The 54,447-nt window shown below is 44.8% G+C and overlaps 2 protein-coding genes across 2 annotated transcripts in view; one reads left to right on the top strand and one right to left on the bottom strand.

Annotated features, from left to right (window-relative positions):
- The first annotated feature begins 12,032 nt into the window (after window positions 1-12,032).
- Window positions 12,033-35,854, top strand: RS1 (retinoschisin 1). The gene is made up of 6 exons (XM_012651698.1): window positions 12,033-12,125; window positions 22,753-22,778; window positions 23,348-23,453; window positions 31,037-31,178; window positions 33,270-33,465; window positions 35,417-35,854. The coding sequence occupies exons 1-6, from the start codon at window positions 12,074-12,076 to the stop codon at window positions 35,567-35,569; spliced, it is 675 nt and encodes a 224-aa protein (XP_012507152.1). The 5' UTR covers window positions 12,033-12,073; the 3' UTR covers window positions 35,570-35,854.
- A 12,406-nt stretch (window positions 35,855-48,260) lies between these two features.
- The window catches only part of CDKL5 (cyclin-dependent kinase-like 5), a 64,862-nt gene continuing 58,675 nt past the window's right edge, over window positions 48,261-54,447 (bottom strand). The window contains exons 15-16 of the mRNA XM_012651675.1: window positions 51,108-51,227; window positions 48,261-48,647 (exon numbers count right to left, since the gene is read on the bottom strand). Coding sequence (XP_012507129.1) covers window positions 48,261-48,647; window positions 51,108-51,227 — 507 coding nt within the window. The remainder of the gene's footprint in view (window positions 48,648-51,107; window positions 51,228-54,447) is intronic.

The following is a 54,447-nucleotide window of genomic DNA, read 5'->3' as shown; positions in this document are numbered from 1 at the left end:
AGTAGAGACAGGGGTTTCGCTCTTGCTCAGGCTGGTCTCGAACTCCTGACCTTGAGTGATCCACCTGCCTCGGCCTCCTAGATTTCTAGGGTTACAGGCGTGAGCCACCACGCCTGGCCTAAACCCCAGTTTTGTTCTAAGTGGCAATGTGCTTAACCAACAAAACCTGATTTGCCAGGCTTCCTTGCAGTTAAGGGTGCTCATGTGACACAGTTCTGGTCATTGAGCTATAGGTAGAAATCTACTGGCTAAGGGTCCCAGAAAAGCTATTTTCCTGGTAAAAAGGAAAAGACTCAACTGGCACAAGCCTTTTCCTCTTTGCCCTTCCCCTGTTCTGCCTGGAACCAAGACACAATGCCTGGAGGAGGAGCAGCCCTCTTGTGAGCATTAGGAAGAAAGCCTCACACTGAGAAAGACGATGCAGGAAGATGCAAGGATGAGCCTGAGACATGGATGTGAAGCTGCTTATTTCCTGCCTTCGTATCATGTGTGATAAAAACCAACCTCTCTGTGTTAAGCCGCTATTTCACTCACCTTATTACATGCAAACACATTCTCTAACCAATACAACTGTAAAGCAGTTTGAATGGTGCCTGGCTCATAGTATTCAAAAAATGTTAGCTATTATTATTATTAGGCCAGCATTCTGTTCCCTAACCAGGTGGCTAGCAAATAGTTCCCTAACCTCGCTGTAACAGGACCACAGTTTTCCTTTTTGAAATCAACCCTCTCCCTATTCTCAACCGTGTGGTTTGCCCACAAACCCGTGTGGTTTGTGGACTGACACCACCCCTACTCTAAGTGTGAGCCCTGACTGGCTTAAGCCAATTAGCATAGCCCAAGCAACAGTGATTCCCAAGCGACCGTGATTGTTCAGGAATGGGCACATAACTCAGGCCTACAACAGCACATCCTCTTCTCCTGGCAAAAAAAAAAGAGTGTTTGGGGTGGACACATAGCTAAAGACAGGGAGTAGGAGTGAATCTTCAGCTCCTGAAGAGCACTCATGAGAAGAGCCAGCCCAAGGGGTGAAACTGGTACATGAACAGGGGCGAACCAAGAGCGGGGTGGGGAACAGAGCTGACGCCCTCCATCATAAATCTCTGGATCAAATCTTACCTTTGAAATTTTCAAACAAGACTCATTTGAAACTGGTCTCGCTAACTCAATTTCGGTTTGATCTTCCGTCACATGCAACCACAGATTCCTTCTGATGCTATTAGATGAAAAAAAAAAAAACAAATAATTTTAATGTAAGGACTATATATTTTGCTCACTCAATTTGGGTTTGATCTTCTGTCACATACAACCACAAGATTCCTTCTGATACTATTAGATGAAAAAAAACCAAATAATTTTAATGTAAGGACTACACACCTAGAGGGGAACTTTCAAAACCCTGGTCTAGTGCATATATTTAGTAAAATCTATAGGCACGCACAATATAAATTCATATCCAAATCAGCTTTCTGAAAGGAAAAACAAGACCCTCAATCACTTTGCAGTTGTGTTTTGTTTTTGTTTTTTGTAAACATGTCCAGGAGAATTCCATTAAGAATAGATGTACATCCGGGATCTAAAAGGAATGTTGGGCCCAGAGGCAGACACTGGAAATGTATGACTAATATTGAAATAATATTCACCGACAGTTGTCATGGCAGCCTGCTCATTCTGCACAAAATAGAACCACTGCATTTTAACAGGATTTAGCAAAGGGAAACTGCTAGCCTGCAGATAGCCTCTAACTGAGTTAAACAACCTACTAATTGGTTTTGGTTTTATTATTGTACGTAGGCTTCAGACTGTACCCTAATTGTATCAAAAAGATCCCAAATACTTAAAATCACTAATAAAAATACACAATATGATTTTGGTTTAACACTTGCATCACTCTTGAAATCTTTCCATCAGGCCATGCAGAACAGCTTAGAGGCGAGTCTTACTGTGTGCAGAGTTGAATTCATGTGGAACCCTAAATAAGACAGTAGGTGCTGTGGAAGTAGAGGGAGTAACCCACTTCATTTCCGTCACCAATTAGCATTGGCCGTTGTCAGCTGCTGCCTTTTAAGTGGGGCTCTATAGGAGTGGGGAGTAGCCAAATTGTTCTGTGTTCAGTTACCTACTTCTGGGGGGAGTGCCTAGAAACTAGGGGCATCTCAAGACAGATAAGTAAGAGAGGAGTGGACAAAGTATTTTGAGCTGATCTATTTCTCGAGTGGCCATCTCTATAAAATCTAGTCTCACTGAATGTGACTGTGGGTGAGTTTGAAGATGATAGCTGGTCTGGAAAGGAGGCCTGCTTTACTATTAGACACACTTTTGCATGTCACCCTGCCACTCCTCTCCCATCTGACTTCTCCTCTTTCCAGTTTCTTCTTTAAGAGAGAGGAGACAGGCCAAAATTAAAATCCATTAACATCCTACATTAGGAAAACCACATCAAGCCATTATCTTCCATTAACATCCTGGAACGAATGAGTCCTTTGGATTAACTGATGTTCTTCAAATTTCTTGAGCTGGGGTCATGTCATATACTTTTTTAAAAACTCCCACACTGCCCAACACTGTGCTCCTAGACATACTGCAAACATGTGATAACAAACAACTTCAATCAAGGGAATGGAATACCCTTGGATTACCTGGTGGGCAGGTTAAAGACATTGTCAAAATGGCACAGGAGACAGTTACAGGTGAGAAATGTGGAAATGTTGAATCAGTAGGGTTTGTATTTTCCCTCATGAACTGAAACTCCCACTAAAAAGCAGCATTGAAAACTAGAGGTTTCATTTTTCACCTATAACAAGGAATCCGGAAGTAGGAAATCTAGGGCTGGGATCTAGGCACCTTCCTTCTTTTGGCCAAGCCACATAGCTTTCTTCTACATAATTGTCAACTCGTGGTCCCAAAATGATGTGATGCTCAACCTCCAGCATCATATGCATGTTCTGGGCTGAGAGTGGAGAACTGAGGGCAAAACGGGTATAGCAGCCAGGTCTATCTCCTTTTAAAGAAATAGTTTTGGAAGACCGCCTATTTACATACATCTGATTGGCCAGAATTGTGTCTTGCAGTCTCTCCTAGCTGTAAGGGAGCCTGGGAAATCAAGCTGTTTTTAGCTCGATGCATCGCCAGTTCAAAATCAGGCAGTGTAGTGCAGAGACTTCCACAGCCTATGGAGCCAGATGGCCTGGGTTTAAAACCCTGTTCCTTATTTACTAGCTGTGTGACTTAGTCAAGTTACCTAATTGTTCTGTGCCTCGGTTTTCTCACCTGTAAATGAAGCATAACAGTATCTTTCTCGCAGGGTTCTTATGAGGATTAAATGAATTAATATGAGTAAAGAGCTTGGAATAGTCCCTAATACATAGCAAGCACTATACAAGCGTTTGTTCTTACTTTTAGTACTGAGGAAAAGAAGCAGAAGGGATATTGGATAAGCAACTAGCAGTACCTGCCACAAAGGTATTGCCCACTCTATAATCTACCTACCCTGGTTACTGTGCCACAAGTGAGCAAGTGCCCTGCTGTATTTGTGAACTCCTGGCACCCCAGGAGACAAGGAAACCACAACCCTATCCTGCCAGAAGTGGCCATTCCCATGACCATCAGCCCTGTCTCCCTTTTCTGGGAACTGAGAACAACCAAAACTTTCAAGTATCCGAACCAGGGCACCACTATCAGCCACTGTGCCGATGCTCACCCATTTTAGACACAGATCATTAGGACTCTTTCTATTGTAAGTGTCAGTAAAGCCATTCCAGCTGGCTTAAGCAAAGCTAAGAATGGATTCCTCAAATAACTGAAGAGTCAATGGGTATACTGAAGGCATGACTTCGGCAAGGACTTCAATGATAGCACTCAGCTGCTGTTTCTCAGCTGCAGTTCTTTGGTGTTGGCTCCATTCTCAAGCCTCAAGCAGGTAGCGGATGTCTTTCACATTTTATGGTCACTCACTAACTTCTGAACCTCCTCCCTATGTCTTGGCAATTCCTTACATTTGACTCCTGCCTCCCCAAAGTAGAAACAAAAAGTTTGCTTTTCCAGCCTCTGTCATAGCAAGAGCACAAGCATGTAAACTAAGCTCTGCCAGCGACTTCAATTCAGAAGATGGCAACGTGAAGAAGTGGAAGGGTAACAAAAGCCATCTTCTGCCAAGCTTGGTGGCAGAGGTGTCCAGTTTTCAGGGACAGCAGTGGTAGAGATTCTGGGCTCCACCACTGGTTCAAGTGGCTAAAATCTGTACTCAGAGGAGGCAGCTGTGAACGTCTGTGCTGGTGCAGTCCCTTGGTGAGATTTGGACATTGTTCATGGCTTTGGAGTCACCAATGCCTACTTAGAGCCACCTAATATCCTTTAATAAACTCATTTTATTCTTAAACTAGTGGGAGTGTTGAAGCAGCTTAGATGATGCTATGCTTTGGTAACAAACAATCCCAAATCTTAGTACAATAATAAAGGTTTATTTTCATTCCCATTCCATGGCCAGTGCAGGTGGGCTGCAGTTCTGTTAACACATTGCCTTCCTTCTGAGACTCAGGTCAACTTATGTCTAGGACATTGCTGTTCTCATAGCAAAGGGGGAAAACAGAAGTAGTGAACCACACTGGCTATTACACTTTTGCTTAGAGGTGGTACACATCTGGCCAAAGCAAGTCACTCGGGCAAGCCTATCAGCAGGGCAATGATGTAAAAATCCTATATGGGGAAGAAAAGTGAAGTAAATATTTTGAACAAGAGGGTTCTGTCGTATGCAACTAAGAGCGCTGTCTGATAGAATGCAATAGTAAGATGGCTGCAGAACTTCCAGCCTCTGGATCATCTCACGTTCAAGTCCAGGGTGAACAAGGAAATGTTTCTTCTCGGGAATTCAAGCAAAAGCCCAGGACTGAGTCACCCCCAACACTGACAAATTTATACAAGACATATTTACTGAGCGTTTAAGCTATGTGCTAGGAACTATTAGGCTCTGTGAAATAGAGCAGCAAATGAAACCAAATCCAGGCCTTCATGGAACCTTCATTCTAGTAGAGGATGGTGGGGACAATCAACAAAATAGATAAGTAAATATCCAGAAATGCAGATGGTGCTAAGTGCTGCAGACAAAAATTAAGTAGGAAATGGTGAATGGAAAAGGATAATAGCAATCTGAAATAGGGCAGTTAGGAAAGGCCTCCCTAAGAAGATATTTGGGTAAATATCTGAACAAGGTGAGAGAATAAGCAATGGGGTGGTCTAGGGAAAGAGTATTTAAGAATGAGAGAACAGCAGGTGCAAAGGCCCTGAGGCAGGAGGGGCCTACTGTGTTTGAAGAGCAGCAAGCAGGCAAGTGTGGCTGGAGTGGAGTAAAAGAAAAGGCAAAGGAATAGGATATATAATCAGAGAGGTCATGGGTGGGAAGGTCAGATCATGTAGGGCCTTGCAAGCCACTGTAAGGCTTTGGCTTTTCTTCTAATGGGGAGCCATTGAAGGGTTTCAAGCAGAGCAATGACAAGATCTAATTCAGGTTTTAAAGGGCCACTCTGGCTATTGTGTGGAGAATAGTCTGCAGGGAGAAAAGGGTAGAAGCTGGGAGGCCACAGTCTAAGGCTAGTGGCAATGATCCAAGCAAAATGTGATGGTGGCTTCGATTAGAGTAGTAGCAGGGAAGATGGCAGAAAGCTAGCAGATTCTAGATAGATCTTGAAGGTGGAGCCAATAGGATTTGCTACTAAGATTACACTGGGGGTGCAAGAAAAAGAGAAGAATCAAGTATGATTCTAAGTTTTAGGCCTAAATAACTGGAAAGATGAAGCTGCCATTATGTGAGATAAGGAAGATTGAGAGAAGAGCAGATTTAGGGGGTAGAAATCGGGAGTTTAGATGCAGGTGTACTAGGTTTGGATGCCTAATAAACATCTAAATGGAGATGTTGAATATGTAGGTTTGGAGTTGGGGAGAAAATTCTAGACTAGAGATATACATGTGGAATAATCTAGGTTATCAATGGTATTTAAAGCCATTATTAGATTGAATGAGGTCACCAGGGTGGTAAGAATGGATAGAGAAGTCCAAGGACCGAGACCTGAGGTATGGCCATGTTTAAAGGTCAAAGGGTTGAGGATTGAGCAAAGGTGACTGAAAAGGAGTAAGCAGTGAGACTGGAAACAAACATCACGAGAGGGCGGCACCCTAAAGGCCAAGAGAACAAAGTGCTTCAAAAAGGAGGGAGTGATAGACTGTTTCAAATGCTGCTGACAGATCAAATAAGATGAAGAGGAAGAACTATTCTGTGCAGCAGTGTGGAAGTCGCTGCTGACCTGGATCAGAGGAATTTGGGTGGAGCAGTGGGAGCAAGGGCCAATGGGGGGAAAAAAGTCTAAGAACTTCACTATAAAGGAGAGCAGAGAAATGGAAGGAGCTAGAGGTGGAAGTGGAACTAAGAGATTATGTTTTAATAATGAGAGAAATTATAGCATGTGCTGATCGAAATGATCCAATAGGGAGGGGGTAAATAATGATGTAGGAGAAAGGCGGGAATTGTTGGCGTTCCTTGAGTAGGCAAGAGCAGGCAGGATCTTGTGCACCAGTTCAGGGGTTGGGTTTAGACAGGAATGCAGACAATTCATTTAGAGCAGGGTTTCTCAACCCTGGCACTGTGGACATTTAAGGCTGGGGGCTTAACTCTCTGTCGGGGGGCTGTCCTGTATACTGTAGGATGTGTGGCAGCATCCCTGGCCTTTACCCACTAGATGCCTGTAGTACGCCTCTCCCAGTCATAACAAACATGTGTCTCCGGACATTGCCAAATAGCCCCCAAGATTTTGCCCATCGGGGGACATTTTAGGTTGTCTGGACTGGGTGAGTTGGGGGGATGCTACTGGCATCTAGCAAGTAGAGGCTAGAGATGCTGCAAAACATCCTACAATACACAGGACAGCGTACCACAACAGAATTAGCCAGTCCCAACCCATAGGGCTATGGTGGGGAAGCCCCGATCTGGAGGAAGAAGAGTATGAGAGCACAGATGCTGGCAGGGGGGTAGATGTGGTAAGGACCGTGGAAGTTCCCTTCTGACTGTGTCCATTTTTTTCATTGAAATAGGAAGCAAGGTCATGAGGTCAGGGGCCCGAGGAGGATGACAAGAGGTTTAGGGAGAAAAGATATAGTGCTGTCCTGCAGGAGAAGTGGACACGATTCTGGGCTGCGTTAAGGGCTCACATGAGCCAAGTAGTCATCAACTGAATGTGAAACCAGTCAACTTGGATGTGTGTTTTTCTTGGGCCATATTCGGGGGCAGAGTAGGGACAGAGTCAGATGTAACAGCTTGTGGTTTTGTCAACAAGCACAAGAAAGCAAGGAAGAGGCAAACAAGTGAGTGATGAAAATGACCACAGAATTTGAGCTGGGTAAGATGACAGAGGGCTGAAGGGACTATGAAAGGTAGGTGGCAAAAAGCAACAGGTGTCCATCACAACAGGGTAGTTTCAAGACATTTTGAACAGGATGAGCTGCAAAAGGAGAAAGATAAGGTGAGCTCTGCCCTACTAAGGTAATGACTCACTTTTCCCAGTAAATACTTGATGCTCACTGAAGGACAGAGTACAATAGCTTCTAAATGAAATTGGGTAAACTAAGCTTCCTAACTAAGCTTAGTGTTCGGGGCTGTGGTTTCTCTGGTTGAGTTACCCTCCATCAATGAAGCCAAACACTGAGGAAGCAACACTAATCATCTGAGACACCAGAAAACTCAAAAAGTTTGCAGTGACTTCCAGTCTTTATTTATTAATTGATGTATTTTTCTTATAGTTGTCCAGATGCTTGTGGGTATACCTGGGAGTGACAGGCCTCGCCAATCCGACTAAACAGACAGCAGTGTCAGGCAAAAGTGAAACCATCTGAGACATTACCCCTGAGACTCTGATGGTTTCAAGATGAAAGGTATCAACGGTTGTTTCCAGTAGGCTCTCAGTTCCTACTTTTGAGGATTTTTTTTGAAAAACTACGAAAGAAAAAAACTAAAAGGTGTCCATTTCCTCACTGGCACGCATACTAACTATGACAAGAGACCAATGGCGGGAACGACATGTAACCTTTATGGACTTGGCCTCCCACAGTCACTTACGCATCAGAAGACTTATTGTGGCTCAGCCCTGCCGCTCACTAGCTGAACGGTCACAGGCAAGGCACTCAGACTCTTCGGCTTCAACTTCTGCTGAAAATGAAGGTCGTAATACTTACCCTGGCTCCCTCACAGGGATACTGCCCAGGAATGTATGAGAAAGTGCTTTATAAACCATACTGTACTTTACTAATAGAAATTGTGCCGACGCCTGGAGAGGGGCAGGGAGAGTGGAACTCAAGTCTCCCTCCTGGTCAGAATGGAGAGAAGGAATAAGAGTGTTTTACCAAAGGCAGAAACCCGTGTTGCATACATCAGAGGGCACCAGCTTCTTTTTCTACACAAGAGTGTAAGTGCAGGGACTTGGTCAAGGCTTGCACTTGGCAAACCCACCCTTACAGCCAAGGGCAGACGGAAAAAGCTGGAGGGAAAGCAAAGCAGTCCCTAGAGACACAAACTAAAACACAACCAGTGGGTGCAATCTTAGGGCCAATTCTTGGCAACCTTGTTTTGGACTGCTAGGCATTTGGAAACAGGCGGGATATACTTATTATTGGGCTTCCCGAGAGTCATTACAGCTCACGTGGAGCTGGGAACATGGAGCTTTTATGAGTTCATCTCTAGCCGGTGGCTGGCCACTCCTGGTCATCTTCTGGCTCAGAATCTAGGTGTCAAGTGCTCAAGGAGGCCTCTCGAAATGTATCAACAAAAAGACAGGCTGGAAGGGGGCCCAGGATGAATATTATAGGGAGCTAACCAAGGACAGAGGAAACCGGAATCCGAAAACCCAAGCACTGACTGCAGGCCTGCCTTTATTTCTGTGGGAAAAATTATAAGGCAGATAACTGCCTCCATTTTCCTACCTGGAAAATAAGCATAACATTTTAGACCCAGATGCGGGAGCGGGGGTGTTTCGTCCAACCCCTGTATTTCACAAAGAAGGAGACTGAGACTCGGGAGGCCAGTGCCCAGCTAGTGAGCAGGATGAACATCCAGACCACGCCCCCCGCAGCGGTGCTCCTTCCACCCACCTGTGCCCTGGGCGAAGATGCTGCCACCTGTAGACCAAGTGCACTGGGTGCTGAAAGCAAACGCTTTTAAGTGGGTTTTCAAGCTTGACTATGCTGAGCGATGGAGAGTGGTGACAAAGATGGGTCCAGAAGCCCTGGAGAAGGCAAATGGCACTCACAGTGAAAAGCAAGAAGTGAGACTACGTGAGGGTGGGAGAGGGTCCCAGCCCCTTACCCGGACCACAGCCCTCGAGGCGCAGCGGCAGGTTCGGGGGGCAGTGACCCGAGCAGTCGCGCTGGGTTTAGTGCTCTGCTGTCACCGTATGAAATTCTTAATAACTTATGAACAAGGGGCCTGGCATTTTCATTTTGCACCGAGCCTCTCAAATGATGCGGCCGACGCCACTTCCTTCCCGGCAGCCATGAAGGGGCGCCCCTTGCCCTAGACAAATGGGACCAAACGCAGGCCCTGCGATTCCCACCCCCTCCACGGCTTGGCTCCGGGAGGGGAAGAAAGCTGCGGGAAGGACAGGGGCAGTAAGAGGTCTCACCCTCGGGCAAGAGGCCGGCTAACCAGCGGCCTTTTCCAACCCTGGCAAAATGGATGCCTCCGGAAAAATGCCCCCAGTCCCCCAACCCCGCGCTGCTGAATCTTTGGCTCCAACGCTGCCGGAAGCGACCATGTTCTGACTTCAGACCGGGCAAAGCCGTCGGGTGGCCGAGGGTCAGTTTGCCGGTGAGGAAAATAGGAAAGCTCGGGTCCCTCACCAGCTGATGGAAGCTTCCACAAGGAGCAGTGCCCTACCACTTCCTCCCGCCATGCTGCCTTGCCCACGCCTCAGCTGAGGGAAAGTTTGGGGACAGGTTTGGGGGGAAGGCACTCTCGGCCCCGAGGGTGACCCAGGCACTTACCTTGTTCTTGTTACAGCTGCCCTGAGTCTGATGGGAAGACCGGGCGGGCAGCCGGGGCCACGATCTCCTGGCCTCTGTGGCTGGGGAGGGCCACGGCGGAGGGGTGGGGTTTCGGCGGAGACGTCCGGACTGACGCATCACAATGAAAAATGTAACCATGGCAACGCCCCACGTGGTGGCTCCGTGGCGTAGTGGTTATTGCATCTGCTTTACACGCAGAAGGTGCTGGGTTCAAGCCTTACTGGAAGCACGGTGAGGTGATGATATTTAATATCTCTTAAAATAATGTTTTTGGAGTGTTTTTTATCGCAGAAGCGAAATGACAGATGCCCTCTCCTATCCTACAAGGTCAAGGCCGCCATCGTCCGACCTGAGAAATAGCGGAGGGGGGTTCTCGACAGAGTCCTGGTCTCAAGGACTCCCCAGGCCCGCTGGACCCTGCCCCACCTCTCCTCCCGCTACTCCAGGGCGGCCTCGAAAAATCGGGCGCCCTGCAAGCCGGGACAGGCCGGCCCCCCAAGCCTCCGAATACAATGTGGCAATATAGCAGCGCTTGGAATGCAGTTGAATTATTAAAGGTTTATTATCATTATGAGTATGATTAAAAGTTTAATTTTTCATTAAACTCTAAAATATAGAGCAGGAAATAAAAACCAAAAAACAATCCTTTTTCAGGCAGCAGTGGAGTTTGTGGAATAGACATTCATCTGTTCTAAGTGAAGAATTCATACACATACAGAATAAATGTCAAGCTTGTAGACACCCAATAAATGCTGGTTGAATGACCAAACGTGTCTCCAGTTCCTTTTTGTTTCTCTTTACTATTTCATCACACTTTCGTTTGGGAGGGTTTCTTGTTTTCTTTAATGTTGGCCTTTGGGGTCCTGGGGGCTGAGGGTGTGGGCAGGGGATGGGGGGTGGCAAAGAACTGAAAGGAGAAGGGGAAACTTGGTATTTTACTCTGCATTGTTCAACACAGTTTTGCATCTTTTGCAGTGTATAAATTTGCATCTTTTTCTAACTCAAGAGTATAACACATGGCTTTTACGATCACTTCATCAACTTTATTGTTTTTAACCACCTTAACCATTTTTAAGTGTACAGTTCGCTAGTGTGAAGTAGATTCACATTGTTGTGAAACAGATCTCCAGAACTTCTTCATCTTGCAAAACTGAAATTCTATACCTATTCAACAACCCCCCTTTTCCTCCCATCAACTTTATTCTTACTTCGTATGTGAAATTAATAGCTAATTTTGTCAAGCACCGTTCTAAATATTTTATATATATCACCCTATTTAAGCCTCAAAATAACTCTATGAAGTAGGCATTATCATCATAATGCAGATGATAAAATTGAGGCACAGAGAGGTTGATCACTTGCCTGGAGGTCACAATGTAACAAGTGTTAGCTGGGATTTATACCCAGTCTAGCTTGGGAATCTATGCTCCTAGCTCTACTGGGCTGCACTGCCTCTCCTGATTTACTTAACCAGCCCCCTAATCTTGCCCATTTATATTGTTTCCAGTTTGGGGCTATTATAAGCAACACAACAACACAGATCTTTGTGTGTGATTGCCCCGCACCCCCCACCCCCAACATTTAGTATTTTCCTGAATGACTAGATATGAACATGAGGCCAAGTTGCTTTCTAAGAAGGGAATACATGGCATTTTCATACAACTGGAGAATGTTAGTGCTCATCTGGCAGGAAATTGCTCAATGTCACCCCCTAGAAGATGATGGCAGAGAAAGGATTAAGACCTGAATCTTCTGATTCTAGTTCCTATTTCCCTCCATTGCTTCCCTGGTTACATTTAAATGAAACCAATATCTTTCTTGCTAAACCAACCTCAGTTGATGCTAGTATCTTCTGTGAGGCTTCCTTGTTGCGGCAGGTAGCTGTGTGGGTTAACTTGATGGGGCTCAGCTGAAGACATAAGAACTAAATGGAATAAGATGCTTAATGCGGCCAGTGCTCAAGTTAATCCCCTGTTCCCGGGCGAGCTCTCCACTTCAGTAAGGTAGGGCCGTGGCCAAGGACGAGGGGAAAATGCCACACAAGATAGAAGGCTTCTTGTTACTACTTCTCTTTGGCTATGAAGGTATGTGCTATTCAACCACTAGCATTCATTACATACTTAATATAATTTAATGAATGATATAGTTGATAAATAGGAATTTAACCTGAATAATAATATTAGTAGCAACACATGTTAATTAATTAACCTGTGTTATTAATGAACAACAGTTTTGCTTTCTGCGGATGTAGTCCTCTTTGTCTTGCCACTGGCTTTCCAGTTTTGTGAGGAGCCTTCTAAAGTTCAAAGGATGCTTAAAATCCGACAGAAAGAAAGAAGGCTCTCAGAAATTGTATAAAATAGCTATAAATTGCAATAATTAATGAGAAAATACGGCATATTCTTGAAAATTTTTAGGAGTCAAAGTTAGAGCGATCATAGAATTTAGTCTTCCAAACCCAGATACTGTTGGGGGTGGAGGAGGATGCTATTAATAATTCTGCTGGGACAACAGGTGTAAATCAGGACTCTCCAGGGCAAATCGGGACGTGAGGTCACCCTAGTTTAAATATGGATTAATGTAACACGCCGAGTACCACTGAAATCTAATAAAAAACATAATCCAACTGAGAGTCAGGAAGCCCCCAAGACGCAATACACTCAATCATTTAAAAAAGTCTAAATACGGCCCTACAGAAATGATATGATTAAATAAGGAAAAATTAACGACAAATCTCTAAAATGTCATCCAATTCAACTTTTCAATTTTCTCTCAATCTTTGAAATAACATTCTTTCATGGCTCTCTCAATTCTTAAGTCATCAATTCATAATTTCTTCTCTGGTTCATTCAGACATTGGAAATTGGTTGAATGTCTTCTTTGTGGTCGTTGTGCACTTGGGTTACAGGCAATAAATGAGGAGGGCGGGTAGACAGGACTGGTAGACAACGAAACTCACAGGTAGAGTTAGAATCTTTGGTTTCAATCATTCTCCTTTCTACCCTCTCGCTACATTTTATTGGTAAAGTATTTGGAAAGACTTGCGAAAATATAATCCCAAGGTCATTTTGCAAACCCCAAGATAAATTTCTAAGTAGGGATCATTTAGACCAATTGTTCATTGTTATTTTTTTCCCCTTGTAATAGTCAGCAACTTGCCCCAGTAACTCTTAATACTTTAAGATGCTTTTGGTGTTTTGTTTTTCTTTTATACTCCTCACTCTTTCCTAGGCGAGAAAATCTAAGCAGAGTCTTCCGAGGCTTAGATCCAAATACCCCTGGATCTCAGATATCCACTGTGTTCCACCTCAGATTTCTTTGTGATTGGCATGGAGATTCATTTATTCATTCCTTTGTCCGTTCATTCAAGAGCTCATCCCTGAGTATCTGCTCCGGGGCAAACATTGTGTAAGAATTGAATATGCCAGGCAGATCCTTGTTGCTTTCAAAGTGCTGAGTCTAACAACCTTGCTCTGTGACCCCCAAATGAGAAGTCCTACAAAAAAAAAGCAGTTTTAAATAAGACCTGCCCATTTAGTGGATATCAGTAATAAAAGACAGGCTGTCAGGAGGCACGGAGGACAGCACTCTTTCCTGTGCTATAGCTTACCAATCTTTCTGCATGGCTGGGGAGCTCCAGAAATGTCCACGAAGAGCAGAGAGTATCATCTGTTCAGGTAGCATGGAATGTGGTCGGCTGGGAAGGCTTGGGGAGCTGAAATTCTCTTATCCACCTAACCCGGGCCCTCTGCCCTTGCACTGCTTAGAAGGAAACCAGCCAGCCAAAAATGGCCAGTGTGGCTTGGTGACCTACTGTGTGCTTTACCCTGAGCCAGAGGGGTGCTCCAGGAGACAGAGGAGAAAATACAGGATGCGATTTCTGCACCGACTAAGATGGATGACATATGGCCAACATGCATGGGAAAGATGCATTCCATTGCACAGCTGGGAACCTGAAGACAAAGGTTCTCTGTCTAATTCACTCTTCGCTGTTTCTGTTCTTCGGTGGCAGTGGCTCCTCATTACGGTGACATAAGGTAAATGGATTGACTTCACTTATGCGTTGGGTGAAGGTTCATTTGGGAGAGCACACATCATCATGGCAAAGCTCTCCCTAGGTCTTATAAACGAGCCAGGCTACTATTTATCTTCCACTACACATTTTGGATTCAATGCCAATAATGATTTTAAAAATACCCATCTTATTAAAATATATTAGTCCATTATTTAATCATTTTTATTCTATAAAAACAAACAAACAAAAGTCATCCAGCCTTACCTTACAGGTGAACGTGCCCCCTCTGCAGCTGCCTCAACCAGCAGGGATTGCAGATTTTTTGTTAAAAGCAGCTTTATTGAGGTGTAATTTACATACCATTAAATTCACCCATTTAAAGTGTATAATTCAATAGTTTGTAGTATATTTACAGATTTGTGGAGCACACAATGTATTTTTAGAGCATTTTCATTACCCCCCAACATTAAGCACTCACTCCCCACTCTCCCAGCCTCTGGCAACCATAAATCTACTCTCTGTCTCTATAGATTTGCCAATTCTGGACATTTCATTTAAATGCAGCCATACAACATATGGTCTTTTGTCTCTCGCTTAGCATATGTCTTTGAGGTTCATCTGTGTGGAAGCATGTGCGGATAACAGATTTACCCATGGATATGCCTGTCACCTAAAATAGTAATGCTTTCACATCAGAAGCAATTTCCTTCTTTCTTCTTCCCAAGAGGGACATTATTGCAGCCCACTGTGTTCCTTTTGTGTCTTAAACCTGTTTCTCAAGCAGATTGAAGCTGGATACAGTTGTTATCATTCATCATTTTATGCTTTCTCCTCGGTTTCATCTCTTTCCATGGGAAGGAACGCTGTGTGTTTACTGATATCCGATCAAAGAGACTAAAACAGTCTTTTTCTCTGTATACCTAATGCATGCTTTTCCTCTTGGGCTTGCAAGGTACATTTCAAGAAATAGGCATGCCTTGAATTTTCTTGCGGTGGTAACAAAGGTTTCCCCAGTGGGGTGGCATTTTGGTTCGAAAGGCAGAACGAGCCCATATTGTGTGAATCTAAGATTGGTGAGATGTCTAGACTGGTGAGTGGCAGACATGTCACGTAACCCGTGAAGGAATCACAAAACCAGTCTGAGAAGGGAGAAAAATATGCAAGCACACAATCGAAATCTTCTACTATTTTTCCTTTAAAGGCTGATGTTTTTTCTTTTTCTCATTCCAACAATGTGATTTTCCAGTATGATAATATGTTGTAGTCGCAAATGCTTTTGCTTTTGTTCTCCAGTTTTTTGGTGATTAACTCTTGTGGGGGGGGGGGACTACAGCAGCCACGTTGCTTCTCCCTTGGTGACAGCTTTTCCTGTAAAATGCTTGTTGTTTCTTCTTTCTCCGCTCATTTCCATAAAGATCTGGCACCTCAGAATCCCAGGCTGCCTAGAGACAAACGCTTTCTGGGGACGGGAGCCTGAGAGGAAACAAAATGCAAGACAGCAGCCTCAGCTCGCGCACAGGCATTGGCTCTGAAGCCGGGCCTTCCTCTTCCGCCTCTTCCTCTCCACAGGTTGACAGGTCCTGGATCCCTGAGTCAACCGCCACCTTGCCTTTTTGCTTTCTGCTTTGCTTCAGCAGAATGTGGAAACTGCTCAGTGCCCACCCATGGCCCCTGAGTAACGCAAAAGTCCCCGAAGGCCCAGTCGCTGAGCCTCCTTTGAACTCCGGGTTTGCTCAGCTACAGCTGAATAGACCAGACCCTCTTTAGTGGCAGACGCGGCCTTTGAGCCAAGTTGATTTGGTTATTAAAGCCACACCGTCAATGACCAACACCCCACCTTTGGTCCCCCAAAAAGAGGGTCTTGGCATAATTGATGTTGGCCCAACTGACAGGGCCTTTCAGAAACTGCCTCTCAGCCAGCCCCAGCTGCTCTGGGGGCTGAGGGTGGGGTTAGCAACCCCAAGTCAATACTTAGCACTGGACGCTAATCGCCCATTTCCTTTGTATTTCTTGATGAACAGCTACAGGACCGAGTCTGTGAGCTAACTCCGGAGAGCACAGGGTACCACCCAGCCACTCTGGGCTTCCCCCTGAGCTCCAGAAGCATCCAGCCAGCCGCCCACTCACTTGGGTGTCCCCTGGGCTTCTCAAGCTCACTATGTCCCAAACAGGACATCTTCCACCCCATCTTCCCCAAATCCCTTCTCCCCCTCAGTAAATGACAGCCCTGTCCTCCCAGTGGCACGGGCCTCGGACTTCTCTTTCTTTTGCACGGCATGTGTAATCTGCCAGCAGATCCTGTTACCACTACTTTCCACATACAGTAAGGAGCCAGCCACTTCTCATCATCTCCACTGTCACCACCCTGGGCCAAGCCACCATCATCTCTGCCCTGGAGGACTGCACTCACCTCTGAACTGGACTCTGTCGCCACCCTCGCCCTGGCCAGTCTAGTCTACAACACAGCATCAGAGGGAGCCTTTGACACCATGGTCAGTCGTGTCCCTCCTCTCCTCAAGTCCCTTCAAAGTCTCATGCGGGGTAAATGCCAAGGTCCTCACGTGGCCCACAAGGCCTCGCAGGAACTGCCTTCCCCAAACCCTCCAATCTCCTCATCTCCTAAAACTCTCTATTCTCTGGCTCCAGCCCCTGGGTCTCCTTGCTCTTTCTACAACATGCCAAGCAAATGCCCACCTCAGGGGCTTTTACTTGCAATTCCCTCTGCCTGGAAGTATCTAGAACTTTCCCTTTGCCCACAAATATATTGCCTCCTTCAAGTCTTTGCTCCAACATCACCCTCTCAGTGAGGGTTTCCCTAAGCCTACCGGTTCCTGTCCCCCCACCTCCTTGCTTTTTGTGTGTGTAGAGCAGTCATCATCATTTTATATACTATATATTTTATTTGTTCATTGGCTCATTAATTTATTCTCCTCCCCTACACACACACACACACACGCGCGCGCGCCTATAAACACTATGAGGGTAGGTGTTTTTCCTGTTTCGTTTACTGCTATATCCCCAGCACCTAAAACCTAAAGCTGGGACTGGAATATAGTAGATGCTCAATAAATATTAGCTGAATGAATGAAATACATGCACGCTTTGGGGCCAGGCATTATCGACTACCTTTTGTATCAATTTCTATAATCATACAGGTGCTTAAAGCTGTGGACAAGAAAAAGGTGACTCGCAAAGGCAAGAGCAAGTGGTGAATTGGGGGACAGGAAAAGTCCTATTTATAGGGAAAGGGATACTCAGGCAGAGAGGTCGGGGGAGGGTGACAGCATTTGCGACAAAGAAACTCTATGGACAGAGGCGTGAGGCAGTCTGGCAAGCAGCGCAGGGTGCACAAGATACATGTGGAGAGGTGGGCAAGAGATAGAGCACGCAAGCCCTTGGAGGACATATTATTATTATAGTCATCTTAGGGATGAGGAAACGGAGAGATACTGATAAATGTCAGAGGTGGAACTCGGATCCTGGCAATGGGGACCCACCAAAGGATTTTGAGCAGGCAAGTGACATGATCGGGTCTGCATTTCATCCAGCTGAGGCAACAGCTCTCTTTGGCAGGGAGAGGCTCCGGGGAGTGGGGTGGGGCCGAGAAGCAGGCAGTGGCAGCGGGTGGAGAGGAGAGAGGGCCTGCGGACCACTGGATGCAGGGGTTTAGGCACAAGAGAAAGCTAGGGCGAGCCCCGGGTCTCTGGATGGGGTGGTAGGTGGATGGCGGAGCCATTTAGCAGGTCGGAAGTAGAGAAAGGAGAAAGTCTGAGGAAGGAGATGAGCATTGAAGTATAACAGACGTACAGAAGAGCACATTCAAGCATAGAGCTCGGTGAATTTTCACCACCGACCATGCCCATGTGACCAGCACCCAGATCAGGCAGCAGAACGTGACCAGCGCCCCAGACACCCTCGCAGGGCCTCCTCCCTAACTCCCCTGCCCCAAGCATAGCCAGTATCCTAATGTCTAGTGGCATGGATTACTTTTGCCTGCTTTTGTACGTTTCTAAATAGATTCATGTGGTATATCCGCTTCAGCATCTGACTTTTCACTCAACGTTGTCTGTGAGATGCATCCACGCTGTGGCGTGTAGTTACAGATTGTCGATTTTCATTGCGCGATAGTGTTCCATTGTGTGAGTACCGCGATGTAGCCACTCTACTCTTGACGGACATACGAGTGTTTCCGGTTTGGGGGTATTACAAATACTGCTGCTTTGAATAATCTACTACATGGTTTTGGTTTTATTTTTTAAGAATATATGTGTGTATTTCTGGTGGGTAACTACTTAGAAGTGGAATTGCCGGGTCATAGGGCACATATATTTTCCACCTTAGTATAAATTGAGAAACAGTTTTCCAAAGAGGCTAGATCCCCTTATACCCCCACCAGCAACATGTGAGAGTTCAGGTTGCCCCGTGGCCTTGAGTCCAGTTTTAGACAGCAAGAGACATCGACAGGGAGATATCCAGTAGGCCATTCAATGCAAGAGTCTGAACCTTGCATTTAGCACCATGTATGGGGTAGGTGGAGGAAGCAGAGCTCTCAAAGGAGACTGAGAGCTTTACCAGAGTGGTGGAAGCTAAAGGAACATGGGAGGGACTGATAGCACCCAACACTGCAGTGTGAAGATGGAAGGTCAGTGTTGGGAACAGTCCATTGGATTTGAAAATAAGAAGTTGCTGGTAACTTCCTTTGTCAGCACAGGGTTTGGCACCATAATACTATCTTAGTTTATTTAGGCAGCTGTAATAAAATCCTATAAACTGGGTGGCTTATAAAGCAAGAAACTTATTTCTCACAGTTCTGTAGGCTGGGAAGTTCATGGTCAAGGTGCCAGCAGATTTAGTGTCCAGTGAGGGCCTGCTTTCTGGTTCACAGACAGTGCCTTCTTGCTGTGTCTTCACATGGTGGAAGGGGCGAGCTAGCTTTCTGGGATCTCTTTTATAAGCACACTCATCCCATTCATGAGGGTAGAGCCTATTCACCTCCCAAAGGCCCCACCTCCTAATGTTATCACATTGATGATTAGGTTTCAACATATGAATTTTTGGGGGACACAAACATCCTGACTACAGCAGGGGCTATGGTGACCTCCTACCAAGATGGCACTCCCTAACCTTCATTGCTACCTGAGAGGGTCAGTTCGGCCTATAGTGGGTACATAACCGGTGGAACAAGGGCCTAGGAGAGACAGCGGTGTGGTGGTTGCAGTTGGAGGGTGGCCCTGAATCCCCCCAGGCTAAGAGATATGCCCCCTTGATTCCCATCGCGGCCTATGCATAATCCACCGCGTACTCACCACGTGCATTGTTGGTGGTCTGGCTTCTCCCCAGTCTTCAAGCTCCTTGTGGGTGGAGAGTGAGGCTCCCATTTCAGAAAGCCCAGGCCCTAGTACGGTGTCAGGCTCACGGTGGACAGCAAAAGTGGCTGCTGAATGGGTAAAAATGTATTATTTAAATGATAGCTTTTGTACTTGTGATGAAAAAGATGAGACCATTCCTTTCCTCTCTACATCAATCTGAAAGCTTTTTGCGGGCATCAGATTCACTTTTTAAATAGCAAAATGCTTAAAGGAGTGACTTTTATTTCCCATTTTCTACACTCAGATTTTGTTTGAAATTTTTACAGTAGGGTATGTGTTGCTTTTATAGTCAGAAAAGAAATAAAGGTATTTGTTTTGTTGAAAATGGGAAATGGAGTTTTGGTGCTAACTGGGAGAAAAAGTAGTATCTTTTCCTCAATTGTTGCAAGGTTCAGGGCTGAGACCCCCCCTATGAAAAAAGACAGATTAACAAGAGAAAAGCACACAAATTTATTTAATAAGTTTCACGTGGCACGAGAGCCTTCAGAAATGAAGACCCAAAGAAACGGGAAGATCCGTGGATTTTTACGGACAGTCACAAAGAAATATGATTGGAGGACAAAAGGGTATGATCTAACGGTGATCAACTGGGGATAACAATCTGTTCAGATTCTTCTTGGTGGCCTGTGTGACATTTCTTCCCTCCAGGTGTAGGGCAGCACACCTGTCCCGTGAGGGTCTTCAGAGAAGAAGCGGGGAGGGGAATTTTAGTTTCTATGCCCAGGCTCAGGAGAAAGGGGGTGGTACAAGGTCAGAGTGACCTTCTTTTTTTTTTTTCTAGAAGATAAACATTTATTGAATGCATGTATAAATGAGTCAAGATCCTTGCCCTAAGGGGCTGACAATCTTGGATGACACACACATTATTTAATAAAACATATTTAAACGTTGGTCCTGCTGGACCCGCCAGATGGGGAAGGAAAACACAATACCAGAAGATTATTCACAAGTGTGGTCAAAGTTTGTTAGGAAAAAACAGTGGGTTGATCAGTTTTGTTGAAGATCCCACTTCAGTGAATTGTGGGTCATAACATTTGATAGGTAACAATTATGCTGAATGAAAGAAGTCTGCCCCCCCTACCCTGCTCCCCCGTGCATATTGTATGATGCCAGTATATAAAACTTCAGCATGTGCAAATTTATCTGCAGTGACAGAAAGTAGATCTGCAGTTGCTAAGAGATATGACGGGGAAGGACAGGATGGACAAATTATAAAGAGCAGGGAGTAACCTGAGGGTGAATATATTCACTACCTTGATTTTGGTGATTTCATGGGTGTATACACATATCAAAATGTATCCGATTGTACATTTAAAAATGTGGTTTTCAATTATTCAATAAAGTTGTCTTTCAAAAAGAGATAAGATAGAATCAGATCATAGAAGGTCAGACTGAGGAACTCTTGAAGTCTTTGGGAGCAGAAAGATTATGTGTATAAAGCAATGTTTAAAGAAAATTTAACTGATTGTGGTCTTCCGAGTAGATAGGGGAGAATAACGTTTAGTAAACTATCTCTAGTAGCCAAACCTGAGCTGGTGTGAGAGCAAAGGAAACGGACAGACGAATAGGCATGTATTAGACCCAGGCAACAACCTACGGTCTTTGGTTCAGGTTCGTGGTGTATGCGGGTCTGTGGGTGATGTCTATCTCTAGAGGGTAAAGAATGGTCCTATAGTTAAACCATAGTCCTATAGTTAAACCAAGAATTTTTACTGGTAGCAACAGGAGAGGCCAGAGGAAGAGCATGATTTGGGGTAAGAAGATGACTTCGCACTTTGGACGAGGAGAGAGCAATATTTAAAGACGGTGAGACACAAAGAGGGGGTTGGGAACTGGTTTGCTTGAGCTCGCAGGCAGAGGCCAGGCCGGGTTAGCGGAGGTGAGACCACGCCACAACTCCACGCTGGATCCCGGACGCCTGGAACCTTAATCCTCAACCGCTGATTCCTCAAGTCCCACTCCCAGAGCTGAGGCAGATGTTTGCGCAAGTCCCGCCTAGGTATCCAGTGGCGATCCGGGGAGAACACCTCCGGGGGAAACCCGGAGTGGCAGAGGTGGGGGCGCCCGTGCCCGGCGCATGCGCGCGGCGCCCAGGGAGACGGCCTGGAAGCGAGGGAGCGCGCGCCCTTCACGTGACCCGGCCGGCGGGTGGCGACGCACACGACGCGCCTCTCACCTGGTCTGTCTTCAGCCCCGTCGCCGGCGGTGGAGGCTGGAGTGTCCCTGTGGCCAGTCACCCGGAGGAGTTCCAGAGTGACCTTCTTGCTTCTGTGGTTTTCTTAATTTCCTTCAGCCTAAAATATTCAGGGGCCATATTTGGGGGTAGCGTTTCCTACACCCCATGAGTGCTTTACGCCAGTGTTGGAGATGTCCGTGTCTGTGTCACCCAGTACAGTAGCCACCAGCCCCGTGTGCCTATGAAGCACTTGAAATGGGACTGGTATGACTGAGGAATTTTTAATTTTGTTAATTTTCATCTAAATTCCAGTGGGCCACACAGGGCTGGTGGCTACTGTACTGGGCAGTGCGGCTTTAAGCAATCAGTTTATGCTAATATATATAAACTCTTTTCCTACTAAATTGTGTATTCATTGTCTTTATGCTTCTCAAAAGATAGTTTATGTTAGTTTTATGTTCAATTTTACACACTTTCGATTTTCCCACATTATATATACAGTATTTATACTTCGTGGTTTGATATTTCCTGTACATTGTGGACAAACCTAAAAAAGAGTTTCGACACAATGTCCTAACCCTAAATAGTGTAAATGTGGCCCAGCGAGGGACCTGGGTGGGAATCCAGTCCTTAACAGCACGCTGGGCAGGCACGAGGAGGGCGACGGGGATGACAGTGATCACGAGAGTTAATAAGTAAAAATAAAGGCTCACATCGTTAATGTTAAGTGGAAAAAGAAAGCAGGATACAACATTGTTTTGATAGTAGGCTCTCAAATATGTTAAAAAAAAAACAAAGAAAAATGACTGGAACGATTTATACTAAAATGTTAACAGCCTTGCCTTTGATGGTAAGAAATATAGGCCAACCCCACCCCACTTTGCTGCATTAATGTATTCCCCAAAACTCCATAATGAACAAAAATAATAATAATATTATCCTATCCTTTCTGTTTCATTTTACTGTCCCTAGTTTCTCAGCATCTGTGGATGCTTTTCCTGGCAGATATTTACTTAGCTTGACATCTTCCAGAAGGGACTTTTTACTTTCATGTGACTATTTTCATTTCACTTTGCCATGTAATGAGTGGCTTTGTTGAATTTCTCTCTCTTTTATTAATGTGCTTTTTCTTCTCTTGTCCTTTTGCTCAGCCACGCTGGGATTATCGTCCACTGAGGTATGTTGCAATGAGAAGGCTGGGTACTGCTTTGGAAGAGTTTCCTAGCCAAAAATAATGTATAGGGCTATCACTTTTTTAAAAAATGTATTTTTAAAGGTCTCTTTTTTTCCTTTCTGGTGGTGGCAATAGCACGTTTTACCTGGGCAAGCTCCAAGATGGGCGTTTTAATGAGAGCATAAAAGTAAACCAGGTCTTAACTCAGATGATGCAAGCTTGAATCCAGTACCTGTTAAAATTGGGTCCCCAGATAGAAAGCTCCAGAGGGTGTGGGGTGTTGTCCAACCTTGGATTGGGGTTCCCCAAGTCCCTAAAGTTAACTATAATGGGAATGTCTGTGAGATTATTAGCCGGGCACTCACGGTGGCAGACATTTGCTCGTTTAGAATGAAAGGTGAGTGGCACCTGTGTGTTAAGGCTGGCTTAATAATTGAAATCTGCCGTTGCAGCAAAGCTGCCATAAACAATGCGTAAGAAATGAGCATGGTTTTTGAGCTTTCCAGTGGTGCCGGAACCACAGTCGCCTCTGCCTGACGTTTCTGACATCCTGCCCCTCTGGCTGCCTGCAGGATGAGGGTGAGGAGCCCTGGTACCACAAGGCGTGCAAGTGTGATTGCCAAGGAGGAACCAACGCTCTGTGGTCTGCAAGCGCCACCTCCTTAGACTGCATACCAGGTGAGTGTCCCCTCTCCTTGGGGCGCCACATCGGAACAGTCCTTGGGAACACCCTATTTCTCCTCCTTCTTCCAAAGCGGCGGAATCAACCCCTGAATACCACGCTCTGGGCTTTCTTCAGTTGGCCTCTGAGCTTCAAATCTCACACTGGCCACGGCTCCGAGAGGCCGCACTGAGGTCACTGTTCAGAAACAGTTTCCTGGATCTCCACTTGGCCTGGCTAAGATGCTAAGATGGGCCCTGATGTTCAATGAAATTGATGAATGGAACTGATTCAAAGTGAATGAATGGTAGGCAGCATGGAGTTTTAGAGCCAGAAAGACCGGAATTAGAACCCCGGCTGCATCACTTCTGAACTCTGGGACCGCCACTTTGCTCTCTTTCTGTGCAATGGAGGTGATATCACTGTGCCCAGATCCTTACTGCCAGCCAGAGAGCCACGTGCTTCCCCCACGTTTCCCAGCCCCCGGGCAACCAGTTGGTGCCATCTGAGCAGGTGCAGCCAAGGTGAGCAGGCCACTTTCAACATGAAGTGTTTAAGGGCTGGCACCCGTTTCTCTGGCTCTCCCTTTCCCTGCCCCGAAGCCACCTGTCAAGATAGTGGCTTCTCCTTCAGCCTGGTCCCCGGGTGATTACGCAGAGCAGACCCCCTGCCCACTCGCAATGAACAAGTCACTTGGGCGAAAAATAAACCTGCACTGTGTGATGTGAAGCCTCTGAGGTTTCCAGAACAATTTGTTCTGCAGCAGAGGTACCCTACCTTCACTAATAAATGCTTTCCTCTAAGACAGGGGCCACAAACTTTGCAAAGGAGCAGACAGTAAATATCTGTGGCTTTGTGGACCAAGTGGTCTGTCCCAGTTACTCAATTCTGCCCTTGTACACAGTTGAAAGCAGCCATAGACGACATGTAAAAGCATACATATGCATTTGGCTACATGCAAATGGCTGTGTTCCAATAAAACTTTATTTACAAAACAGGCAGCCAGCCAGATTTGGCTCGAGGGCCCTAGTTTGTTGACTCGTACTCTAAGGAGTGGTTACCAGGAATAAGATGAGGCATTAAACCAGCTTGTGTTATACCCAGCAAACTAGTAAATGTGACTTCCTTTTCTTCCTGCCTCCTAAGAGCTCACTCTGAGGAAGGAGTGAGCAGACCCAACTTGCAGAGAGGCCTGGGCTGTCCCAGCAAATGTTTGCCTTGCTTGATCCTTTCCAGAGCTCAGGAGCCTATCTTGCATGAAACTGGCCCTGCCGCCCCTCTCTGGGGCTGCTGGTGGCACCATGCAGTCTCATTGACTTTACGTGATCGCCTAATAATAGCTCCGGGAGAGACAGGTTCCTGTGTCTGTGTGGGAGCCTCTCTTCATTATTTTGTTAAATTTGCATTAAAATAGCAAATTGCCACGTAGGGGGGCTGGAGTACAATGGTTTCTACTGCCTTGGTTTCCTGTTTACTAAAGGGGTAGGAAGTTGTTTGTGAAGTCTATTCTCCAGGGGAACGGTGGGGTCCCGGGCATGAGCAGAGCAATAAGCACCAGCTCAGGCAGCCATTAAATGTGGCTGTGATCTGCTCAGCCGATACTGAACACCCTCCTCAATAACCCGTTTATAATTCACTTCCACCGTCTTTTATCCTGTGCCTATATGTGCCAGGCACTGATAGGGAGACAGAAATGAAGGCATTGTCTCCACCTTGGAGAGATTTACCATTTAGTGGAAACAAATGTTGTTTTCACTAGAGACATCAGATGTACCGGAATTCCATCCCCAGGAAATTCCAAGAAAAAATTGAAAAGAGATTATTTATATGGATTGGCCTCATTGACCCAATCACCTGTGACACTGAGGACTATGTGTTCGAGGGATGTGAAGTCGACCCCAGTCCCCCAGGCTGTCTCCTCTACGCAACTGCCATGAACTTGAAGCTCTAAAATGAGAGATTCCTTTAGCTTAAGCGTCCCCCCCTGCCCGCCCCCTGCTAGTTTCTTGTTTTTGTCTTTTGAAACAACGCAGATATTTTCAGGAAGGAAAAAAACCCACAACCTCAGTGTTAAATGTTCATTCATTGGTGTTAATTCATTCTTCCATGAAAGAGCTGATTCACGGCAGCAGGACCAGCCCTGGGCTTCCAAAAGTCACTTGCCCATCAGCGCCTCAGATTGTCACCAGTATGTCAAGAACGATGCTTGGTCTCTCTGGACCCCGAGATTCAGGGCTTCCATCAGAGCCTGGCTTAGGAGGGAAGAAGACCCTAGAAGGCACAGAAGGACAGGGGGTCACTTGGAAGAGTTGGCAGGCGCGTGCACTCTGGCTGTTAGTGGCCCCCCGCCCCCCGCAGAGCAGAAGGCTGTGTGCACTGTGGCCTCTTAATCTTCAGCTTAGCGCTATTACAGATACTAAAAGCTCTGTCTTTTCTACCTTTGAGCCAAGATTACCCCAGCACTCTGAGAGCAGAAAATAGGGTAGGGAAGGTATCAACAGTATAAGAAATCCAGTGGTTCACTAATGCTTTACTTCGATTCTAGATTTTATATTCTATATTTGAATTTATAATCTATTCTTCCATAAATATGACTCTATATCTTTTATTCTATATTCTATTTTACTGACATATATATTCAAGTCTAATATATGCATAATACTATTCATGTCTCCCGGGAATCGCTTGTCCAGAATGTCCCCGGGCTCTGTGTTTCTTTAGGTGGCATTCTTTATGTGCACGTCTGGGCTCCACGCCCGCAAATCTGGAAAGTATTGACAGCAGAGAAAAGACTAGAATGTTTAGTGTGAGTAGCTTGGATTAGCCGCATATTGCAAATATACCTTTATCCATCCAATGATCAAGTCATGGCTCAAAGGAGCCACTCGAGCCCCCAGAGATGCAGGTTTTTCCTTAAGAGTGAAATGAGTATAGAAACAGCTTTAACAGGTACAACAACAAAGTTACATTGAGTGGAAAACTTGGGCAGGTCATATTTTCTGTGTGTCTGGTGAGAATCTCTTAATTCCTTCGGCAACATTATTTGTGTAGCTTTCTATCTAGTTTATGCTGGATCTGGAGTTTCTTTCTGATTAGGCCAGAGGGAGTTCTCCAGGCTGCAGTTAGCTTCTACTTCCTCCCTGAGTTTCTGCAGCCTGTTTCTGACGTTTCCTCTGCTTGTTCCCAGTGGCCGCCCAAAGTGGGGTGACAGTTTTTGCTTAATCCCTGCATTCATCCCTCCAGTCCACAGCTAGTGAGCGCCTAGCCCGCGCAGGCATTCTGCTCGGTGACAAGTGACAGGCTGTGCTTGGGGAGGCCGCCCTGGAACCTGGCCTGCAGGATGAGCAGCTCGGCCAGGTGAAGCGGGAGGGGAGGGGACAGCCTCAACCAGGACCTCAGAGGGAGGAAGAGGGGAAAGAGGAGTCAGGGAGGATCCCGGGAATATAAGTGGAGGGCAGCTCACTTCACAGCGCACAGAGCAGAGGAAACATCACATTTCCTATTTTCCGTGCTACACTAAGTCCAGTTTGAGTTCTCCCTTGTTATGGCCCGCGAGGAGTCTAAAGACAGGATTCTTGAAGGTCCTTTCTCTCCCCCTTGGACTCCACAAAGCCCCCATGAGCTTGCAAGGGCTGCCTGGGAGCCGGGCCTGGGCTCAGGCCGGTGGCGGGCTCCTTGCCAGGCCCACAAGCTGTGCTGGAAGGTGGACACCTCTTGGTGGCTCCTCTTCCTCTGAGCCAAGCTCTGTCCTAGGGTCCTCCCCAAGTTTCCGGAGGTTGCTCAGAGCTCAGGGCTCCCGGGCCCATGGTCCAGCCCCTCAGGAGAAACCGCTACCTGAGCTGAGGCTGCCACCTCCTCCTCTAGGACAAGCAGCTAGTTCCTTAGTTCCCGTTGAGGCCCAGATCTCCCAAGTCCAAAAGCCTGAGAGATGCTGGCAACAAGCATTCTCCTCTCTCAGATCTCTCTCTCTCTCTCTCTCTCTCTCTCTCTCTCTCTCTATCTCTCTCTCTCTGTCTCTCTCTCTCTCTCTGTCTCTCTCTCTCTCTCATACACACACACACACACACACACACACACTACCTATTCCTGCGTGGGGCAAGGAGAGCATGCACCATTAGACACGTGGAGCTAGCCTTGTTCTCTGGAGAAGGTGTATCTATGTGTGGGGGGGTGATGTACAGGACAGAGTAGGGTACGGGGTGCTGGATTTCCTCCCTGTTGAGTCTTTGCCAGAAAAACATGCAAAACTCAAGAAGATCTCAATTATAGTCTCACAAATTCACCCCATCTCACCAACATTACCTGCTGCTTTTTGGCCAGGCACTGTGCCCTACAAACTCTACGGTCTCCAGACATCATCTCACTTAAGCTTACGGCAATTCTACGAAGGCAGGTACTGTTATCGTGCCCATTTCCCAGATGAGGAAACTGAGACCCAGAGAGGGTAAGCAGCTTGCCCACACTTGGAGAATGGGATCTGCTCCCAGTCTGCAGGGCTCCAGCAGGCCTCCTGCACCTTGGCTGTGCCGGCCCCCCCCCCGGTTCATTTCCTTCGGCTTTTTTTTTTTTGGGGCGGGGGCTTTTCCGGTTCCCCGGTTGCTTCCGGGTTGCGGCTTGGGCGGGGCCCCATTGGTCTAGAGTCTCTACTTTGTGCCCTGGGCCAAACCACCAGGTGTTGGGGTCAGGCAGCTGGGGAGCTGGGGGCGTCACTGCCTGAGAGCCAGGGCTCCGGGCAGCGGACTTGGAGGCTGGACGATGAAGGGCTCGGTTTGGACATACAGGACACAGGGCTCCTTTTGGTCAGGCAGGTGGAAATATTCACCTGGAGAGTATCCGGGAGGCGGTGGGATGAGGCTTGGGGCCTGCGAGTCAGGCGTTGGCTCCCAGACACCAGCTGAGGCCACGGGGACAGTGAGATCGTTGTCCCCCCTGGAGAATAAGTACAGCACCCAAGTCTGGACAAATAGGTCTTAGATCACAAAGGCTACAACAGACTCTCCGCTGCCTGGACAAGCCCTCCCAGGCCTCCAAGGCCATTGCCGCTGGCCAGGTCCCCGTGCGGGGTCTGCGGCCCACTCTTAGTCATTAGACGGGTAAGTTGGGAAGACGTGGCAAAAGGGATGCGAGGGCAAAGCAGAGAAAGAGAGAAAGAGCCACATGCCAAGAATAAGGTGATCGGGAGAGGTGGTGACGATTTTTTCCTTCCCCTCTGCCTCCTCCCTCAGAGCTGGTGGCCCTGAACAAAAAAAAAAAAAAGAAGGTTCGGTCATCAAATGCTAGAGGTGGAGGGGCCTCAGAGACAGGCACGGTTAGAATTTTACAGATTAAAAAACTGAGGTCGTGACAGCCAAGGGCCCAACCGCACCCCTGCTTTCTACGCTGGGCCCTGCGCCTCCTTCACGGGGGCTGGGGCTTGTCTTCCAGGCTGGAGGGGAGTTGATGGGCAGAGGAGCCCGTAAGCCCTCGGCCCTCAAATCCGCCAGCCAACAAAATGCCGTCCCTGGCAGGCCACGGTTTTCAAAGTGCGCTTGGAGAGTGTGCTTGTTAAAAATGCAGACGCTCCGCGGGGGACTCCTGGAGACTGCATTCTCGACAGGCTCCCCCCACCCCCCCATGATTCGCCACACCAGCAAGACTGAGTGGGCAGGAAGCGCTCCTCTCCTCTCCTCTCTCCCAGGAATTGATGTTATTGCAACACACTCCCAAAGTCTTGGGTACTTAATGAACTGCAGATGCGGTGCCTCACCTTCGGCCCCGCGGGGCTGCAGGCTCTGGTGGGAGTCGGGCCTGTTCCTTTGGTGCCAGAGGTCTGAAGCTGTCCTTCGGTTTTCAGCCTGTGGGGACAGGGCATGACTGTCTCTACAGGGTTTTTGGAGCCTCAGGATGGCGTTCAAGCTTTTGCATCCTTCATTCATTCAACTTTACTGACTTTTGAAAAATTGTCCAAAAAGACTTCCCTAGTTTTACAGCAAATATGTTCAGCTCTTCAGCCTGAACTCAAATTTACACATGGAGAAAATAATGTGATTTGCCTTATTTGGAGTTTATCATTCACAATCAGAAAAGTAGGAGAATGGGCCTGGTGCGGTGGCTCACGCCTGTGATCCTAGCACTTTGGGAGGCCGAGGCGGGCGGATTGTTTGAGCTCAGGAGTTCCTGAGCAAGAGCAAGACCCCGTCTCTACTAAAAATAGAAAGAAATTAATCAGACAACTAAAAATATATATAGAAAAAATTAGCCGGGCATGGTGGCAGTGCCTGTAGTCCCAGCTACTCGGGAGGCTGAGGCAGGAGGATCGCTTGAGCCCAGGAGTTTGAGGTTGCTGTGAGCTAGGATGATGCCACGGCACTCTAGCCCAGGCAACACAGTGAGACTCTGTCTCAAAAAAAAAAAAGAAAAGTAGGAGAATGTATTGACATACGTTTATCATTTGTTTTCTACAGAAATTCAGTTAGGAACTGGGTTTAGTTACAAGAGACCCCCTAAATAGTGGCTTATTGAATGAGGAGTTGAGTTTTAACTCACGTGATAAAAAGAGTAGGGGTTGGGACTTGCTTAAGGCTATCAGGGCTGAGGTCTCTGCAGTTCTGTTGGCCTTACCCCATGGTGCAATGTGGCTACTGTTGCACCAGCCATCGGGTCTTCCTTCGGTCTAGGCAACAGGAAGAAAGAAGGGGCAAGCAAAATCCCCTTCAGACAGACCAGAAATCCCCAGCAGACATCCTCTTATATCTCACTGGTCAGAAAGTGTGTCATGTGGTCACTTCTAACTGCAAAAAAGGCTGGGAAAGATTTTTTGTCTTAGCTGGCCACATTGCTGCCTCCAATAAAGTTAGGGCTCTTTAGTGGAAAGGAAGGGGAGAATGAATACTGGGTTGGTGTTGGCAGTCTCTGACCGGGTAACCCAAGGCTGTTTTCAATGTGGGAGGAAGACAGACAAGAGGAAGCAGGAGACGATTAACATATAAGAACCACCTTTGGCTATTCCCATTTGGAAAAAGCAGTTCCTTTCAGCTGTTCCTCATTCAACAGACCCTCAGGCAGATTTCACCCATTTTTTTTTTTTTTTTCCCATTACACTGGTGAGAAAACTGCAATTTACAAGTGGGAAGTCAGTCTGTCTTCTTGCCTCTCACCATTGTTTTGTTCCTGTAATTGGCATCCTCTGCTGCCCAGGGACAATTAGGGACCCTGATGTCATCACGCAGGATGGCTAAACCTGAGCTAATGAGAGAAATGACATTTAAATAAGATAGTCCGCTGCACACGTTTTTGGTGTTTAGATCCCTAAGTTGGTGGAGGAGGTGAAATATTTCTCAAACCCCACCCCCTTGTGAGGTTGCCATAGAACCACTTCCCTCTTTTCCGAATGTCGTGAGTCTCTATGGCAATCCCTTTATTTCGCCCTTCCCTCTCCCCTCGCATGAGTAGTGAACAGTTGAAGGCCCGGCTCTACCCCCTGTGAACCATGCTGACAAGCAAAACATTCTCTGTCTGCAAGGCGCAAACGAGATGGGTTTGTTTCGTTACTACAGTCACCTCGTGCTTGTTGAGTGTTGAGATATGAGTATTCGAATGTGCATTGTTTTTCCTTTCCCAGAATGCCCATATCACAAGCCCCTGGGTTTTGAGTCCGGGGAGGTCACGCCAGACCAGATCACCTGCTCCAACCCAGAGCAGTACGTGGGCTGGTATTCCTCGTGGACCGCAAACAAAGCCCGGCTCAACAGTCAAGGCTTTGGGTAAGCAGGGCAGTGGGCCCAGGGGTTTCTTTTTCCTGTGCTTTGAAAAAATGGGTCTAATAAATGAACGACACAGAACGCACTTATTTACCCAACAAATACTGACAGCGCCTCCCACGTGCCAAGGTCTGTGGACGCAGCAGCGGACGAGACAGATGCGGTCCTTGCCTGCAGAAAGCGCGCCGTGTAGAGGAGGAGGTAGACTGTGAGCACATCACACACTGGCTATTCAGCAAGCGCGATGAGCGCGGGGCAGAGACGAAGACAGACCTCCTCCATTTGACAGGCCAGGAAGGGCTTTCTAAGGAGGAGATGTTTGACCCGAGACTTGAAGGTGGGCAGGCGAGGGCGGGGAAGAGGCCCGGGGTGCAGCACGTGCGAAGGCCTGAGTTGGGATGATACCTCCAGGCCGTGGATGGGGAACATAAGGAAGGTGCCAGGCTAGAGCACAGGTGAGACGAGGCGGACACGTAGGCGGAAGTCACATGGTACGGGACCTTGTAAGTCACGTTAGTGACTGTGGCCCCATTAGCCCTTGTTTTAGGGATAATGGGAGGCCCCTGGGTGCGTATTAGCATACGGGTTTGTGCTGCTGTAACAAAGAGCCCCACCACATAGTACAGTGACTTCAGCAACGTAGAAGTGTATTTCTCGCTCACCTAGAAGTTTCACTAGGAACTCTAGGGCTGTTATGGCGGCTTAATGGTATCAGGGGCCCAGACTCCTCCTGCCTTGTTGTTCTCTCATCTTTAACGTGAAGCCTCCCTCTTGAGGCCCAAGATGGCTCTAGCTTCCACCACCACACCCGCATCCTAGTCCGTGGGAGCACAGTGCACACGCTTTGCCTGTGAGGATACGAGCATATCATATGGGCCATTTCTGCCCACATCCCATTGACCAGACTTCGGTCCGATGGGCCCACCTAGCTGCAAGGGAGACTGGGAAATGTCATCTTAGCTGGGTGGCCATTTGCCCAGATGAAACTCCGGGGCTCTATCCCTAAAGGAAGATGGGACGAGAACATTAGGAGGCGATTAGCGGACTCTGCCAGATACGGGTTTGAAGTCGAGGAGTATCACAAGCGGATTTGTGTTTTCACAAAAGTTCTCCGATTCCTGGGGGGTGGGCTGTTTAGTGGGGGCAAAAGCACTCCAGGGCGACTGGTGACATGGGGTGTGGCGAGAATGGAGGAGGACAGAGGCAGGAGTGGCCGCGTGGGGATGGAGAGAAGTAGAAAGAGTAGAGGGATGCTTGGAAGCGGGGCTAATGGATGGCCTGGGTGCTGGGGCGGTGGAGAGGGCCCGGGATGGCTCTCAGGTGGCTGCATGGTGTCTGGGAGGGTGTGGTGGCACTCAGGGAGAGGAAGCTTGAAGCTGACATGCTGTAAGACATCCAGGGGAACTTGTCTGGCCGGCAACTGACTCTCGATCTGAAATTTAGAAAAGGTCTGGGATAGAAGCAAAAAGTCAGGAACCACCCAAGGAGCAAGTCTGGAAAAGAGAAGGCAGCCAAGGCTAAGTCCCGAGAAGCTAACGAATGGGCACCAATAGGAAAAGCAGGAAGGGAAGCTACTGCCGGTTTCCACAGTTTACGGGGGATATAGCTAACCGACAAATTAGTCGCTTTGGCAGTTACTTGGCTTCACGCCTGTCAAAGCCCTTCCAGATCCAGGCGGGTCAGTGCTCGGAATGCGGGGGTGGCAGCACTGGGGGGAGCCGCGGGAAGGACGGAGAGCGTGACAGGCCGAGAGGGGAGCACCGGGCAGCTCACGCAAAGGGCAGGTGGCACAGCCACGTGCTCGTGGGTTTTGAAGAGACATGTTCGACCACACCCAAAGGTGGTTTCAGCTACACTCAAAGGCACTTTCTGACAAATTGGTTAAATCTGGCAATTTTTCATGGGAGGTGGAGGTGCAGGCAGAGAGAGAACGAGGTGCAAGTATAACGAGCTGGACGCTTCTCGGAGACAAGGCTCCGTGTGCTTACGAGATTGCAGCTCAGATGGGCCGAGCTTGGAAGGGGGCTCTCGGGGCGCCGGTGGCTCGCGGCATTCCCAGGGGAAGGCTCCCGCTGATTCGGTGTGTTCCCGCAGGTGTGCCTGGCTCTCCAAGTTTCAGGACAGCAGCCAGTGGTTACAGATAGATCTGAAGGAGATCAAGGTGATTTCAGGGATACTTACTCAAGGGCGCTGTGACATCGATGAGTGGATGACCAAGTACAGCGTCCAGTACAGGACTGATGAGCGCCTGAACTGGATTTACTATAAGGACCAGACCGGAAACAATCGGGTAAGTTGGGTTTACCCCAAACCACCGTCAGCTCACACCCTCTGGGACTGCCCTCCTGTCCCTGTGCTCAGAGCACGGACCCCCCAGCATAGTGGGTCATCCACACTGCTTGCTCTCTTTCCTTGTTGTAGTCTTTGTGCCCAGCAGTTTGCCAGTAAGTGCCACTCTTCGGTGCAAAAGAAATATTTGTCTGGGTTCTCATATCAACATATAGTTGCTTGAATACCCAAGACTGGCCATTGGGAGTATTCCAAACACACTGGATCATTGAAGCCTCTTTGCTTCATGGGTCTGGCTTGGTCTGTTACTGATGCGGATAGATAATCATCCTTTATGGCTTCTCCTTACTCCTGAGACCGACTGCTGGGAAACTTTTGACAACCTAGCAAATTAGCTGCTGAACTATGTAAATGGTGAAAAGGACTTCAGTGCAAACACAGAGGCACTTGAACCTTTGGGCAACTCTGTATTGTATCTGAGGACTGGGATCGAAGTCTTCTTCACCATAGACGCCTCACTTCTTGCAATGAATAGAAATGAATTTAAAGCTCACTAGCTGCTTGGAAATGTTAACTGTTCTTTTGCCTAAGAGTAAGAAAATTTGCAGGCTAATTTCGATATTTAATCAGGTTAAGTAGACATGTGTGGCTGAGAATCAGAAGGCTTTGCAGTTTGATGACAGTTTGTACAGCAAGACATTCGTGGGCTGAGGTTTCAAGGAGTTTGAACACAATAGGAAGAATCATCTTGATACTTGGTCATCCAATTCTTTTCTTATTAGTTGGCCTCTCCAAAAGATATTAGAATGTTTTTCAAGCCCTGTGTTTCTAAAGGCCTTGACGGTTCTTTGCAAAGAGGCACTCCACTCTGGCACTTGAGCAATCTGGCGGAGCCCGTTCCGTCCTCCCCTCTTCACTTGGCCCGTCACTTGAATAGGCTCAAGGACAAACAGCTTAGAGAGGACGGCGTGGGACGGTGTGGGACGGTGTGGGACGCTGCTACTGGGAAGAAAGGCGAGATCATGGCAGACAAGGCCCTTTCTGTTTTGTGGATGGATGAGGTCAGATGTGGCAGCCAGATATTTTCAGGAGATAATCTTTGAAGGAAATGAACGTTCCAGTGTCATTGGGCAGAGCAAGATGACTCTGGAAAGAGTGCAAAGAATGATTTCTTTGGAAATAGCGTCAAATATCCACGGCATCTTTTTATGTTATATCCTTAAAAACATAAAGGAAACCCCTTTTCTCTCTACTCCGGCGCCACCTTTCCCTTTCCAGAATCTTCCCTCTAGTTTTTGTCTTTTTTGAAAAATTTTTTCCAAGTCTATAAGGTATTTGTCACTTGTATTAAAGTAGGGACACACACTTAAGCTTTGGCTCACAGCTTTAGAGCCAGGCTGGAGTTTTTACTTGAGCCCCACTTTGGCTACCTTTGGAACATGGGAACCTTCCTCTTTTAAGTGTGATGTGGGCTTTTTCTAAACTTCTTCTCAAAATGCAAAGGATAAATACACAAAATTGGTGAGAAGAGTCAAGAAGCATTTCCATCAGTGCCATCCAACAGAACTTTGTGATGATGGAAATGTTCCTATCTTTGCTGTGCAATATGGCGGTCACTGGTCACACATAGCTGTTGAAATATGGCTAATGTGACAGAGGAACTGGCTTTTTAATCTGATTTTAATTCATCTAAATAGATGCATTGGCTAGTGGCTACCATTAGGGATGATGCAGTTCCAGATGTCCCCACATAGTGACGCAGAGATACCCTGAGTGTGTGGGTGTTGACAGTCACTCAAGGTCAGATTTTGGGGGTCACCTGCAAATTCTCTGCACTTTAACCACTTGCGAAGATTTTCCATGTTAAAATCTGGGGCTAGCTCCAGACAAGAATTGTTCTTCCCTCTTTCTCCCCTGATGTGCTGGTGATAGAATTTCCTCTCTCTCTCTAGGTCTTCTATGGAAACTCGGACCGAACCTCCACAGTCCAGAACCTGCTGCGACCCCCTATCATCTCCCGCTTCATCCGCCTGATCCCGCTGGGCTGGCATGTCCGCATCGCCATCCGGATGGAGCTGCTGGAGTGTGTCAGCAAGTGTGCCTGACACCTGTCTCAGCTCGTTGCCCGCCTGTGGGTGGTGGGCACAGAGTGGGCCTGTGCGGGGGACGCCTGACACACCACTGGGAGGCACGGGGCTGGATTTTACAAAGCACTTTTAAATGCAGAGCTGGGTAGAGAATATTTCACTTTTTAAAAAAGATATAGTTTCCGATTTCAATGAAAGAAAAAGCAAAATGAACTTATTCCCCATTCAGGGCCAGAGAAAGAAAGAACAAAGAAAATGTCCCTTAAAATGATTTTCTTACAAAAGCCTAAGTAGCAGGGGTAATTTGCTGCTCACATTGCGTTTTTTGGTCTCGGTGACACTGTGAAAGGTGCACTCCCAGGGGAACACAAAGCAGCCTTGATAATTTGAAAATTCTTTTGCTTTACCACATTCAAGCCAGGAACACATGGTTTCATAAAGCCTGGCTTTGAATGTGGAAGGGGAGCAGGCTTGCAGTTTCTCCAAGTTTTCATTAAATCATGGCCAAAGAGGACTCTGGAGCACCATGTAGGCAGCTGAAGGTTTCAAGGGTGACTGGGTGGCAGGGATGAATGTGGTATGTCACACCATAGTCTTGGTCTCTTGACAGCCTGTACATGACAAACACCCAAATGCCCAAGGTAGGAGAGGCTCCCTCCTCTGAGTTTTCACCCCCGTGAACGCAGGGATTGGGGAGGGTCCAGAGCTCTCCTTACAGCTCCATTCTGCAACCCATTCGGGCAAATCCCCCAAGTCTGTGGTTACCATTTGGGTGAGTACACTGGACAGGCTACATGTATAAGCAGCAAAGTTTCCCCATATGTTGGAACCCCAAATGACCAGAACACACCAGAATCTCCCTTTATCTAGGGCTACCACTTTTCAATAAACTTATTTTGAGAACAGCTGGCCCAGGAGCTCCCACTGGCTACTTGGAGGAGGCCCATTAGCTGACTACATGCTTTGCAGGAAGTGGTCAGGACTCACGCCATGAAAGGACCATGTGGCTTTTCCCAGGAGGCCTTGTGCCCTCCAACACACAAACATATCTGCTCCTGATGCTGGAAACCTCTTTGGGAAGGAATGGGCCTGGCCCAGCCTTCCGTTCCTGAAGGAGGCTAAGCAGGGAGCTTGGGAGGGTGGCAGTTTAAGTCTCATTTGTCATTTATAGCTCAGCCCGAGTTTTCAGGCCCTTCCCTGGGAGAGGCTGTTGCCATGGGGGTGGGGGCAAGAGAGGTATACGGAAAGCAGGAGCTGAGAGGAGGTGGGATCAGAGGATGAGGACACTCCAAAGACGCTGGGGCATCTAAAGACTGTCTCGGCCCTGGACACAGCGTAGCCTTTGCTAGCAGCTCATTTCTCTGAGTTCCTTTCTGTTTTCAAATGCCGAGGCAAATGAACAGACTCACACCAAGAGGATCCAGGACGTCATGCTCACCTTCTCTGTGAACAGGCGGCCTCCTAAGAGCCCCAATCTCCTCCCTGGTGTTTTCAGGGTCTGGTAACTATATTCAACCCTGCATCTTTCTAACGCCCATGCTGTATGCTTAAGCCTGGAAAAATGCTTTTCCCTGCCCAATCTTCTCTCTCAAATATAAACATATCACTTTGGGGTGTGGCGAGGGACCTATCCCTGTTCTTAGGATGTGTGGATAGATCTATTTTGGACAGAATGCCTGAATGGAGCCCTTTATTTGGAAAGTTGAATTAACTCGTATCACAACACGGACTGTTAGACAAAATGGCAACAGCCTCAGAGTTAAGGACTTCCACAGCTGGCACAGCACACAGGAGGCGAGTAAGAGTGTGGTTCAGGAAGAAAGGAAAGAATGAAACAGTGTGAAGCGGGGATAAAGGTTCTCCAAATAATTGTTCATGTTGGAAAATTTTTGTCTTGTAACAGCTTTATTGAGATAAAGTTCATATCATACAATTTTCACCCATTTAAAGTGTACAATTCAATGAATTTTGGCATATTCAGAGTTGCGAAACTATTATCACAATTTTAGAACATTTTTATCACCTGAAAGAGAAACCCGGCACCCAACCCAGCCGCCCACCCCTAGGCAACCACTTAATCTATTGTCTCTATAGATTTGCTCCTTCTGTATATTTCATATAAATGAAATCATATATATGCAGTATTTTGCGACTGGCTTCTTTCGCTTAGCACAGTGTTTTTAAAGTTCATCCATGTTGTAGTACATCAGTACTTCCATCTTCATTTTTACTGCTGAGTACCATTCCATTGTGTGGATATACCACATTGTTATTTATCCATTCATCCATTATTGGACATCTGAGTTGTTTCCACTTTTTGGCTATTATGAATAATGCTGCTATGAACATTTGTGTGTAAGTTTTTGTGTGAATGTGTGTTTTCATTTATCTTGGGTACACACCTAGGAGCGGAATTGCCGGGTCACATGATAACTCTATGTTTAACCTTTTGAGGAACTACTTTCCCAAGTGGCTGCACCATTTTACATTCCCACCAGCATTGTATGAGGGTTACAATTTCTCCACATCCTTGGCAGCACTTGTATTGTCTTTGATTATAGCCATCCTAGTATGTGTGAAGTGGTATCTCATTATAGTTTTGATTTGCACTTCCCTAATGATTACTGATGTTGAGCATCTTTTCATGTGTTCAGTGGCCATTTGTATATCTTCTTTGGAGAAATGTCTATTCAGATCCTTTGCCCATTTTAAAACCAGCTTACAACTGATTGAGTTGCAAGAGTTCTTTGTGTATCCCAGATATATTAATAATTCTGTTATCAGATGTGATTTGCATATATTTCCTCCCATTCTGTGGGCTTTTTTTTCCCAACTCTTTGAGTCCTTTGAAGCACAAAATTTAAAAAATTTTGATGAAGTCCAATTTATTTTTCTCTTTAGTTGCTTGTGCTTTTGGTGTCATATCTGAGAAACCACTGCCAAATCTAAGGTCATGAAGATTTACCCCTATGTTTTCTCTTAGGAGTTTTATAGGTCTACCTCTTACATTTAGATCTTCGATCCATTTTGAGTTGATTTTGATATATGGTGTGAGATAGGGGTCCAACTTCATTCTTTTGCAAGTGGGATATCCAGCTCTCCCACTACCATTTGTTGAAGAGATTATTCTTTCCCCATTGAATGGTCTTGGCACCCTTGTCAAAATCAATTGACCATAAATGTGAGGATTTATTCCTGGACTCACAATTCTATTACCTCATTGTTTTCATTACTATAGCTTTATAGGAAGTTTTGAAATTGGGATGTATGAGTCCTCCAACTTTGTTCTTCTTCAAGATTGATTTGGCTATTCTGGGTTCCTTGAATTTCCATATGAATTTTATGACCAACTTGTCAATTTCTGCAAAGAAGCCAGCTGGGATTTCACGCTGGAAATTGCTCAATACCTCAGAATTTAATAAACTGAGATAGGGAGATCCATAAAACATTTATCTGTAGGTAATTTGCTTACAACAGCATCCTAATTATTTACTTCAGTTTGTGACAATGTATAATAAAAATTCTATTGAGGAGGGAAATTGGAAGCCTAACAGAACCTTGTAGTTAAACACATGAACTATGTTTGCAGTGTCATTTCTTTTGTGGGGGAAACTTTCAATTAAAAAATATATATAATGTAGCAAAAACTCACTCTTATTTTAACATGTTTACTTTTATTTTTAGAAATGCTAGAGTGTGGTCTAACACTTGGAGATTTTTTTTAATTGTGGTAAAATATACACAACATTTTGCAGATTTTTAAATAATTAATGTTATAAACAAAGAAGTAGCATTAAAGCATTGCCAGTATTAAGGAAAAAATCTGAGCTGATTCTGGTACTCAGTGTGGGAGGAGGTTACTTGGACAAAGCAAAGGTATTTCAAAATAGAAGTACTGCTATGAATCCATTCTCAGAGCCCAGAAGTTTGCACCCATAAAGTGAACCTTTGAACAGATGCTGACAGAAGCCCATCTTTTTGTTCACTTGGAGCTTGATTGCTGAGACCCGCTGACAAACAGCTTACAAAGGCTGTTGCTTCCCCTGTGATCCCAAGAGTAGCTCCAACCTGGGCTATTCTTAACCCCAACCACTTTACAGGGCTGATATGAAAATCAAACAGGATATATGCATCTAAAGTGCTCTGGTGGCCACCCAGTGAGCTCTCTATAACTGGCATTCAAGATGCAGTGACATTCCTTCCCAACTTCCTGGAGCTGCCAACTGGGGCACAAATAATAGCAATAATGTTATAATAGCTAATATTTGTTAAGACTCTATCAAGTGCTTTTGCAGGTTATCACCTCATCAAATCCTCACAACAATCCTATGAGGTAGGTACTGTGATTAGCTCCATTTAAAGATAAGGAAACTGAGGCATAGAGCAGTACCTTGCCTTAAGTCACATGAGATCTCGGGGATGGAGCCAAGACTCCACTCAGGCAATCTAACTCTAGATCCTGGGCTTTTAACCACTTCGGCAGAGTCTCTGAACCTCCAGTGACTTGTTTCAGTGAAATGTTCTGTTCCCGAATCAATTACCATCTGCTGGGGAATGGGATGGAAAGTAGTACATGAACTGCTGTGAGCTTTTAGGAAAGAATATGGTTTACATTGTGAGGGCTCATCATTACCTGCTCCAATTAATACACTTATTCCATCAATACAGACAGCCTTTTCTAAGTCTGATACTGTTTTCCTTCACTTCAATAAGTTGTCTTTATTTCTGCACCTAGAGTCCCTTCAGGCAAACTTTTTAATATACTCTGTGTTGGAAACTGATTTTTTGAATATTTGAACTTTGGAGTCACTTGAACAAACCTGAATCCCTAAAGAGAAAACAATATCTGATTGTGACCACCATTAAACTCCATGTCAGTTTCTATACATGGAGATGCAATGACTTTTAAGGGTACAGACTTTATGGTGAACATATTTGGCTTCAAATTCTAGCCTTGCCACTTCTAAACTGGGTGACCTTGGACAAGCTGACAAAGTATGTAAACCTGTTTCCTCACCTACAAAATGAGGATAATAATAGTACCTGCTTCATTGAGTTGTTGTGAAAAATAAATGTGATAATAAAAGCAAAACACTTGGCATTGTGCCCGGCCATAGTAAGTGCTGCAAACATAAAAAAATTGTAAGCCCCAGATACTTTGATTCAGTCTTGATAAAATACAGTTGAAATCACAGGCCACAAGTTTGCATGCCACTTAAGGAGACGCTCAGAACGAAGAACTGGTTGACACAGTACTTTTAAGAATGCAAAGCACTGAGTTTTAGCTCCTACTCTGTTTAGAAAGATAAAGAAAACTAGAGAATATTTTATACACGCTACCACAAATTTAAGTTCTTTTCCCGCAACTGAGCATTTATTTACTCAATTGGTCTTCTTATTCTAAATGACAAAAGTGAGGGCCTAAGACAGGGGTCGGTAAACTAAGGCCCGTTTTTGTAAATAAAGTTTTATCGGACCACAGCCATGCTGACTCATTTATATGTTATCTATGCCACTTTTGCAATACAACAGAGTTGAGTAGTGGTGACAAGGACCCTATGGCGCACAGAGCCCCCAGTATTTACCATCTTGCCCTTTACAGAAAAAGGTTTGCTGACCCCTGCTCTAGAAGAAACCCTTATTAAGCTGTCCACCTTTGCTTTCTCCACAGCACCGAGCACGAGGCTGGCATCTCTTCCCATGCTCCTCAAACCACCATGTGAGCATCCAGAAACGTGCCAAGGTGACAACACTCAAGTATAAAAGAAACCAAAGTTTTCAAAATGCTATAAGGGGAAAAAAGCTTTATAAATAGATAAACAAATTATCAACATCATTAAGTTACAGGATTTGTCTTGCTTTACATTAATTTCTGTCCCTTAAACTGATTACAACTTCAAAGGCCCATTATCCCTCATTTGAATTCCAACGTGTTCTTTCTTCCAAAGAAGAAACTAAAATGGAGCTGTTTGCTGTTCAAACGTGAAGGACCACAGTGCTCAAGATTGGGACGGCCTGGCAGTCACATTAGTCAGTGCAAAATCTGCATTTTATTAAAGACATTTGGGAAGATCCATTCAAAAATACATTGTGCTCAGTAAAAATTAACCATTTCATGCTGATAATGAAGGTTACCACGGAGTAGATATTTGTGTAATATTTACAGCAACAATAGAAATATTACAGAAGTTTAGAATGGAATACATGCCAGAAAAAACTTGATAAGATGTACCAACACATGATACAAAGAGTTATAGAAACACTTTACAAATGGTTCATAATTCACTTGTGAGGATTTAAGTATTCAACACTTTAAATTCAGTTTGGATTCAAAAATTAAAAAGATTAACAACCACATCACACCCTTGCCACAGTAAAAAGTATGGAATTACACTTTATATAATGGATTATAAAGTCTGTGCAATTAAGAATTTCCACTGATTCTTCATCTACCACATACTGGATGTAACATTATTCTGGCTTATCCCTATTTTTGTGTTTAAGAATGAACAGGGTCTCAATGTCACCCTGCCCTGTGTCTTCCCAGATACCACCTTCAAACTTACTAGAGATTGAAGAAGCTCTTAATAGTTGTCTAAGTATTTACAGAATAACTACCTGAATTCAAAATGGCACAAAGCAATTCTTGGAGATACAAATTTGGGGCAACAATTTTGTTTGGTTTAATTGCCTCTGCTAATTAATCCAAGTTTACGGTGAGAATTTACTTCTTTCAATCACCGCGTTACCCCTCTAGCCTGGCTCAATCAGTGACCAAAGAGTAACAAGGAGAGGGAAATAGAGTCATGACTAGAATTATATATTTCTAGTGAAAATGGGTTTTCTGCAAGCTTTGCTTTCCATTTTGGAAAAATCTAAAGCCATGGTGGAGAACTTACAAATTCTCCAGGAAGAAAAGCATCATGTTGGGATTTTTTTCTCCGTCAAACTCTACAGAGTTTGAACTGGAGTTTTTGACAACTCTGGAAATAAACACTTTAATCCCCCAACAGGGACAAAAGTCAAGGCATCTTCCTTTTCTATTCCTGGGTTTCTTCTGATTAGACCTGAAGCAGAGCACTAGGACAAGTTTGTCTATGCCTGAAATAAATCTTATCAGTCTTTTGGGAAAGTAAAATCCCCAACCAAAGGAAGTCCTGAGGAATTCTTAGCAGTCTGTCAAAACAGAGGGGATGGAGGAACAGATAAGGCCTCTTTCTCCCTGATACTCTGTGTTGGAAGAGTAGCGAACAAGGCAACTTCTAATCTGCATACAACATGGAGACCGATTTTCAGATTCCAAAGGAGGATCAAAATATGACCCAAGGATCAAATGGGGTTTAGAGAGCTTAACCTCATGGGAAATGAAGGGCCTTACAATTGAAACCAATTTCACTGTCAAAGTTTTGCTGGCCCTACACATCCAGCGTGCAGACTATTACAATTCTTTTCTGGCAAAACGAGATAAACCTCCCTTAAATTTGGGAGTAAACAGTCGATGAATGAAAATGCAAGGCAAGTCATGATCCTATTTAATAGCCTACAGTAAATACACAGAAAGGTGGGTCAGTGCCTGGAAAGGAGAAAGGTGGAGTCAGGACCAGGCCTGACGCTGCTGAATTTACACACCACTGTGGGAAATGAAGATTCACGTAGCAACTGGCTCGCACAAAAGCCTACCATCTTATACAGTACATTCAATTAAAAAAGAAAAAAAAAGAACCAAATGGGACAGGAGGCCCAGAGTTTCCTAGCCACCTTACTTCTCCCACACTGCGTACGAGCAGACAGATGAGGGACTTCATTTTCTTGCATGGTTTCTTACTCATGGTTTCAAAGAGAATTTTTTAATCACCTGAACGAGACCTTAAGATATTTTATATCTCAGCTGGTCAAGAAGCAAAAGGAAGAAATCATAACCACTTACGAGTTTGTTCTTTGTTTTTTTTTTTGTAAGCCGGCCTTTTAAGTCCGAGAGGACTTTCTTGTGAGATTCTGGCCTTGGGGATTAGCAGTAGGATACTTATAACATTTGTACTGTCTTTTCTGCAGCCCCTTTCAAAGAAACCAGAATTACTAGCTTTTAAACCATAAATAAGTTTTCTCTGCCTACACACTTGTTAGCGATGAACTGAAGGAGGCAAGGAAATATTTCACTATTTTCGGACTTGGTTCAGTGTATCATACCACACTCCCAGATCACAAAGGTATGAGTCTGTGGATCTTAGTACCCACATGGAGCTCAACAGCCCACCATAATGAAGGTGCTAACGAACTTCTAGATATAAAAGGGATGCTCCCCAGAAAACACGTTCTGACCAGGAGAGAATGTGCAGATTTACTGAGTTCCCAGCTGAGCTCTAGCAATGAAGCCTAATGAACTATTGCCTTTGCTGAAAGAGTTCAGTCACCACCGGGACCAAGGTGAACAGGAATGGACAGACCCTTCTACACACTTGAGAAGTAATCCTCTGGCCTTTGAAAAAAAGTTGTACACTTATGAGTCACTCTCAATACATGGCTAGAAGAAAATAAATGGCTTTTTTCCTTATTTACTCTACAAACTAGTTTAATAAGTGAGGATACTATGATATTAACTAAGAGGTGCTGGGAAGGGAAAATGGGATAGCATTTCCTAGTATAGTCCACTAATTTTCAGATTAGGAACATGCTAAACTGGCTAACTCTACAACCACAACATACTTTATAATACACGGCGTGACTAGAGACTGACCAGCGTAGCTTTGAGCTTAGAATTAAAGTACAACTGCATATGGTGAATCTTAAAGCATGTTTTAAAACAGATTTAACCAAAGCATACAGCACAAATACTTCTATAACAGCCACATCACAACCACCAATAAAGAGTTTTTTTGCTTCTAATCAGTCTGCCATATGCTAATATTTGTAAAGAGCTATTAAATGACTTGAATAAAAAACAAAGACATTTTCTTTCAGGAGACACAGCTAAAAGCCATGGATGCCTTTGAGCAGTTGGTAAAAATCATGCCAATCTGCCAGGCTGTTGCTTGCTTCTAAATATAAGCCTCATGGCTCTATGAAAGATTTTCTAAGGATGCTAACCTAGAATTTAAGTTCTCAAATACCTATAAAATAACTCCAGTCTCCTCCCAAAGTATGCACCTTTTAGCAGGCCCAAGACAATGGAAACGAACAATAGGATTCCAAGGATTCAAGAATAGTGGTAGAAGACTCTTTACGAGAATGTGATGTTGAAGAATTCATACCTGTAGTTCTGTAGCCTGGAAAGAACAAGGCCAGAGCCAAGCTCTGCAGACTGGTGGGCTTGGGATGGTATAGAGCAGGGTTTCTCAACTTCAGCAAAAGTGATGTTTGGGGCTGGATCATTCTTTGTTTGGGGGGCTGTCCTGTGCATTGTAGGATGTTTAGCAGCATCCCTGGCCTCTACCCACTAGATGCCAGTAGCACACCACCATCCCCCCGCTGTTGTGACAACCAGATGTCCCCAGACATTGCCAAATGTGCCCTATGGGACAGATTTGCCCTTAGTTTAGAACCACTGCTGTTGAGTCAGCTCACCTGAGCCTCTTAGCAGGGAGCACTCCCTTTTGGTCTTGGGCTCTGGAGAGAGGCTAAACTTCAGAGCAAGACCAAACAAGGTTCAGTTAAAGTTCATTTAGAACTTTAGAGCTAAAGTTCATTTAGAACTTTAGAGAAGAAAAGCGAGGATGGCAGAGAAGTAGAAAACCAGCAAAGCGGAGTTTCTTTTCAAAAGAGATCAGTAATATTTTCATAAAACAAAGTACTTTATAAACTTTCATTCAACCTTTTTATCGTTTAGGAAGTTAGGGAAGACAATAGAACATGGATGTTATAGATTCCCCTTCCTAAAGAAAATGACTTTAAATCAAGTCCTTCCTATCATGGATGGCAATTTTTGTGAGGTCAATAATTCTCCATCAGCCAAAGGGGAAAACGACAGTTAAAAGCTAAGAGAGGGCCCGTTAGATCTAAGAGAAAACTTTACCACCCCTCTGCGAGCAGGAAGAGAATTACATGCTAGAAATGCAGATTGTAGTTCACTTACAGCTTACTGAGGATCAGTGAAAAGTCAGAACAGACAAAAGCTGAGAAGAGGATAAAAGAGCTACCTTGAAACACCAGTTGAAAACATTGTAGATATTTGTAGATATCTTCTGGCTCAAATCTGGGAATGTACGAAAAGTACGTATTGACTCTTCATCAGTTAGGTTTACGTTGCTCTAGGTAGAAGGCAATTATTCTAGCCCTTCTTTGAAGAACCATCATGAATATAAATGTTCTGCAAATATCTGAGATCCCAGTGTTAGCAAGGATGGCAACATGGGAAACCAGCCCCTAGGTGACAACGAGCCTCAACTGCCACACAGCATGGCAATGGGACTGCGCAGTTCCTAAGCATACAGCACAGTGAGAAGTCTTTCCAGAGGAAAAAAACGTAGTTTCTGGTTTGCAAGGGGGAATACAAGGTATATATCTAGTATGAAAAAGAAGAGTTAAATATACACCCTTTTAGTCGTTAGTATCTAGGCAAAAACTGCTGAGGGTCTACCTCACTTGTATTACCAAGCAGCTGCCTGGGAAAAGCCAGAATTCAGAGCTACCCAAACAGTACTGAACTGGTGAAAGAAACAAGATAGAGAACTAAAGAGCATGCAAAACTATTGATTTGAATCAAATTGTTTCAATAATAGTACCCAGTTGAGTTTCGTTTTAGTGCCTATTACACTTATTAAAATTAAATAAAAAGCACCTTAAAATGACCTCTATATATAATCAATACACATTGTTATAGTATTTATATAAAAATGCAATATGTGCACAATTTAAGCTTCAAAGAAACTAGGATCTTTTCCTTTATAATCCTCATGATTATCAGAGCTATGATTCTCAAAATCTTGGGGGAGGGTTAACAGTAACTCAGCACATTTCAATTATAGCTGACTTGATTCAGGGGCTGACACTCTCAGAATTCTGGAACAAGTAAGAAACACTGAGAAGTTACCTCTTTGAGGGGTGGGAGGGACCTTTAAAAGTATTATTGCTAAGAGACTACTTCCAAAAACCTACTACTACTGATAGATGATGGTGCTGAGGTGCTTTCTGTCAAGGATGGCCCAAAGACACGGGGGTATAATACTTGTTGGCCAAAGGCCTTGATGGTACTTGGGAGTAACTTGGGAATTGAAAGAGATCAAATGAGGGAAAGATAGGTCCCGTTCTGATGGGTGGGTGTGTGTGTGCATATATATATATATACAGGTGTGCATGATAACCTTGTTATAAATGGACAGTCTCAGGAAGAAAAAAATGGATAGAGCAGTTTTCTTTATATCTGGAATTGTTCCAGGAGCCTTTAAAATATAGTATTGGAAAGAGCAGTAAAATAAAAAGCATTTAGAAATAAAAATGCCACACATGTATCTCACACCCCACCAGCCAAGTGTCTCTAGGACAGTGGACAGTGTTCAGGAGCATAGAGCTGGTTTGCAAGATCTGCAGACAGGTGCCTCTTACAACCTCGCAAGGAATGTTCACTGGCAAATCTTTGGTCTACGCTCTACACTAATGCTAAGTGGAAGAGCACATTCTCTCTACAAAGACCCATGAGTAATGCCTCAATCTATTCTCCCCTCATGTGCAAGTAACGTCCCTGGACACAAACAGGAGCCAAGTGTGTGAGGATGGAAACAAGGCCTGCTGGAATGCTCACTGGCCTACCCAACTTTCTTCCCCTGCAGATTTGGAAAGAGATGCTGCATTTCGTCTGCTACCAAGGATCATGTCTAGAGGCTACTGCTGGGGCCTAAAAGTTGAGCAAGGTTCATCCTGTTACAGTCACATGTAGCCACAAATCAACTCCCTTTATTAGAAGTATAATACTCACTTCATATCACAAATGTATAAAAATATGGCAGATAGTGTCATAACGATACTTTCTTTAAATGAATATATTTATAAAACAGACAGATATTTACCATATATATATATTTATATATAGAATAAAATACTCCTGATGCAATATATAAATGTTACTGTTTAGTTTTTATAGAAACTACTGTAGCTGTCCCACTGCTTCACAATGTTCCAAACAGCTCAAAATAACTTTACATTATAACATAAAAGGTATGATTGTAACAGTACAATATTAATTATAAATAAATGTTACAAATCCTATCAAATATGGAAGTTTAGAAAACAATTTAAGACATACAGTTTATCTGCTAACCCTTCAAAGGGATACTCTTGGATTACAATAAACCCCACATTTAGTCTAGGCAGAAAAAAATATGTGGTAAGGGCATCGGTCAACATGGATTTTTCTATCCCTTGCAGTGCCAGGACACGTCCCGGTTTTCCTAAGTTCAACAGAGATTGCACTAAAGCTGGAGTGTAAGGGGGAGAAACTGGCAAGAATTCCATCCTTCTCAATGGCACGCTCTGTCCATTCTCACACAAGACCTGTGGGGAGTGGCGATCCCTAAGGAACCCCTGTGGCTCTAAGATCCCTGACTAGCATTTGTGGCTGTGAGGAGCCCAAAGGCCCCACACATACAATATTGCACACGCCTTCATAAAGCTGAAAATACTGGCTTCCCACCCTGGCCCAGCCCATTCCCCAGCCCAGCCCAGCCCACCCTGCCCCTCCCCACTGGCTTGCCCATCCCCCCTCCCCCACCAGCACAAATTACAAGGCTGTCTCTTTTAAATCGTTCAGATTTGGCATTCGTGAGCGATTTGTTCTGTTATAGGGGTGCCCGTTTGGCCCACTCTTGGCACCCAGCTGTTCAGAGTAGGAAGGCCCCTCTGTGGCACTCCTGGTCACAGAGGACACGTGCCAACCAGGATCCATCTGACCTGGCAGCTGGAGGGCTGGCCTGCCCTTTGGGGTGGGCTCCTGCCGGATGTTGCTGCTCCCGCCAGAGGCCTGGCTCAGGGGGTGAATCCGAATTTCTGAGAAGGAATTTTTGGCTTGTTGAGCTGTTAAGGGCTGGAAGCGGGGATCTGAGGAAGCCGGGTGATTTGAGGCTGAAGACAGATGTAACAGCTTGCGCAGTGATTTTAACGGCTGGCTCTGAAAGAAAGGATGAGAATGCATGCGGGATTTCATTTAGAGTAGACCATAAAGCCGGGGGGAAATGGAGCTCGGATCTGAGATGACTAGAAGTAGCCAGGGAGGGCAAGCATGTGGGAGGAGGGGCTTGTCCAGCCACATCTGTTCTTTGGGTTTTCTTCAAACAAGATTGTAGCTATTGTTCTTTAATGTAAAAGCCTAGAAATCTAGATTAGACATCTAGAGCTGGTATGGCAGTTGATCAAAGGCCCAAGCTCCTTCTATCTGGCTGCATCCTATCTTCACCAGGGGATCTCATGCTTTAATCCGCAGGAAAGAGAAAGAAAAAACAAAAGAAGGGATGTGCCTTTCCCTTTTGAGAAGACTTCCCAAAGGTTCCACATAATGCTTCCACTTATATTTCATTGGCTAGAACATAGGCACAGAACCGTGTCTAGCTGCAAGAGAAGCTTAATAAAGTGTGATTTTTAAGTTAGGCAGCAATGTACTTAGCCAGAAATTGAACAGCCCTTTTTGTTCTTATCTTCCTGATTTTCCCTTTCTCCTGATACTGTAAAATTCAAATGTTCCCTTGCTACACTTTTACTTTTTTATTTTTTTGAGGGGGGGAGGGTTAAGGTTTGGGCATTAAACGCAAAGCACAGAGAAACACGCAACACCCCTGCAAAATCTAAAAGACAATTCATTCCCAGTGGTCCTTCAATATTCAATGGGCTCACAGCAGCTGTGTCTGTCTGTCCGCTGTGTGGCTGCTGGCCAAAGGCCCCATGGGGTGCTGCACTGTGCAGGGAGACTGGCTTCAAGGTAGAAGGCAGGGGCCGGGAAGCAGTCTGCCCCTTACTGTCTATCCTCAGGCAACTCCTGAGCCTCAGGTTCCTCCATGGTGAAAGGTGGCTCACTCTCCTCTTCCTCTACCTCTACCTCAAAAGAGGCAGAAAAAGCACTTAAAAATATACAGCCAATCACTACTGCTGGACTCTGCTACTCGGCTTACAACCCTAGCCCTGGGGCACCTCTGGGACCAATCCTCAGAGTACCTTTACTTTCAGTGTCATGGTATAAGGCACATGCATTTAAGGGCTCAGCAAAGTTTGAATAAAATGCTGAATATCTCAAGGAACACTATAAGATTTGAAGGAACAGGGTGTTGAAAGCCAACGTAAATGGCTTCAGAATTGACTCAAGTAGATACTGCTCCTGGGGAAGTATTCTCCATTGCCATTCCAAAGTCTTTCCAAGAAAGCTTTGTGGTCCCTAGAGGAGATAGCATAGTACACTACACACTGTAAATGCTCAAAAGTGGGGTTTTTTTTTTTGTTGGTGTTTTATTAAATTGGCATGATAACATGAGACTCTGATGATGCTTATAGCCCTGACCACATGTAACTATTAAGCAATTACAATAATCTGGATTCAGACAGAGACGTAAAGTTACTTAAAAAGAGCTTCTTGGCAAAAGAAATGATTTCATTAAGAAGGTTCTATAGCCCTATTTTCTTTTTTTTTTAAAATTGGCAATAGAGCATCGGGCCCTCAATTATGTCCTTAGTTTGGATACATATTCAGTAAACTTGGATATTTGATTCTCTGCCCCCTCTACCCCCTACCCATGTTATGTTACAAGCAGAAAATGTTGTTGGGCAAATAGAATGGTAATTCGAGGAACTCTTGTCAGTAGCTCTAAGTAACAGCTTACAGTTAAAGAATAAAAAGAAAACCTATAAAATGTAGTCCCCCCCAACAAATCATAGAAATCTATGGTCACTTATAGGCCCAAGTAACCCTTCAGCCTCAAAAGCTCATGAGGGCTGTCAGAAATTATAATACAGAGGAATAGTACATTTATAAAATGTTGAATATGGTCAAAAACCAAGGTAGATTATGTTACTATGGTCATTATGGGATACTGAAAAGATACAATATTAAGACATTTCCAATCAAAATAGTTCTTTAAAGGAGATAAACCTCAGTTACCTGAAAAATTTACTGATTCGGTTTATGCTTATTTTCCCATTATGGCAGGTAAACATGACTACACAATACTGTCTAATATGTAGTTCCTAATGCAACTGATTGCCCGTTTCCTGGCAAAAATAATATGGATTTCAGAAGTTGAAATATTCTTTCAAGGAAGTTTATTATACCTGTCTTTCAAGGCCCAATTTGTATGCTGCCACCTTCAATGAAAACTTAACCTTCCCATCACCTCCAGTCACCCTGCCCAACATTTTATGGCATGCCTCACTTCTTACCATAAATTATGGTTCAAATCTTTACAAATCTTCTCTCTCTCCTGTGCTATAGAGTATTTGTGGGCTGGGACTATGCCTTTTTCATCTCCCCGCCCTCCGTGCCACCCTCTACCCGCTTGGTAAGTGAAGGCTAATGTCCTCCCCTCCCCTCGGGGCAGGCACTGCTGAGTCGGAGGGAGAGTCCGGGAGTAGTGCAGGCTCTACTCACTTGGGTCTGTAGATCTGAGATCTTCTCAGGGCGCCACTCCTTTGGTCTGCTGCTCGGAGTGCTAGCAGAGTGAATGGCTTTCTGCAATGTCAGAAGATCAGGGCCCTCAGAATTGGGCACCTAGAGCAAAATATTGACAAGGAAGATTCTGTGAGCGTACCAATAAGCCTAATAAAGATACACACCCATACCCAAGAAGAGAAATAAAACAAAAAGCAAATCAAACCAAACCAAAACTCAACCAAAACAAAGAACCCAATAAAAAAGAAACCAAATCTTTCCCAATGTTCACAATGCAAGTGATGCTAGTTAAATTCTTCTGCCTTCTTAATAATTTTCCCTGCATTAGGAAAAATTGGCAGATGTCATGCAGCTTTGTTAAAACCTCAACCCTTAAAGCATTCCCATGCTGTTAGTTTTAGTCGCTGTAAGAGAGAGCAGTTAAATTGGGCTGTACCAGGAATTGCTGTCGTATCCTCATTCCATATTGCAGTTAGGTTATGAACCAGTTCAATAAAATAAAAATGTTTTTCCTGCTGGAAAAATGATCCAAACACTGTATTTGGTAGTGCCAAAGAAGTCTAGTAGGCTTTCAAGGGTAGCAAAGTGGGAAAGTATGGTTTGGATCATATTCCCAAACCATTGCCCAGCAAATCTGGGTCTAGTGTTATGCACTAGGAAAATGCTGGAAATTTGTGCCACAAATTCCAGATCAATGCAACTGGTCTATTCACCAATTTTGGTGAACACAGGAGAGTAATGTCAAATGCCAAGCAAAAGCCTTGGCTTTGAACTAAGTGACCAGCAAAAGCTAGAGCCAGGCAAGGAAAGAGCAAGTCACCAACTAACAGAAGCTGTTTTTTCATGGAGCCTGCTAGCTCATTCAATTTGGTCAATTCAACTTGGCTTCAAAAAAAACAAACTGCCAACCAAGTGTTAACAAACTCTGCGAGCCAAATGCAAAGACATTTGTTAATTGTGAATGTTAATTGAATTCTTTACAGGAAATACAGGATTTTATGAATGTTGTCTGCCAACAATTGGCTAATCAGGCAATACAAACCAGCCTTTCACTAGTTTGTTTAATAGACTTTATGCTTCAACTTCCTTCACTGATTCAGAAAATTCAGAATGCCAAAGAATTTATATCCCAGTGAATTTATGGAACTGGCTCAGGTACTTAACTAGCATTAAGAGAATATGACCCCATGAAAATAAGACATGCTGTTGTCATCAGTAAAACAAGTTTTACTGGAGTAGTTTTCAGGGCTACCATACGTAAAAATGGGTACCATGGGTGGAGTGACTACAGGAAGCTTTTTCAAAGAAGAACTATGCTTTAAATGATTCTTTGAATTAAAAAGAGGAAAGAGGGATTTCTTGATGCTTGGATTCTCCCCGTTGGTGGAATCTGTCTGCAATATAAGATACAAATAAACTAATTGCAAAAAAAAAAAAAAAAAGGGTGCTTTTATTGAAACTACCAGCCCTTGGAAGCTCTCAAATTGCTAAATATTAACAGTCACTAAAAGAATCTCCGTGCTGTGCATCTATAGAGGTTCTGTGTCATTTCTCACCTGGAAATGAAGATGTCAATAATGTAAATTCGAGACAAGCACAAACTTCTTCTAAGTATGTAATATGTGGTCACGATCGATACCTCTAGTAGGAACATCTAGGGAGCTACAGACATCTACTTAGATTAAACTTACAAACATTGAAGAATTTACTTATATCAGAAATGTGATTATTATAAAGAATTGTGTTTAAAGAGGTATTGATAAACTTCAACCTTTTTCTAATTGCTAGAGGACTTCAGCAACTAAAAAAATCTACCATGTAGTTTGCTTATTGGTTAAAAAAAAAAAAAGATATTGTAAACCCTTTTGAATTTGGTCAACTCTTGAGCCAGAAAACACCACTAGAAAGAGGAATATCACTGTGGCGGGATACTAATGTTGAATAAGAAGCCTTGTTCTACATTATTAGAAAAATTTACCCAATGGAAAATACCTGGCGCAATTCAGAATACTGGTCTTCAAAGGGAAGAAACAGAAATTTCAATCTTTAAATTGAAGCATAACCTCAAGTTGAGATACTAACTAACTAGAATAAAATTACCAAGCTGGCAAAGTCACCATATGCTCTGAGGGCTTATGTAACTCTCTGGATATGTAACTGAAGCCAGATTTCCCAAAGCAGCTTCCAGATTTGCTTGAGTCAAAGCAGGCACCTTTACGATACAGAATTATTTTTTGGCACCACTTTTCCCTGTTCTGAATATCTCAATCCTCAGAGAACTGGAATGTACATGAAGGTATTCAGATCATCTTTTAAGGGTCTGTGTATGAAGAAGACATTTGAGTAACATTCCATGAATTTTCCTGTTCCAATGACAGGAACCCCAGGGAAGAGCTTTACTTGCATTGCTAAAGAGGCCAGAAGAGCTCCCAGAGGCTCTCCACAGAGGTGGGCCCATGGACTGAGCCTGGGCTTGGTATTTAGGAGAACCCAGTTCTAGTTCTCCCAACTGATTGTGTGATTTTGGGCAGGTCACAGCTTGCTTGGGCTCAGTTCCTATATCAGTTCCTATAAAAAAGTTAAACTAGATTTAGGATCCAACTCAGCTTTAAAATGTCACATTTCTCTATGTGCACTGGGCATCAGATTTTAATTTTTTTGGAATCTTATGCAAAGGCCACAATGCTTTAAATCTTTCAAAGTTTGTTTTACTTAGTTTCTTTTTGCTGAGTTCTAGAATGCAAAAAGCAATTAACTTTAATTATGCTTAAATGCTCATTCAAAAAAAGGCAGAGTTAACCCAATGCCAGGTTTAAGAGCCTGAGGTCTGGCAGGCTGTACCGAGCATTCTTTGGAAATCTAAAGCTAGATTCCAAAGCCCTTAAATTTTTTTCTTTTGAATAAAAAATACAGAGGTACAAACAACTTTTGGTTTGGAAAGCTTAAGGCATTATGACCTGTGCAAAGATATTTAGCAGTTATGTTATATATCAAGACTGAAACTTATGAAAACCTAAAAAAGTAAGTTTAAGTGGAGCGGATGTTAGAGAATAGTAATTTTCCTATTTACCCTAATCCATACTATTTAAATATCTAAAATTTAAACTAAATCCTAAATAATAAAGTCAGTCAGCATGTACATACTCTACTCATGCCATGGTGAGCCAGGGACTTTCGGTTTAATGTTGGTCTAAGGCAGACAGACATCAAAATCTAAATCTATATACAAAAACACCTTTAATCCCTCAATCTTTCCTATTTCCTACCACTTAATCATCCCACAATGGCTGCAGACCTGTGGTTAAGGACAAAAATCAGA

Source organism: Propithecus coquereli, unplaced genomic scaffold (genome assembly GCF_000956105.1).
Source record: "Propithecus coquereli isolate 6110/MARCELLA unplaced genomic scaffold, Pcoq_1.0 Scaffold362, whole genome shotgun sequence".
NCBI classification, from domain to species: domain Eukaryota; kingdom Metazoa; phylum Chordata; class Mammalia; order Primates; family Indriidae; genus Propithecus; species Propithecus coquereli.
This window is presented reverse-complemented; position numbering and strand designations above follow the sequence as displayed.

Bases quoted from the DNA above. Each gene is read 5' to 3' on its own strand.
- RS1 (XM_012651698.1), top strand. From the start codon at position 12,074: ATGCCACACAAGATAGAAGGCTTCTTGTTACTACTTCTCTTTGGCTAT. The intron at 22,779-23,347 runs GTATGTTGCAAT...GGCTGCCTGCAG, and splicing joins TGGGATTATCGTCCACTGAG to GATGAGGGTGAGGAGCCCTG. The intron at 33,466-35,416 runs GTAAGTTGGGTT...CTCTCTCTCTAG, and splicing joins ACCAGACCGGAAACAATCGG to GTCTTCTATGGAAACTCGGA.